This window comes from Ambystoma mexicanum, chromosome 1q, assembly GCF_040938575.1.
Source record: "Ambystoma mexicanum isolate Mex_15411 chromosome 1q, UKY_AmexF1_1, whole genome shotgun sequence".
NCBI lineage: Eukaryota > Metazoa > Chordata > Amphibia > Caudata > Ambystomatidae > Ambystoma > Ambystoma mexicanum.
Window position 1 is genome coordinate 1271255385 of NC_090922.1, and position 72089 is coordinate 1271327473.

Here is a 72089-nt window from a genome sequence, read left to right on the forward strand (position 1 = left end):
CCTCCCATCCCCCCCCCCAGCTCCCATTGGTCAACTTGCCCTGTTGTTCCTGGGACTAGCGACCCAGCCAGTGCTCCCTGCTTCCACTTTCCCAGCAGAAGCAGGTAAGAGCAGGCACCCCAGCGACACCATTTCGGCCATAATTGTTTAAAAACGCCTCAATCCGAGCCCTGTCTGCCTCGCGCACCGAGAGACCCCTTCCTGGTGTTCCCTCTCCCTCCCGCCTCCCATCCCACCCCCCAGCTCCCATTGGTCAACTTGCCCTGTTGTTCCGGGGCCTAGCGACCCAGCCAGTGCTCCCTGCTTCCACTTTCCCAGCAGAAGCAGGAAAGAGCAGGCACCCCAGCGACCCCATTTCGGCCATAATTGTTTAAAAACGGCTCAATCCGAGCCCTGTGTGTCTCGCGCACCGAGAGACCCCTTCCTGATGTCCCCTCTCCCTCCCGCCTCCCATCCCCCCCCCAGCTCCCATTGGTCAACTTGCCCTGTTGTTCCTGGGACTAGCGACCCAGCCAGTGCTCCCTGCTTTCACTTTCCCAGCAGAAGCAGGTAAGAGCAGGCACCCCAGCGACACCATTTCGGCCATAATTGTTTAAAAACGCCTCAATCCGAGCCCTGTCTGCCTCGCGCACCGAGAGACCCCTTCCTGGTGTTCCCTCTCCCTCCCGCCTCCCATCCCACCCCCCAGCTCACATTGGTCAACTTGCCCTGTTGTTCCTGGGCCTAGTGACCCAGCCAGTGCTCCCTGCTTCCACTTTCCCAGCAGAAGCAGGTAAGAGCAGGCACCCCAGCAAACCCATTTCAACCATAATTGTTTAAAAACAGCTCAAACCGAGCCCTGTGTGCCTCGTGCACCGAGATACCCCTTCCTGGTGTCCCCTCACCCTCCTGCCTCCCATCCCGCCCACCAGCTCCCATTGGTCAACTTGCCCTGTTGTTCCTGGGCCTAGCGACCCAGCCAGTGCTCCCTGCTTCCACTTTCCCAGCAGAAGCTGGTAAGAGCAGGCACACCAGCGACCCCATTTCGGCCATAATTGTTAAAAAAAAGCTCAATCCGAGCCATGTGTGCCTCGCGCACCGAGACACCCCTTCCTGGTGTCCCCTCACCCTCCCGCCTCCCATCCCGCCCCCCAGCTCCCATTGGTCAACTTGCCCTGTTGTTCCTGGGCCTAGCGACCCAGCCCGTGCTCCCTGCTTCCACTTTCCCAGCAGAAGCAGGTAAGAGCAGGCACCCCAGCGACCCCATTTCGGCCATAATTGTTTAAAAACGGCTCAATCCGAGCCCTGTGTGCCTCGCGCACCGAAAGACCCCTTCCTGGTGTTCCCTCTCCCTCCCACCTCCCATCCCGCCCCCCAGCTCTCATTGGTCATTTTGCCCTGTTGTTCCTGGGCCTAGCGACCCAGCCAGTGCTCCCTGCTTCCACTTTCCCAGCAGAAGCTGGTAAGAGCAGGCACACCAGCGACCCCATTTCGGCCATAATTGTTAAAAAAAAGCTCAATCCGAGCCATGTGTGCCTCGCGCACTGAGACACCCCTTCCTGGTGTCCCCTCACCCTCCCGCCTCCCATCCCGCCCCCCAGCTCCCATTGGTCAACTTGCCCTGTTGTTCCTGGGCCTAGCGACCCAGCCAGTGCTCCCTGCTTCCACTTTCCCAGCAGAAGCAGGTAAGAGCAGGCACCCCAGCGACCCCATTTCGGCCATAATTGTTTAAAAACAGCTCAATCCGAGCATTGTGTGCCTTGCGCACCGAGAGACCACTTCCTGGTGTCCTCTCTCCCTCCCGCCTCCCATCCCGCACCTCAGCTCCCATTGGTCAACTTGCCCTGTTGTTCTTGGGCCTAGCGACCCAGCCAGTGCTCCCTGCTTCCACTTTCCCTGCAGAAGCAGGTAAGAGCAGGCTCCCCAGCGACCCCATTTCGGCCATAATTGTTTAAAAAGCGGCTCAATCCGAGCCCGGTGTGCCTCGCGCACCGAGAGACCCCTTCCTGGTGCTCCCTCTCCCTCCCGCCTCCCATCCCGCCTCCAGCTCCCATTGGTCAAGTTGCCCTGTTGTTCCTGGGCCTAGCGACCTAGCCAATTCTCCCTGCTTCCACTTTCCCAGCAGAAGAAGATAGGAGCAGGCACCCCAGCTACCCCATTTCGGCCATAATTGTTTAAAAGCGGCTCAATCCGAGCACTGTGTGCCTCACGCACCGAGAGACCCCTTCCTGGTGTCCCCTCTCCCTCCCGCCTCCCATCCCGCCCCTCAGCTCCCATTGGTCAACTTGCCCTGTTGTTCCTGGGCCTAGCGACCCAGCCAGTGCTCCCTGCTTCCACTTTCCCAGCAGAAGCCGGTAAGAGCAGGCTCCCCAGCGACCCCATTTCGGCCATAATTGTTTAAAAACGGCTCAATCCGAGCCATGTGTGCCTCGCGCATCGAGACACCCCTTACTGGGGTCCCCTCACCCTCCCGCCTCCCATCCCGCCCCCCAGCTCCCATTGGTCAACTTGCCCTGTTGTTCCTGGGCCTAGCGACCCAGCCAGTGCTCCCTGCTTCCACTTTCCCAGCAGAAGCAGGTAAGAGCAGGCACCCCAGCGACCCCATTCCGGCCATAATTGTTTAAAAACGGCTCAATCCGAGCCCTGTGTGCCTCGCGCACCGAGAGACCCCTTCCTGGTGTTCCCTCTCCCTTCCGCCTCCCATCCCGCCTCCAAGCTCCCATTGGTCAACTTGCCCTGTTGTTCCTGGGGCTAGCGACCCAGCCAGTGCTCCCTGCTTCCACTTTCCCAGCAGAAGAAGATAGGAGCAAGCACCCCAGCGACCCCATTTCGGCCATAATTGTTTAAAAGCGGCTCAATCCGAGCACTGTGTGCCTCGCGCACCGTGAGACCCCTTCCTGGTGTCCCCTCTCCCTCCCGCCTCCCATCCCGCCCCTCAGCTCCCATTGGTCAATTTGCCCTGTTGTTCCTGGGCCTAGCGACCCAGCCAGTGCTCCCTGCTTCCACTTTCCCAGCAGAAGCCGGTAAGAGCAGGCTCCCCAGCGACCCCATTTCGGCCATAATTGTTAAAAAAACGGCTCAATCCGAGCCCGGTGTGCCTCGCGCACCGAGAGACCCCTTCCTGGTGTTCCCTCTCCCTCCCGCCTCCCATCCCGCCTCAAGCTCCCATTGGTCAACTTGCCCTGTTGTTCCTGGGCCTAGCGACCTAGCCAATGCTCCCTGCTTCCACTTTCCCAGCAGAAGCAGGTAAGAGCAGGCACCCCAGCGACCCCATTTTGGCCATAATTGATTAAAAACGGCTCAATCCGAGCCCTGTGTGCCTCGCGCACCGAGAGACCCCTTCCTGGTGTCCCCTCTCCCTCCTGCCTCCCATCCCGCCCCCCAGCTCCCATTGGTCAACTTGCCCTGTTGTTCCTGGGCCTAGCGACCCAGCCAGTGCTCCCTGCTTCCCCTTTCCCAGCAGAAGCAGGTAAGAGCAGGCACCCCAGCGACCCCATTTCGGCCATAATTGTTTAAAAACGGCTCAATCCGAGCCCTGTGTGCCTCGAGCACCGAGAGACCCCTCCCTGGTGTTCCCTCTCCCTCCCGCCTCCCATCCCGCCCCCCAGCTCCCATTGGTCAACTTGCCCTGTTGTTACTGGGCCTAGCGACCCAGCCAGTGCTCCCTGCTTCCACTTTGCCAGCAGAAGCAGGTAAGAGCAGGCACCCTAGCGACCCCATTTCGGCCATAATTGTTTAAAAACGGCTCAGTCCGAGCCCTGTGTGCCTCGCGCACCGAGAGACCCGTTCCTGGTGTTCCCTCTCCCTCCCGCCTCCCATCCCGCCCCCCCAGCTCCCATTGGTCAACTTGCCCTGTTGTTCCCGGACCTAGCGACCCAGCCAGTGCTCCCTGCTTCCACATTCCCAGCAGAAGCAGGTAAGAGCAGGCACCACAACAACCCCATTTCGGCCATAATTGTTTAAAAACGGCTCAATCCGAGCCCTGTCTGCCTCGCGCACCGAGAGACCCCTTCCTGGTGTTCCCTCTGCCTCCCGCCTTCCATCCCACCCCCCAGATCCCATTGGTCAACTTGCCCAGCAGAAGCAGGTAAGAGCAGGCACCCCATCGACCCCATTTCGGCCATAATTGTTTAAAAACGTCTCAATCCAAGCCCTGTCTGCCCTTTACACTGAGAGACCCCTTCCTGGTGTCCCCTCTCCCTCCCGCCTCCCATTCCGCCCACCATCTCCCATTGGTCAACCTGCCCTGTTGTTCCTGGGCCTAGCGACCCAGCCAGTGCTCGCTGCTTCCACTTTCCCAGCAGAAGCAGGTAAGAGCAGGCACCCCAGCGACCCCATTTCGGCCATAATTGTTTAAAAACTGCTCAATCTGAGCCATGTGTGCCTCGCGCACCGAGAGACACCTTCCTGGTGTCCCCTCACGCTCCCACCTCCCATCCCGCCCCCCCAGCTCCCATTGGTCAACTTGGTCTGTTGTTCCTGGGCCTAGCGACCCAGCCAGTGCTCCCTGCTTCCACTTTCCCAGCAGAAGCAGGTAAGAGCAGGCACCCCAGTGACCCCATTTCGGCCATAATTGTTTAAAAATGGCTCAATCCGAGCCCTGTGTGCCTCGCGCACCGAGAGACCCCTTCCTGGTGTCCGCTCTCCCTCCCGCCTCCCATCCCACCCCCCCAGCTCTCATTGGTCAACTTGCCCTGTTGTCCCTGGGCCTAACGACCCAGCCAGTGCTCCCTGCTTCCACTTTCCCAGCAGAAGCAGGTAAGAGCAGGCACCCTAGCGACCCCATTTCGGCCATAATTTTTTAAAAACGGCTCAATCTGAGCCCTGTCTGCCTCGCGCACCGAGAGACCCCTTCCTAGTGTTCCCTCTCCCTCCCACCTCCCATCCCTCCCCCCAGCTCCCATTGGTCAACTTGCCCTGTTGTTCCGGGGCCTAGCGACCCAGCCAGTGCTCCCTGCTTCCACTTTCCCAGCAGAAGCAGGAAAGAGCAGGCACCCCAGCGACCCCATTTCGGCCATAATTGTTTAAAAACAGCTCAATCCGAGCCCTGTGTGTCTCGCGCACCGAGAGACCCCTTCCTGATGTCCCCTCTCCCTCCCGCCTCCCATCCCCCCCAGCTCCCATTGGTCAACTTGCCCTGTTGTTCCTGGGACTAGCGACCCAGCCAGTGCTCCCTGCTTCCACTTTCCCAGCAGAAGCAGGTAAGAGCAGGCACCCCAGCGACACCATTTCGGCCATAATTGTTTAAAAACGCCTCAATCCGAGCCCTGTCTGCCTTGCGCACCGAGAGACCCCTTCCTGGTGTTCCCTCTCCCTCCCGCCTCCCATCCCACCCCCCAGCTCACATTGGTCAACTTGCCCTGTTGTTCCTGGGCCTAGCGACCCAGCCAGTGCTCCCTGCTTCCACTTTCCCAGCAGAAGCAGGTAAGAGCAGGCACCCCAGCGAACCCATTTCAACCATAATTGTTTAAAAACAGCTCAAACCGAGCCCTGTGTGCCTCGCGCACCGAGATACCCCTTCCTGGTGTCCCCTCACCCTCCTGCCTCCCATCCCGCCCACAAGCTCCCATTGGTCAACTTGCCCTGTTGTTCCTGGGCCTAGCGACCCAGCCAGTGCTCCCTGCTTCCACTTTCCCAGCAGAAGCAGGTAAGAGCAGGCACACCAGCGACCCCATTTCGGCCATAATTGTTTAAAAACGGCTCAATCCGAGCCATGTGTGCCTTGCGCACCGAGACACCCCTTCCTGGTGTCCCCTCACCCTCCCGCCTCCCATCCCGCCCCCCAGCTCCCATTGGTCAACTTGCCCTGTTGTTCCTGGGCCTAGCAACCCAGCCAGTGCTCCCTGCTTCCCCTTTCCCAGCAGAAGCAGGTAAGAGCAGGCACCCCAGCGACTCCATTTCGGCCATAATTGTTTAAAAACGTCTCAATCCGAGCCCTGTGTGCCTCGAGCACCGAGAGACCCCTTCCTGGTGTTCCCTCTCCCTCCCGCCTCCCATCCCGCCCCCAGCTCCCATTGGTCAACTTGCCCTGTTGTTCCTGGGCCTAGCGACCCAGCCAGTGCTCCCTGCTTCCACTTTGCCAGCAGAAGCAGGTAAGAGCAGGCACCCTAGCGACCCCATTTCGGCCATAATTGTTTAAAAACGGCTCAGTCCGAGCCCTGTGTGCCTCGCACACCGAGAGACCCCTTCCTGGTGTCCCCTCTCCCTCCCGCCTCCCATCCCGCCCCCCCAGCTCCCATTGGTCAACTTGCCCTGTTGTTCCCGGGCCTAGCGACCCAGCCAGTGCTCCCTGCTTCCACTTTCCCAGCAGAAGCAGGTAAGAGCAGGCACCACAGCAACCCCATTTCGGCCATAATTGTTTAAAAATGGCTCAATCCGAGCCCTGTCTGCCTCGCGCACCGAGAGACCCCTTCCTGGTGTTCCCTCTCCCTCCCGCCTCCCATCCCGCCTCCAGCTCCCATTGGTCAACTTGCCCTGTTGTTCCTGGGCCTAGCGACCTAGCCAGTGCTCCCTGCTTCCACTTTCCCAGCAGAAGCAGGTAAGAGCAGGCACCCCATCGACCCCATTTCGGCCATAATTGTTTAAAAACGTCTCAATCCAAGCCCTGTCTGCCCTTTACACTGAGAGACCCCTTCCTGGTGTCCCCTCTCCCTCCCGCCTCCCATTCCGCCCACCATCTCCCATTGGTCAACCTGCCCTGTTGTTCCTGGGACTAGTGACCCAGCCAGTGCTCGCTGCTTCCACTTTCCCAGCAGAAGCAGGTAAGAGCAGGCACCCCAGCGACCCCATTTCGGCCATAATTGTTTAAAAACTGCTCAATATGAGCCATGTGTGCCTCGCGCACCGAGAGACACCTTCCTGGTGTCCCCTCACCCTCCCACCTCCCATCCCGCCCCCCCAGCTCCCATTGGTCAACTTGGTCTGTTGTCCCTGGGCCTAGCGACCCAGCCAGTGCTCCCTGCTTCCACTTTCCCAGCAGAAGCAGGTAAGAGCAGGCACCCCAGTGACCCCATTTCGGCCATAATTGTTTAAAAATGGCTCAATCCGAGCCCTGTGTGCCTCGCGCACTGAAAGACCCCTTCCTGGTGTCCGCTCTCCCTCCCGCCTCCCATCCCACCCCCCCCAGCTCTCATTGGTCAACTTGCCCTGTTGTCCCTGGGCCTAACGACCCAGCCAGTGCTCCCTGCTTCCACTTTCCCAGCAGAAGCAGGTAAGAGCAGGCACCCTAGCGACCCCATTTCGGCCATAATTTTTTAAAAACGGCTCAATCTGAGCCCTGTCTGCCTCGCGCACCGAGAGACCCCTTCCTAGTGTTCCCTCTCCCTCCCACCTCCCATCCCTCCCCCCAGCTCCCATTGGTCAACTTGCCCTGTTGTTCCGGGGCCTAGCGACCCAGCCAGTGCTCCCTGCTTCCACTTTCCCAGCAGAAGCAGGAAAGAGCAGGCACCCCAGCGACCCCATTTCGGCCATAATTGTTTAAAAACAGCTCAATCCGAGCCCTGTGTGTCTCGCGCACCGAGAGACCCCTTCCTGATGTCCCCTCTCCCTCCCGCCTCCCATCCCCCCCAGCTCCCATTGGTCAACTTGCCCTGTTGTTCCTGGGACTAGCGACCCAGCCAGTGCTCCCTGCTTCCACTTTCCCAGCAGAAGCAGGTAAGAGCAGGCACCCCAGCAACACCATTTCGGCCATAATTGGTTAAAAACGCCTCAATCCGAGCCCTGTCTGCCTTGCGCACCGAGAGACCCCTTCCTGGTGTTCCCTCTCCCTCCCGCCTCCCATCCCACCCCCCAGCTCACATTGGTCAACTTGCCCTGTTGTTCCTGGGCCTAGCGACCCAGCCAGTGCTCCCTGCTTCCACTTTCCCAGCAGAAGCAGGTAAGAGCAGGCACCCCAGCGAACCCATTTCAACCATAATTGTTTAAAAACAGCTCAAACCGAGCCCTGTGTGCCTCGCGCACCGAGATACCCCTTCCTGGTGTCCCCTCACCCTCCCGCCTCCCATCCCGCCCCCCAGCTCCCATTGGTCAACTTGCCCTGTTGTTCCTGGGCCTAGCGACCCAGCCAGTGCTCCCTGCTTCCACTTTCCCAGCAGAAGAAGATAGGAGCAGGCACCCCAGCGACCCCATTTCGGCCATAATTGTTTAAAAGCGGCTCAATCCGAGCACTGTGTGCCTCGCGCACCGAGAGACCCCTTCCTGGTGTCCCCTCTCCCTCCCGCCTCCCATCCCGCCCCTCAGCTCCCATTGGTCAACTTGCCCTGTTGTTCCTGGGCCTAGCGACCCAGCCAGTGCTCCCTGCTTCCACTTTCCTAGCAGAAGCCGGTAAGAGCAGGCTCCCCAGCGACCTCATTTCGGCCATAATTGTTTAAAAAACGGCTCAATCCGAGCCCGGTGTGCCTCGCGCACCGAGAGACCCCTTCCTGGTGTTCCCTCTCCCTCCCGCCTCCCATCCCGCCTCAAGCTCCCATTGGTCAACTTGCCCTGTTGTTCCTGGGCCTAGCGACTTAGCCAATGCTCCCTGCTTCCACTTTCCCAGCAGAAGCAGGTAAGAGCAGGCACCCCAGCGACCCCATTTCGGCCATAATTGTTTAAAAACGGCTCAATCCGAGCCCTGTGTGCCTCGCGCACCGAGAGACCCCTTCCTGGTGTCCCCTCTCCCTCCTGCCTCCCATCCCGCCCCCCAGCTCCCATTGGTCAACTTGACTTGTTGTTCCTGGGCCTAGCGACCCAGCCAGTGCTCCTTGCTTCCACTTTCCCAGCAGAAGCAGGTAAGAGCAGGCATCCCAGCGACCCCATTTCAACCATAATTGTTTAAAAACGGCTCAATCCGAGCCCTGTGTGCCTCGCGCACGAGAGACCCCTTCCTGGTGTCCCCTCACCCTCCTGCCTCCCATCCCGCCCACCAGCTCCCATTGGTCAACTTGCCCTGTTGTTCCTGGGCCTAGCAACCCAGCCAGTGCTCCCTGCTTCCCTTTTCCCAGCAGAAGCAGGTAAGAGCAGGCACCCCAGCGACCCCATTTCGGCCATAATTGTTTAAAAACGGCTCAATCCGAGCCCTGTGTGCCTCGAGCACCGAGAGACCCCTTCCTGGTGTTCCCTCTCCCTCCCGCCTCCCATCCCGCCCCCCAGCTCCCATTGGTCAACTTGCCCTGTTGTTCCTGGGCCTAGCGACCCAGCCAGTGCTCCCTGCTTCCACTTTGCCAGCAGAAGCAGGTAAGAGCAGGCACCCTAGCGACCCCATTTCGGCCATAATTGTTTAAAAACGGCTCAGTCCGAGCCCTGTGTGCCTCGCGCACCGAGAGACCCCTTCCTGGTGTCCCCTCTCCCTCCCGCCTCCCATCCCGCCCCCCCAGCTCCCATTGGTCAACTTGCCCTGTTGTTCCCGGGCCTAGCGACCCAGCCAGTGCTCCCTGCTTCCACTTTCCCAGCAGAAGCAGGTAAGAGCAGGCACCACAGCAACCCCATTTCGGCCATAATTGTTTAAAAACGGCTCAATCCGAGCCCTGTCTGCCTGGCGCACCGAGAGACCCCTTCCTGGTGTTCCCTCTGCCTCCCGCCTTCCATCCCACCCCCCAGATCCCATTGGTCAACTTGCCCTGTTGTTCCTGGGCCTAGCAACCCAGCCAGTGCTCCCTGCTTCCACTTTCCCAGCAGAAGCAGGTAAGAGCAGGCACCCCAGCGACCCCATTTCGGCCATAATTGTTTAAAAACATCTCAATCCGAGCCCTGTGTGCCTCGCGCACAGAGAGACCCCTTCCTGGTGTCCCCTCACCGTCCCGCCTCCCATCCCGCCCCCCAGCTCCCATTGGCCAACTTGCCCTGTTGTTCCTGGGCCTAGCGACCCAGCCAGTGCTCCCTGCTTCCACTTTCCCAGCAGAAGCAGGTAAGAGCAGGCACCCCAGTGACCCCATTTTGGCCATAATTGTTTAAAAACGGCTCAATCCGAGCCCTGTGTGCCTCGCGCACCGAGAGACCCCTTCCTGGTGTCCCCTCACCGTCCCGTCTCCCATCCCGCCCCCCAGCTCCCATTGGCCAACTTGCCCTGTTGTTCCTGGGCCTAGCGACCCAGCCAGTGCTCCCTGCTTCCACTTTCCTAGCAGAAGCAGGTAAGAGCAGGCACCCCAGTGACCCCATTTTAGCCATAATTGTTTAAAAACATCTCAATCCGAGCCCTGTGTGCCTCTCGCACAGAGAGAGCCCTTCCTGGTGTCCTCTCACCGTCCCGCCTCTCATCCCACCCCCCAGCTCCCATTGGTCAACTTGCCCTGTTGTTCCTGGGCCTAGCGACCCAGCCCGTGTCCCTGCTTCCAATTTCCCAGCAGAAGCAGGTAAGAGCAGGCACCCCAGCGACCCCATTTCAGCCATAATTGTTTAAAAACGGCACAGTCCGAGCCCTGTGTGCCTCGCGCACCGAGAGACCCCTTCCTGGTGTCCGCACTCCCTCCCGCCTCCCATCCCGCCGCCCCAGCTCCCATTGGTCAACTTGCCCTGTTGTTCCTGGGCCTAGCGACCCAGCCAGTGCTCCCTGCTTCCACTTTGCAAGCAGAAGCAGGTAAGAGCAGGCACCCTAGCGACCCCATTTCGGCCATAATTGTTTAAAAACGGCTCAGTCCGAGCCCTGTGTGCCTCGCGCACCGGGAGACCCCTTCCTGGTGTCCCCACTCCCTCCCGCCTCCCATCCTGCCCCCTCCAGCTCCCATTGGTCAACTTGCCCTGTTGTTCCTGGGCCTAGCGACCCAGCCAGTGCTCCCTGCTTCCACTTTCCCAGCAGAAGCAGGTAAGAGCAGGCACTCCAACGACCCCATTTCGGCCATAATTGTTTAAAAACGGCTCAATCCGAGCCCTGTGTGCCTCGCGCACCGAGAGACCCCTTCCTGGTGTTCCCTCTCCCTCCCACCTCCCATCCCGCCTCCCAGCTCCCATTGGTCAACTTGCCCTGTTGTTCCTGGGCCTAGCGACCCAGCCAGTGCTCCCTGCTTCCACTTTCCCAGCAGAAGAAGATAGGAGCAGGCACCCCAGCGACCCCATTTCGGCCATAATTGTTTAAAAGCGGCTCAATCCGAGCACTGTGTGCCTCGCGCACCGAGAGACCCCTTCCTGGTGTCCCCTCTCCCTCCCGCCTCCCATCCCGCCCCTCAGCTCCCATTGGTCAACTTGCCCTGTTGTTCCTGGGCCTAGCGACCCAGCCAGTGCTCCCTGCTTCCACTTTCCTAGCAGAAGCCGGTAAGAGCAGGCTCCCCAGCGACCCCATTTCGGCCATAATTGTTTAAAAAACGGCTCAATCCGAGCCCGGTGTGCCTCGCGCACCGAGAGACCCCTTCCTGGTGTTCCCTCTCCCTCCCGCCTCCCATCCCGCCTCAAGCTCCCATTGGTCAACTTGCCCTGTTGTTCCTGGGCCTAGCGACTTAGCCAATGCTCCCTGCTTCCACTTTCCCAGCAGAAGCAGGTAAGAGCAGGCACCCCAGCGACCCCATTTCGGCCATAATTGTTTAAAAACGGCTCAATCCGAGCCCTGTGTGCCTCGCGCACCGAGAGACCCCTTCCTGGTGTCCCCTCTCCCTCCTGCCTCCCATCCCGCCCCCCAGCTCCCATTGGTCAACTTGCCCTGTTGTTCCTGGGCCTAGCGACCCAGCCATGCTCCTTGCTTCCACTTTCCCAGCAGAAGCAGGTAAGAGCAGGCATCCCAGCGACCCCATTTCAACCATAATTGTTTAAAAACGGCTCAATCCGAGCCCTGTGTGCCTCGCGCACGAGAGACCCCTTCCTGGTGTCCCCTCACCCTCCTGCCTCCCATCCCGCCCACCAGCTCCCATTGGTCAACATGCCCTGTTGTTCCTGGGCCTAGCAACCCAGCCAGTGCTCCCTGCTTCCCTTTTCCCAGCAGAAGCAGGTAAGAGCAGGCACACCAGCGACCCCATTTCGGCCATAATTGTTTAAAAACGGCTCAATCCGAGCCATGTGTGCCTTGCGCACCGAGACACCCCTTCCTGGTGTCCCCTCACCCTCCCGCCTCCCATCCCGCCCCCCAGCTCCCATTGGTCAACTTGCCCTGTTGTTCCTGGGCCTAGCAACCCAGCCAGTGCTCCCTGCTTCCCCTTTCCCAGCAGAAGCAGGTAAGAGCAGGCACCCCAGCGACTCCATTTCGGCCATAATTGTTTAAAAACGTCTCAATCCGAGCCCTGTGTGCCTCGAGCACCGAGAGACCCCTTCCTGGTGTTCCCTCTCCCTCCCGCCTCCCATCCCGCCCCCAGCTCCCATTGGTCAACTTGCCCTGTTGTTCCTGGGCCTAGCGACCCAGCCAGTGCTCCCTGCTTCCACTTTGCCAGCAGAAGCAGGTAAGAGCAGGCACCCTAGCGACCCCATTTCGGCCATAATTGTTTAAAAACGGCTCAGTCCGAGCCCTGTGTGCCTCGCACACCGAGAGACCCCTTCCTGGTGTCCCCTCTCCCTCCCGCCTCCCATCCCGCCCCCCCAGCTCCCATTGGTCAACTTGCCCTGTTGTTCCCGGGCCTAGCGACCCAGCCAGTGCTCCCTGCTTCCACTTTCCCAGCAGAAGCAGGTAAGAGCAGGCACCACAGCAACCCCATTTCGGCCATAATTGTTTAAAAATGGCTCAATCCGAGCCCTGTCTGCCTCGCGCACCGAGAGACCCCTTCCTGGTGTTCCCTCTCCCTCCCGCCTCCCATCCCGCCTCCAGCTCCCATTGGTCAACTTGCCCTGTTGTTCCTGGGCCTAGCGACCTAGCCAGTGCTCCCTGCTTCCACTTTCCCAGCAGAAGCAGGTAAGAGCAGGCACCCCATCGACCCCATTTCGGCCATAATTGTTTAAAAACGTCTCAATCCAAGCCCTGTCTGCCCTTTACACTGAGAGACCCCTTCCTGGTGTCCCCTCTCCCTCCCGCCTCCCATTCCTCCCACCATCTCCCATTGGTCAACCTGCCCTGTTGTTCCTGGGACTAGTGACCCAGCCAGTGCTCGCTGCTTCCACTTTCCCAGCAGAAGCAGGTAAGAGCAGGCACCCCAGCGACCCCATTTCGGCCATAATTGTTTAAAAACTGCTCAATATGAGCCATGTGTGCCTCGCGCACCGAGAGACACCTTCCTGGTGTCCCCTCACCCTCCCACCTCCCATCCCGCCCCCCCAGCTCCCATTGGTCAACTTGGTCTGTTGTCCCTGGGCCTAGCGACCCAGCCAGTGCTCCCTGCTTCCACTTTCCCAGCAGAAGCAGGTAAGAGCAGGCACCCCAGTGACCCCATTTCGGCCATAATTGTTTAAAAATGGCTCAATCCGAGCCCTGTGTGCCTCGCGCACCGAAAGACCCCTTCCTGGTGTCCGCTCTCCCTCCCGCCTCCCATCCCACCCCCCCAGCTCTCATTGGTCAACTTGCCCTGTTGTCCCTGGGCCTAACGACCCAGCCAGTGCTCCCTGCTTCCACTTTCCCAGCAGAAGCAGGTAAGAGCAGGCACCCTAGCGACCCCATTTCGGCCATAATTTTTTAAAAACGGCTCAATCTGAGCCCTGTCTGCCTCGCGCACCGAGAGACCCCTTCCTAGTGTTCCCTCTCCCTCCCACCTCCCATCCCTCCCCCCAGCTCCCATTGGTCAACTTGCCCTGTTGTTCCGGGGCCTAGCGACCCAGCCAGTGCTCCCTGCTTCCACTTTCCCAGCAGAAGCAGGAAAGAGCAGGCACCCCAGCGACCCCATTTCGGCCATAATTGTTTAAAAACAGCTCAATCCGAGCCCTGTGTGTCTCGCGCACCGAGAGACCCCTTCCTGATGTCCCCTCTCCCTCCCGCCTCCCATCCCCCCCAGCTCCCATTGGTCAACTTGCCCTGTTGTTCCTGGGACTAGCGACCCAGCCAGTGCTCCCTGCTTCCACTTTCCCAGCAGAAGCAGGTAAGAGCAGGCACCCCAGCAACACCATTTCGGCCATAATTGGTTAAAAACGCCTCAATCCGAGCCCTGTCTGCCTTGCGCACCGAGAGACCCCTTCCTGGTGTTCCCTCTCCCTCCCGCCTCCCATCCCACCCCCCAGCTCACATTGGTCAACTTGCCCTGTTGTTCCTGGGCCTAGCGACCCAGCCAGTGCTCCCTGCTTCCACTTTCCCAGCAGAAGCAGGTAAGAGCAGGCACCCCAGCGAACCCATTTCAACCATAATTGTTTAAAAACAGCTCAAACCGAGCCCTGTGTGCCTCGCGCACCGAGATACCCCTTCCTGGTGTCCCCTCACCCTCCCGCCTCCCATCCCGCCCCCCAGCTCCCATTGGTCAACTTGCCCTGTTGTTCCTGGGCCTAGCGACCCAGCCAGTGCTCCCTGCTTCCACTTTCCCAGCAGAAGAAGATAGGAGCAGGCACCCCAGCGACCCCATTTCGGCCATAATTGTTTAAAAGCGGCTCAATCCGAGCACTGTGTGCCTCGCGCACCGAGAGACCCCTTCCTGGTGTCCCCTCTCCCTCCCGCCTCCCATCCCGCCCCTCAGCTCCCATTGGTCAACTTGCCCTGTTGTTCCTGGGCCTAGCGACCCAGCCAGTGCTCCCTGCTTCCACTTTCCTAGCAGAAGCCGGTAAGAGCAGGCTCCCCAGCGACCTCATTTCGGCCATAATTGTTTAAAAAACGGCTCAATCCGAGCCCGGTGTGCCTCGCGCACCGAGAGACCCCTTCCTGGTGTTCCCTCTCCCTCCCGCCTCCCATCCCGCCTCAAGCTCCCATTGGTCAACTTGCCCTGTTGTTCCTGGGCCTAGCGACTTAGCCAATGCTCCCTGCTTCCACTTTCCCAGCAGAAGCAGGTAAGAGCAGGCACCCCAGCGACCCCATTTCGGCCATAATTGTTTAAAAACGGCTCAATCCGAGCCCTGTGTGCCTCGCGCACCGAGAGACCCCTTCCTGGTGTCCCCTCTCCCTCCTGCCTCCCATCCCGCCCCCCAGCTCCCATTGGTCAACTTGACTTGTTGTTCCTGGGCCTAGCGACCCAGCCAGTGCTCCTTGCTTCCACTTTCCCAGCAGAAGCAGGTAAGAGCAGGCATCCCAGCGACCCCATTTCAACCATAATTGTTTAAAAACGGCTCAATCCGAGCCCTGTGTGCCTCGCGCACGAGAGACCCCTTCCTGGTGTCCCCTCACCCTCCTGCCTCCCATCCCGCCCACCAGCTCCCATTGGTCAACTTGCCCTGTTGTTCCTGGGCCTAGCAACCCAGCCAGTGCTCCCTGCTTCCCTTTTCCCAGCAGAAGCAGGTAAGAGCAGGCACCCCAGCGACCCCATTTCGGCCATAATTGTTTAAAAACGGCTCAATCCGAGCCCTGTGTGCCTCGAGCACCGAGAGACCCCTTCCTGGTGTTCCCTCTCCCTCCCGCCTCCCATCCCGCCCCCCAGCTCCCATTGGTCAACTTGCCCTGTTGTTCCTGGGCCTAGCGACCCAGCCAGTGCTCCCTGCTTCCACTTTGCCAGCAGAAGCAGGTAAGAGCAGGCACCCTAGCGACCCCATTTCGGCCATAATTGTTTAAAAACGGCTCAGTCCGAGCCCTGTGTGCCTCGCGCACCGAGAGACCCCTTCCTGGTGTCCCCTCTCCCTCCCGCCTCCCATCCCGCCCCCCCAGCTCCCATTGGTCAACTTGCCCTGTTGTTCCCGGGCCTAGCGACCCAGCCAGTGCTCCCTGCTTCCACTTTCCCAGCAGAAGCAGGTAAGAGCAGGCACCACAGCAACCCCATTTCGGCCATAATTGTTTAAAAACGGCTCAATCCGAGCCCTGTCTGCCTGGCGCACCGAGAGACCCCTTCCTGGTGTTCCCTCTGCCTCCCGCCTTCCATCCCACCCCCCAGATCCCATTGGTCAACTTGCCCTGTTGTTCCTGGGCCTAGCAACCCAGCCAGTGCTCCCTGCTTCCACTTTCCCAGCAGAAGCAGGTAAGAGCAGGCACCCCAGCGACCCCATTTCGGCCATAATTGTTTAAAAACATCTCAATCCGAGCCCTGTGTGCCTCGCGCACAGAGAGACCCCTTCCTGGTGTCCCCTCACCGTCCCGCCTCCCATCCCGCCCCCCAGCTCCCATTGGCCAACTTGCCCTGTTGTTCCTGGGCCTAGCGACCCAGCCAGTGCTCCCTGCTTCCACTTTCCCAGCAGAAGCAGGTAAGAGCAGGCACCCCAGTGACCCCATTTTGGCCATAATTGTTTAAAAACGGCTCAATCCGAGCCCTGTGTGCCTCGCGCACCGAGAGACCCCTTCCTGGTGTCCCCTCACCGTCCCGTCTCCCATCCCGCCCCCCAGCTCCCATTGGCCAACTTGCCCTGTTGTTCCTGGGCCTAGCGACCCAGCCAGTGCTCCCTGCTTCCACTTTCCTAGCAGAAGCAGGTAAGAGCAGGCACCCCAGTGACCCCATTTTAGCCATAATTGTTTAAAAACATCTCAATCCGAGCCCTGTGTGCCTCTCGCACAGAGAGAGCCCTTCCTGGTGTCCTCTCACCGTCCCGCCTCTCATCCCACCCCCCAGCTCCCATTGGTCAACTTGCCCTGTTGTTCCTGGGCCTAGCGACCCAGCCCGTGTCCCTGCTTCCAATTTCCCAGCAGAAGCAGGTAAGAGCAGGCACCCCAGCGACCCCATTTCAGCCATAATTGTTTAAAAACGGCACAGTCCGAGCCCTGTGTGCCTCGCGCACCGAGAGACCCCTTCCTGGTGTCCGCACTCCCTCCCGCCTCCCATCCCGCCGCCCCAGCTCCCATTGGTCAACTTGCCCTGTTGTTCCTGGGCCTAGCGACCCAGCCAGTGCTCCCTGCTTCCACTTTGCAAGCAGAAGCAGGTAAGAGCAGGCACCCTAGCGACCCCATTTCGGCCATAATTGTTTAAAAACGGCTCAGTCCGAGCCCTGTGTGCCTCGCGCACCGGGAGACCCCTTCCTGGTGTCCCCACTCCCTCCCGCCTCCCATCCTGCCCCCTCCAGCTCCCATTGGTCAACTTGCCCTGTTGTTCCTGGGCCTAGCGACCCAGCCAGTGCTCCCTGCTTCCACTTTCCCAGCAGAAGCAGGTAAGAGCAGGCACTCCAACGACCCCATTTCGGCCATAATTGTTTAAAAACGGCTCAATCCGAGCCCTGTGTGCCTCGCGCACCGAGAGACCCCTTCCTGGTGTTCCCTCTCCCTCCCACCTCCCATCCCGCCTCCCAGCTCCCATTGGTCAACTTGCCCTGTTGTTCCTGGGCCTAGCGACCCAGCCAGTGCTCCCTGCTTCCACTTTCCCAGCAGAAGAAGATAGGAGCAGGCACCCCAGCGACCCCATTTCGGCCATAATTGTTTAAAAGCGGCTCAATCCGAGCACTGTGTGCCTCGCGCACCGAGAGACCCCTTCCTGGTGTCCCCTCTCCCTCCCGCCTCCCATCCCGCCCCTCAGCTCCCATTGGTCAACTTGCCCTGTTGTTCCTGGGCCTAGCGACCCAGCCAGTGCTCCCTGCTTCCACTTTCCTAGCAGAAGCCGGTAAGAGCAGGCTCCCCAGCGACCCCATTTCGGCCATAATTGTTTAAAAAACGGCTCAATCCGAGCCCGGTGTGCCTCGCGCACCGAGAGACCCCTTCCTGGTGTTCCCTCTCCCTCCCGCCTCCCATCCCGCCTCAAGCTCCCATTGGTCAACTTGCCCTGTTGTTCCTGGGCCTAGCGACTTAGCCAATGCTCCCTGCTTCCACTTTCCCAGCAGAAGCAGGTAAGAGCAGGCACCCCAGCGACCCCATTTCGGCCATAATTGTTTAAAAACGGCTCAATCCGAGCCCTGTGTGCCTCGCGCACCGAGAGACCCCTTCCTGGTGTCCCCTCTCCCTCCTGCCTCCCATCCCGCCCCCCAGCTCCCATTGGTCAACTTGCCCTGTTGTTCCTGGGCCTAGCGACCCAGCCATGCTCCTTGCTTCCACTTTCCCAGCAGAAGCAGGTAAGAGCAGGCATCCCAGCGACCCCATTTCAACCATAATTGTTTAAAAACGGCTCAATCCGAGCCCTGTGTGCCTCGCGCACGAGAGACCCCTTCCTGGTGTCCCCTCACCCTCCTGCCTCCCATCCCGCCCACCAGCTCCCATTGGTCAACATGCCCTGTTGTTCCTGGGCCTAGCAACCCAGCCAGTGCTCCCTGCTTCCCTTTTCCCAGCAGAAGCAGGTAAGAGCAGGCACCCCAGCGACCCCATTTCGGCCATAATTGTTTAAAAACGGCTCAATCCGAGCCCTGTGTGCCTCGAGCACCGAGAGACCCCTTCCTGGTGTTCCCTCTCCCTCCCGCCTCCCATCCCGCCCCCCAGCTCCCATTGGTCAACTTGCCCTGTTGTTCCTGGGCCTAGCGACCCAGCCAGTGCTCCCTGCTTCCACTTTGCCAGCAGAAGCAGGTAAGAGCAGGCACCACAGCAACCCCATTTCGGCCATAATTGTTTAAAAACGGCTCAATCCGAGCCCTGTCTGCCTCGCGCACCGAGAGACCCCTTCCTGGTGTTCCCTCTGCCTCCCGCCTTCCATCCCACCCCCCAGATCCCATTGGTCAACTTGCCCTGTTGTTCCTGGGCCTAGCAACCCAGCCAGTGCTCCCTGCTTCCACTTTCCCAGCAGAAGCAGGTAAGAGCAGGCACCCCAGCGACCCCATTTCGGCCATAATTGTTTAAAAACGTCTCAATCCGAGCCCTGTGTGCCTCGCGCACCGAGAGACCCCTTCCTGGTGTCCCCTCACCGTCCCGCCTCCCATCCCGCCCCCCAGCTCCCATTGGCCAACTTGCCCTGTTGTTCCTGGGCCTAGCGACCCAGCCAGTGCTCCCTGCTTCCACTCTCCCAGCAGAAGCAGGTAAGAGCAGGCACCCCAGTGACCGCATTTTGGCCATAATTGTTTAAAAACGGCTCAATCCGAGCCCTGTGTGCCTCGCGCACCGAGAGACCCCTTCCTGGTGTCCCCTCACCGTCCCATCTCCTATCCCGCCCCCCAGCTCCCATTGGCCAACTTGCCATGTTGTTCCTGGGCCTAGCGACCCAGCCAGTGCTCCCTGATTCCACTTTCCCAGCAGAAGCAGGTAAGAGCAGGCACCCCAGTGACCCCATTTTAGCCATAATTGTTTAAAAACGGCTCAATCCGAGCCCTGTGTGCCTCTCGCACCGAGAGAGCCCTTCCTGGTGTCCTCTCACCGTCCCGCCTCCCATCCCACCCCCAGCTCCCATTGGTCAACTTGCCCTGTTGTTTCTGGGCCTAGCGACCCAGCCCGTGTCCCTGCTTCCACTTTCCCAGCAGAAGCAGGTAAGAGCAGGCACCCCAGCGACCCCATTTCAGCCATAATTGTTTAAAAACGGCACAGTCCGAGCCCTGTGTGCCTTGCGCACCGAGAGACACCTTCCTGGTGTCCGCACTCCCTCCCGCCTCCCATCCTGCCCCCCCAGCTCCCATTGGTCAACTTGCCCTGTTGTTCCTGGGCCTAGCGACCCAGCCAGTGCTCCCTGCTTCCACTTTGCAAGCAGAAGCAGGTAAGAGCAGGCACCCTAGCGACCCCATTTCGGCCATAATTGTTTAAAAACGGCTCAGTCCGAGCCCTGTGTGCCTCGCGCACCGGGAGACCCCTTCCTGGTGTCCCCACTCCCTCCCGCCTCCCATCCTGCCCCCCCAGCTCCCATTGGTCAACTTGCCCTGTTGTTCCTGGGCCTAGCAACCCAGCCAGTGCTCCCTGCTTCCCCTTTCCCAGCAGAAGCAGGTAAGAGCAGGCACCCCAGCGACCCCATTTCGGCCATAATTGTTTAAAAACGGCTCAATCCGAGCCCTGTGTGCCTCGAGCACCGAGAGACCCCTTCCTGGTGTTCCCTCTCCCTCCCGCCTCCCATCCCGCCCCCCAGCTCCCATTGGTCAACTTGCCCTGTTGTTCCTGGGCCTAGCGACCCAGCCAGTGCTCCCTGCTTCCACTTTGCCAGCAGAAGCAGGTAAGAGCAGGCACCCTAGCGACCCCATTTCGGCCATAATTGTTTAAAAACGGCTCAGTCCGAGCCCTGTGTGCCTCGCGCACCGAGAGACCCCTTCCTGGTGTCCCCTCTCCCTCCCGCCTCCCATCCCGCCCCCCCAGCTCCCATTGGTCAACTTGCCCTGTTGTTCCCGGGCCTAGCGACCCAGCCAGTGCTCCCTGCTTCCACTTTCCCAGCAGAAGCAGGTAAGAGCAGGCACCACAGCAACCCCATTTCGGCCATAATTGTTTAAAAACGGCTCAATCAGAGCCCTGTCTGCCTCGCGCACCGAGAGACCCCTTCCTGGTGTTCCCTCTGCCTCCTGCCTTCCATCCCACCCCCCAGATCCCATTGGTCAACTTTCCCTGTTGTTCCTGGGCCTAGCAACCCAGCCAGTGCTCCCTGCTTCCACTTTCCCAGCAGAAGCAAGTAAGAGCAGGCACCCCAGCGACCCCATTTCGGCCATAATTGTTCTAAAACGTCTCAATCCGAGCCCTGTGTGCCTCGCGCACCGAGAGACCCCTTCCTGGTGTCCCCTCACCGTCCCGCCTCCCATCCCGCCCCCCAGCTCCCATTGGCCAACTTGCCCTGTTGTTCCTGGGCCTAGCGACCCAGCCAGTGCTCCCTGCTTCCACTTTCCCAGCAGAAGCAGGTAAGAGCAGGCACCCCAGTGACCCCATTTTGGCCATAATTGTTTAAAAACGGCTCAATCCGAGCCCTGTGTGCCTCTCGCACCGAGAGACCCCTTCCTGGTGTCCTCTCACCCTCCCGCCTCCCATCCCGCCCCCCAGCTCCCATTGGTCAACTTGCCCTGTTGTTCCTGGGCCTAGCGACCCAGCCCGTGTCCCTGCTTCCACTTTCCCAGCAGAAGCAGGTAAGAGCAGGCACCCCAGCGACCCCATTTCGGCAATAATTGTTTAAAAACGTCACAGTCCGAGCCCTGTGTGCCTCGCGCACCGAGAGACCCCTTCCTGGTGTCCCCACTCCCTCCCGCCTCCCATCCCGCCCCCCCAGCTCCCATTGGTCAACTTGCCCTGTTGTTCCTGGGCCTAGCAACCCAGCCAGTGCTCCCTGCTTCCACTTTGCCAGCAGAAGCAGGTATGAGCAGGCACCCTAGCGACCCCATTTCGGCCATAATTGTTTAAAAACGGCTCAGTCCGAGCCCTGTGTGCCTCGCGCACCGAGAGACCCCTTCCTGGTGTCCCCTCTCCCTCCCGCCTCCGATCCCGCCCCTCAGCTCCCATTGGTCAACTTGCCCTGTTGTTCCTGGGCCTAGCGACCCAGCCAGTGCTCCCTGCTTCCACTTTCCTAGCAGAAGCCGGTAAGAGCAGGCTCCCCAGCGACCCCATTTCAGCCATAATTGTTTAAAAAACGGCTCAATCCGAGCCCGGTGTGCCTCGCGCACCGAGAGACCCCTTCCTGGTGTTCCCTCTCCCTCCCGCCTCCCATCCCGCCTCAAGCTCCCATTGGTCAACTTGCCCTGTTGTTCCTGGGCCTAGCGACTTAGCCAATGCTCCCTGCTTCCACTTTCCCAGCAGAAGCAGGTAAGAGCAGGCACCCCAGCGACCCCATTTCGGCCATAATTGTTTAAAAACGGCTCAATCCGAGCCCTGTGTGCCTCGCGCACCGAGAGACCCCTTCCTGGTGTCCCCTCTCCCTCCTGCCTCCCATCCCGCCCCCCAGCTCCCATTGGTCAACTTGCCCTGTTGTTCCTGGGCCTAGCGACCCAGCCATGCTCCTTGCTTCCACTTTCCCAGCAGAAGCAGGTAAGAGCAGGCATCCCAGCGACCCCATTTCAACCATAATTGTTTAAAAACGGCTCAATCCGAGCCCTGTGTGCCTCGCGCACGAGAGACCCCTTCCTGGTGTCCCCTCACCCTCCTGCCTCCCATCCCGCCCACCAGCTCCCATTGGTCAACATGCCCTGTTGTTCCTGGGCCTAGCAACCCAGCCAGTGCTCCCTGCTTCCCTTTTCCCAGCAGAAGCAGGTAAGAGCAGGCACCCCAGCGACCCCATTTCGGCCATAATTGTTTAAAAACGGCTCAATCCGAGCCCTGTGTGCCTCGAGCACCGAGAGACCCCTTCCTGGTGTTCCCTCTCCCTCCCGCCTCCCATCCCGCCCCCCAGCTCCCATTGGTCAACTTGCCCTGTTGTTCCTGGGCCTAGCGACCCAGCCAGTGCTCCCTGCTTCCACTTTGCCAGCAGAAGCAGGTAAGAGCAGGCACCACAGCAACCCCATTTCGGCCATAATTGTTTAAAAACGGCTCAATCCGAGCCCTGTCTGCCTCGCGCACCGAGAGACCCTTTCCTGGTGTTCCCTCTGCCTCCCGCCTTCCATCCCACCCCCCAGATCCCATTGGTCAACTTGCCCTGTTGTTCCTGGGCCTAGCAACCCAGCCAGTGCTCCCTGCTTCCACTTTCCCCGCAGAAGCAGGTAAGAGCAGGCACCCCAGCGACCCCATTTCGGCCATAATTGTTTAAAAACGTCTCAATCCGAGCCCTGTGTGCCTCGCGCACCGAGAGACCCCTTCCTGGTGTCCCCTCACCGTCCCGCCTCCCATCCCGCCCCCCAGCTCCCATTGGCCAACTTGCCCTGTTGTTCCTGGGCCTAGCGACCCAGCCAGTGCTCCCTGCTTCCACTCTCCCAGCAGAAGCAGGTAAGAGCAGGCACCCCAGTGACCGCATTTTGGCCATAATTGTTTAAAAACGGCTCAATCCGAGCCCTGTGTGCCTCGCGCACCGAGAGACCCCTTCCTGGTGTCCCCTCACCGTCCCGTCTCCTATCCCGCCCCCCAGCTCCCATTGGCCAACTTGCCATGTTGTTCCTGGGCCTAGCGACCCAGCCAGTGCTCCCTGATTCCACTTTCCCAGCAGAAGCAGGTAAGAGCAGGCACCCCAGTGACCCCATTTTAGCCATAATTGTTTAAAAACGGCTCAATCCGAGCCCTGTGTGCCTCTCGCACCGAGAGAGCCCTTCCTGGTGTCCTCTCACCGTCCCGCCTCCCATCCCACCCCCAGCTCCCATTGGTCAACTTGCCCTGTTGTTCCTGGGCCTAGCGACCCAGCCCGTGTCCCTGCTTCCACTTTCCCAGCAGAAGCAGGTAAGAGCAGGCACCCCAGCGACCCCATTTCAGCCATAATTGTTTAAAAACGGCACAGTCCGAGCCCTGTGTGCCTTGCGCACCGAGAGACACCTTCCTGGTGTCCGCACTCCCTCCCGCCTCCCATCCTGCCCCCCCAGCTCCCATTGGTCAACTTGCCCTGTTGTTCCTGGGCCTAGCGACCCAGCCAGTGCTCCCTGCTTCCACTTTGCAAGCAGAAGCAGGTAAGAGCAGGCACCCTAGCGACCCCATTTCGGCCATAATTGTTTACAAACGGCTCAGTCCGAGCCCTGTGTGCCTCGCGCACCGGGAGACCCCTTCCTGGTGTCCCCACTCCCTCCCGCCTCCCATCCTGCCCCCCCCAGCTCCCATTGGTCAACTTGCCCTGTTGTTCCTGGGCCTAGCAACCCAGCCAGTGCTCCCTGCTTCCCCTTTCCCAGCAGAAGCAGGTAAGAGCAGGCACCCCAGCGACCCCATTTCGGCCATAATTGTTTAAAAATGGCTCAATCCGAGCCCTGTGTGCCTCGAGCACCGAGAGACCCCTTCCTGGTGTTCCCTCTCCCTCCCGCCTCCCATCCCGCCCCCCAGGTCCCATTGGTCAACTTGCCCTGTTGTTCCTGGGCCTAGCGACCCAGCCAGTGCTCCCTGCTTCCACTTTGCCAGCAGAAGCAGGTAAGAGCAGGCACCCTAGCGACCCCATTTCGGCCATAATTGTTTAAAAACGGCTCAGTCCGAGCCCTGTGTGCCTCGCGCACCGAGAGACCCCTTCCTGGTGTCCCCTCTCCCTCCCGCCTCCCATCCCGCCCCCCCAGCTCCCATTGGTCAACTTGCCCTGTTGTTCCCGGGCCTAGCGACCCAGCCAGTGCTCCCTGCTTCCACTTTCCCAGCAGAAGCAGGTAAGAGCAGGCACCACAGCAACCCCATTTCGGCCATAATTGTTTAAAAACGGCTCAATCAGAGCCCTGTCTGCCTCGCGCACCGAGAGACCCCTTCCTGGTGTTCCCTCTGCCTCCTGCCTTCCATCCCACCCCCCAGATCCCATTGGTCAACTTTCCCTGTTGTTCTTGGGCCTAGCAACCCAGCCAGTGCTCCCTGCTTCCACTTTCCCAGCAGAAGCAGGTAAGAGCAGGCACCCCAGCGACCCCATTTCGGCCATAATTGTTTAAAAACGTCTCAATCCGAGCCCTGTGTGCCTCGCGCACCGAGAGACCCCTTCCTGGTGTCCCCTCACCGTCCCGCCTCCCATCCCGCCCCCCAGCTCCCATTGGCCAACTTGCCCTGTTGTTCCTGGGCCTAGCGACCCAGCCAGTGCTCCCTGCTTCCACTTTCCCAGCAGAAGCAGGTAAGAGCAGGCACCCCAGTGACCCCATTTTGGCCATAATTGTTTAAAAACGGCTCAATCCGAGCCCTGTGTGCCTCTCGCACCGAGAGACCCCTTCCTGGTGTCCTCTCACCCTCCCGCCTCCCATCCCGCCCCCCAGCTCCCATTGGTCAACTTGCCCTGTTGTTCCTGGGCCTAGCGACCCAGCCCGTGTCCCTGCTTCCACTTTCCCAGCAGAAGCAGGTAAGAGCAGGCACCCCAGCGACCCCATTTCGGCAATAATTGTTTAAAAACATCACAGTCCGAGCCCTGTGTGCCTCGCGCACCGAGAGACCCCTTCCTGGTGTCCCCACTCCCTCCCGCCTCCCATCCCGCCCCCCCAGCTCCCATTGGTCAACTTGCCTTGTTGTTCCTGGGCCTAGCAACCCAGCCAGTGCTCCCTGCTTCCACTTTGCCAGCAGAAGCAGGTAAGAGCAGGCACCCTAGCGACCCCATTTCGGCCATAATTGTTTAAAAACGGCTCAGTCCGAGCCCTGTGTGCCTCGCGCACCGAGAGACCCCTTCCTGGTGTCCCCACTCCCTCCCGGCTCCCATCCCGCCCCCCAGCTCCCATTGGTCAACTTGCCCTGTTGTTCCTGGGCCTAGCGACCCAGCCAGTGCTCCCTGCTTCCACTTTGCCAGCAGAAGCAGGTAAGAGCAGGCACCCTAGCGTCCCCATTTCAGCCATAATTGTTTAAAAACGGCTCAGTCCGAGCCCTGTGTGCCTCGCGCACCGAGAGACCCCTTCCTGGTGTCCCCTCTCCCTCCCGCCTCCCATCCCGCCCCCCCAGCTCCCATTGGTCAACTTGCCCTGTTGTTCCCAGGCCTAGCGACCCAGCCAGTGCTCCCTGCTTCCACTTTCCCAGCAGAAGCAGGTAAGAGCAGGCACCACAGCAACCCCATTTCGGCCATAATTGTTTAAAAACGGCTCAATCAGAGCCTTGTCTGCCTCGCGCACCGAGAGACCCCTTCCTGGTGTTCCCTCTGCCTCCCGCCTTCCATCCCACCCCCCAGATCCCATTGGTCAACTTGCCCTGTTGTTCCTGGGCCTAGCAACCCAGCCAGTGCTCCCTGCTTCCACTTTCCCAGCAGAAGCAGGTAAGAGCAGGCACCCCAGCGACCCCATTTCGGCCATAATTGTTTAAAAACGTCTCAATCCGAGCCCTGTGTGCCTCTCGCACCGAGAGACCCCTTCCTGGTGTCCTCTCACCCTCCCGCCTGCCATCCCGCCCCCCAGCTCCCATTGGTCAACTTGCCCTGTTGTTCCTGGGCCTAGCGACCCAGCCCGTGTCCCTGCTTCCACTTTCCCAGCAGAAGCAGGTAAGAGCAGGCACCCCAGCGACCCCATTTCGGCCATAATTGTTTAAAAACGGCACAGTCCGAGCCCCGTGTGCCTCGCGCACCGAGAGACCGCTTCCTGGTGTCCCCACTCCCTCCCGCCTCCCATCCCGCCCCCCCAGCTCCCATTGGTCAACTTGCCCTGTTGTTCCTGGGCCTAGCAACCGAGCCAGTGCTCCCTGCTTCCACTTTCCCAGCAGAAGCAGGTAAGAGCAGGCACCCCAGCGACCCCATTTCGGCCATAATTGTTTAAAAATGGCTCAATCTGAGCCCTGTGTGCCTCGCGCACCGAGAGACCCCTTCCTGGTGTTCCCTCTCCTTCCCGCCTCCCATCCCGACCCCCAGCTCCCATTGGTCAACTTGCTCTGTTGTTCCTGGGCCTAGCGACCCAGCCAGTGGAATCCCTCCCATCTCCCCTGATTGGTTGTTTTCCCTTCCTGGTTTAGGCCTAGTCCCACACCGCTGCCTGCGCCCCCTCCTTTCACCCAGTCACCCAGGTGAGTGAATCTGCCAGTTGGAGCACTGCTGCCCACTCGCTTTGGGCACACAGCATCGGAAGACCCGGGTGAGTGTGTTGAGCTCCGGACCCCTTTGGGCCTCCATTCTTGCCCATTCCACCTGAATTAGAGGTCCCCCAGGCCCGTGTGTGCCCCCCTCTCCAGCCACTTCCATTTCCTCATCCCCACTGCACCCGCCCCCAGGCCCGCCTTGTTCCCGTCTTAATTCCTCTTGTGCTCCTCCTCACCCCCTCCCGTTATCTCCTCCACCTCCTTGCCCGCCCACCATCCAGGATTGTCTGCCCACTAAAGCCACAAGGAACTTCTCCGGGGGAGCCCTCTGCCCGGGCAGCTCCCGCGGCTAAGGACACAAGGCAAAGGGCGGCTCCTACAGTAGCGGCTCCACAAATTGTCTACAGGTGTCAGCAGGGGAAGCCAGGGAAGCTAGCAGCGATCAGACACCACCAAAACTGTAAGTGTGGCATGGGTGGGGTGTAGAGCAATTACTCTACTCCAGAAAGCCCCGGCCACTCTACCTTACCTTTCCATAATGCAGACTGCCAAAGACTTACACCATGCACCCCTAGAGAGAGCCGAGCACCAACCTAATTCAAGGCTTGACTGTAAATGCTGTTCTGCATAACATTCTAACATACTTGCATTACTAACTAATGCAACTCTCACAGACAATGGTGATAACTAGCCAGCCTCACATTGAGACGGGTGTAACAATGCTAGCACGCCCCACTCTTAGTTGAATTGTGAATGCTAGCATGCCCCACTCTTAGTTGGAATTGTGAATGTTAGCACGTCCCACTCTTAGTTGAATTGTGAATGATAGCATGTCCCACTCTTAGTTGGAATTGTGAATGATAGCACGTCCCACTCTTAGTTGAATTGTGAATGTTAGCACGTCCCACTCTTTGTTGAATTGTGAATGATGCCATGTCCCACTCTTAGTTTAATTGAGAATGATAGCATGTACCACACTTAGACACAATTGTGATAAATAGCATGAGCCCTAATAGCTGAATCTAAAAAGAGAGTGTGCCCTAATAGCGTCAATGTGCTAAATGTAATATTAGAAATTGTGCCCTAATTGCGTCACTGTGTTAAAGCTAATCTTAGAAAGTGTGCCCTCTTTGCGCCCTGGTTGAATTTAGAAGTGCGCCCAATATCCTCTCTGTGCAAAGTGGAATTTAGAAGTATGCCTATTAACATGCCCAGTTTGACTTTAGAAGTGTGCCTAATAGCTTGCCTTGGTTAAATTTAGAAGTGCGCCCAATATCCTCTCTGTGCAAAGTGGAATTTAGAAGTATGCCTATTAACATGCCCCGGTTTACTTTAGAAGTGTGCCTACTAACGTGCCCTAGTTGACTTTAGAAGTGTGCCTATTAACGTGCCCTGATTGACTTTAGAAGTGTACCTAATAGTGTGCCCTGGTTGATTTTTAAAAGTGCGCCTGATATCCTCTCTGTCCAAAGTTGAATCTAGAAGTGTGCCTAATATCCTCTTTCTGCAAAGCTGAATATAGAAGTGTGCCTATTATCCTCTTTGTGCAAAGTTGAAGTTAGAAGTGTACCTAATAGTGTGCCCTGGTTGATTTTTAAAAGTGCGCCTGATATCCTCTCTGTCCAAAGTTGAATCTAGAAGTGTGCCTAATATCCTCTTTCTGCAAAGCTGAATATAGAAGTGTGCCTATTATCCTCTTTGTGCAAAGTTGAAGTTAGAAGTGTGCCTAATAGCGTGCCTTAGTTGAATTTAGAAGTGTGCCGATAGCGTGCCCTGGTTAAACTTAGAAGTGTGCCTTTTAGCGTGCCTTGGCTGATTTTAGAAGTGTGCCTAATATCCTCTCGGTACAAAGTTGATTCTAGAAGTGTATATAACACCACCACTCTGGCATAGTGGGATTTGACAGTGTCCCCAATGACGTTCACTGTGCCAAAGTCTAGAAAGTCTGCCCAATATCGGGTGAACGGGTGAAGTGGATGCCCTATATCGGGTGCAGTATGTGGATGGAATGGGTGAAGTATGTGGATGGAACGGGTGAAGTATGTGGATGGAACGGGTGAAGTGTGTGGATGGAACGGGTGAAGTGTGTGGATGGATGGAAGGGGTGAAGTGTGTGGATGGAAGGGGTGAAGTGTGTGGATGAATGGAATGGGTGAAGAGTGTGGATGGATGGAACGGGTGAAGTGGGTGGATGGATGGAACGGGTGAAGTGTGTGGCTGGATGGAACGGGTGAAGTATGTGGATGGAACGGGTGAAGTCTGTCGATGGAACGGGTGAAGTATGAGGATGGAACGGATGAACAGATGTAGAATGGGTGAAGTGGGTGGAACGGGTAAAATGGTAGGTGAATGAATGGGTGATGTGCTTGGAACCGGCGAAGTGGGCGGAACTAATGAAGTGCATGGAACGAGTGAAATGGGTGCAACTAGTTAAGTGAATGGAACTTGTGAAGATGACGTATGTGGATGGATGATGCTTGGAGTAAGGATAACATGGGTAGAACGAACTAAACGAGAAGTGTGAAGATGACGTATGTGTATGGATGATGCATGGAGAAAGGATAACGTGGGTAGAACGAATGAAAGGAGTAGGGCATAAAATGATGGAGTGCATAAAATGGTTGTAGGACATGGAACGGATGGGAGTGCATGGAAGTGATGGGAGTGCATGGAACGGGTGAAAGTGCATGGAACGGGTGGGAGTGCATGGAACGGGTGGGAGTGCATGGAACGGGTGGAAGTGCATGGAACAGCGTGACATACATGGAACAGTTTCGAGCACATGGAACGTCTGAAAGAGCGTTCAAAGGAACAGTCTGAGTGACTGAAACGGTCGTAATGCACAGAACAGTCAGAGTACATGGAATAGATGAAGTTCATGGAACTATTGCAGTGGGCGCGATCTCAAGCACCTACAGTAAACCACCATACTCACATCTCCACGCTTACTCTCTTCTTTACACCACCACTCAAATAGAACACAGCGATACTATGACACCATTCGGTATAGCTGTTCTCATACCAACATCTGCCTCAAACCCCCCATCACTCTAACTAAACAATTCTGGTTACAGACCCCCCAACCAGGCGTTCTCCTCAGGCCCAACACAGCCACAATCGGTCTGGATGAATCCTGCCAGAACGAACACATACTATTGACCTCTCAACCACCACACCTACCGCTAAGAAGCAGCTATTTCACGAATGCCACACCAGCTGCACACATATCCGGTGCTCACACGCACCTTGACTCTCTCTACTCTCTCTACTGACTTGAACTTCGGTTCCCAAGGGCGTTCAACCTACCAGCGCCTTCAGACCATACCAATGGTACATAAGGTGCTATATAAATGCAAAGTAACATAACATAACATGTGATTTTAAGCTTCTTGCGAGAGAAGCCCAGTTTTAGAGTGTTTTTCTAAATAGATGGAAGGAGGGTTCAGTTCTTACGGTAGATGGTTGGGTGTTCCACAGTTTAGCGGCTAGCAAGTGGAAGCTGCTGCCTCCAGCTTTCTGGAGCTTAAACCTGGGGATCTTTAAGCAATGAGCTTGGGTAGATATCTAGGGTCGTGTTGTAGTGTTTCGGGTGAAGTTGTCAGCCAAGTGTCTTGGCACCAGGTTAGCAAGGCACTTATGCGTAAGTGATAACGTTTTGTACTCAATCCTTTGGTTGAAAAGAGCCACTGGGTGTTCTGTCTTATATCCAAGATATGTTGAGACCTTGGGAGGTTTAATGCTGATCTGAGGGCATTGTTTTGAATTACTTGCAACTTGTTAAGGTTATGTTGACTCGTGCCTAGATAGAGTGCATTACAATAGTCCATTTTGGAAAGGACTAAGGCTCTGGCTAAGGTGATGCAATTAGGTGTGGAGAGAAATGGTCTGCATGCGTTGATTAACTTACAGGGGTAGGCAGTGGGGGAGGCTATTGCATTGATTTGTCTGGTCATGGTAAGTGAAGAGTCTAGGAAAAAGAAAAGCATCCATGTTGCAAACATAACTTTTTGTACATTCATCCCTGGGGATAATTCACATCTGTGTACAAAATTTGAGAATTTTGGGCCAAATCGTTCATGTTTAAAATTGCCAAAATGTGGCAAAAAGGCGAAACCGGGTCCCACGGACTTGAGGTTTGAATTGAAATGTGACATACACAATATGTTACCTGTGTATCTGATTTACTAACAGGTTGCAACTGCATAAATATCTGTTTGTGGCAAAATTAGATTTTAGTTTCAGTAATTATGGGAGGTTTCTAGATACAGTGAAAATCACCTCATAAACCTGACATCTTTTTTCCTGAAATGCAATCAGCGAAGAGTTAGGCGGAGATTTCTACCCTTGCCCAATCCTATCTTTGGGGGCGTGGGTGGTGAATCCTGTCCCTGTCATATACTATAATGATGTCATCTGGCATTATAAATAAGGGCCCCTGACGAGTCTCAAGAGACTGATTGATTCCTGAATCTCTTCCTGAATTTCTGCATGGCGTCAGGTTCCTGTCTCCTTCATCCTGTTTTGATCCTGATTCCAGATTTTCATTGCAAAGCCAAGGCCTAGGCATTATTGACCCCATTCCCAGCAATACCTCAATCTGAAACCTCCATTTTAAAATCCCAATAACCAAAGGGAAGCTGTGGTGTTTTGGGATAGCACCCTGAATTTAACCTGGCTTGCTGCTCACTAAATGCAAACCTGCCATCCAGCTGATATGTAGTATCCAGTGACCAGAAGTGCTACCCAGTATCCAGTCCATACCCGCTGCTTTTGTCTAGCTGTCCTGTTTTAGACCAGATGCGTGTGGTGATCCAAAGCGCTGACTGTCCAAAATCCAAACGAAAAGCCTAACTTGCCTTGCCTTGTCCTATCCCAATCTTTAAACCATCCTATCCTTACCATAATAACTTGTAACATTGTCAGAATCCTTATTGCAACCCTGTCATTGATTTCTAGTGCAAGCGCTATCTATTTAGTGATTATTTAAATCCTAAGCTATCAATCCTATTTCGAGTGATCGGACTGGTTAAGCCAGGGTGGGTGTTGGGGAACTAGGGTTGAACTCATGAATCAACCTTGGAACTTACTGTGTCCCTCTTTGGTATTCTAGCCTGAATGCTCTAGTATGGAGTAAAACTATTCTTGTCCAAATTGATTTTCTTTTCTGTATTCACTACCCGATTTTTTAAAAAAATGCGCCTCAAACTACCTTGGATATCTCCCTCAGTTTAATAGCTAGAGACTTCATTTCACCTCCTGATTGTACCTAAGATCTATAGTTACACCCCAACCAAAATACTGCACTCCAAATCAAAAACCGTTTGGTTAATTTCAGGCCGGATTGATCATTTTTGTAAAGTTTTACATGTGTTATTTTTACTATCAATTGTTTTAAAACTTCTATTCATTTTTCGAATTGTATGCTTTTGCTCATTCCATTGCTTATGATTGCTTGTAACTTTCCAGTATTGCTCCCGTAGAGAATTGTACTTATTTAAGGATTTTTGCACACATTCATTGTTTTGTTCAGCCATTTCCGAGTATCATTTTAACATTCTTAAAGAAGACTGTCCTGAAGAAAGTGGGTAAATGTTTGTAAAATACCACTTAAACCGGTCGACACAGAACCTGTAACAGCTGTTGGTTTTCCCTTCCACACTATAGTGTGTGTCCTCTTTTGGCACCCCATCTGACTGAGGAAGGGACTGTTTTTTGTCTTCAGCTCAGTCTCAAGCCTTTCCTAGAATGAAGATACATTTTTAGGTTTCTGATATACAAGGGTTGAATAACATTTTCATATTTTATTTTTTGTAAACTTAATGACTTGGGTAATGTTTTATTAACATCTACACACTCCTAGTCAACCTCTACAGGCAAATAAAGATACATTGTTACCACAAGTATACTGGCATAAGGGATGTGATTGGGTTTTGGTTTATAACCCATTTTTTACTGCTCTGATTTGGGATACACTTCTAAGGTACTAAGTGTTCCCCACTTTGTTGTGAGACCCATTATGAATCATGTATGGGTGCATACTAGAAGTGATAAATATTTCCTTTACGTTTACTGTCTCTATTAGATAAGCAGCACACCAGCACTTTCTAGCCAGTTTGGGAATACAGGTAGGGATAACTTAGCTTTCAGATCTATCCTACTGTATTCCTTTGTATGCACCCTTAAACTCTGGGTCTCTCAATTTTTGTGAACAATCTGATGTGTTGTTCATTTACGTGAAGCTCCGTGTTGCCTATGAATAATTATTGGTGGGGTAGATATCCAACCTTTTGTGTTTCCCAACAGCAGCTCACCCAAAATGTTCTCCTGGGATGGTTAGGGAGCAGGGTTGCCTCTGAATTGGAACACCTTTTTCATCTCTGGTGTTGGGCTTTGGAAAGGACTGCTCTCCAAAAGTGATCCAAATTAATTCTTCTTCCGTTGTATGTCTAAAAGGAATTAAGGAAGGAGTGGGAGACCCATTCCTTATAAAGGCAAAATACTCCCAGGATTGGACAAAAGTAAGCCTGCTTTAAGGGGCTCAATCCCTGTTGGGTAACAAGTGACTTTTGCCTTTGTGCATCGTACCCAAAGTATTTTGATGTGGAACAAGAGGAGGAGACAGGAAGGAAAGAGAAGGCCACACCTGACCAAGATTTCGATCTGCTCTGTTTGTTGGACTAATCACACACCCTCCCTAAGCCTGCTACTTTAAAGGCCCTTTGATATGCAACACACTGGTTTGAGGTTGGCCCTCTTGTTTAAGGTGTGCCACATTTGAAGTGTGTTTCCCTGGAGGCTCCTCCTCAGAGCTGCCTGACTGGAGAGAGGTGTTACCCGACCTCACAAAGGATCAAAGAAAGGCACAGTCTTCCTGCTCATTGTCCAGCTGGCTGAGCAGAGACAAGCAGTCTGATTAGAATTAAAAAAACGTCTGTAGCAGGTATGGGTTCATAATGTTGACATGTGTATGCTACAAATCAGATGTGGCTTTAATCATGTGATCTACCAGCTACCATATCAAAACTTAGTTATGCTTACATTTCAGATTACCCTTCCATCAGGCAATAGCGTAACATAACAATTATGCTTTTGTGTCATAGCTGCAGATTTAAATGCAACTTCTTTCTGTGATCTGCAGCTGTCTGTGCCAGGAGACTGATGCTACAGGGCAGAGGTATACTTTTAGCATAGAGCTTTCCGAAAGGGAGGGCTCATTAGAAGACCACACTTTCTGTGATAGAATTACATACATCATTTTATTATTATTTTTAAATCAAGAAAGGCATGGCTTCTACACCTTTACCAAATGGCAATTTCTCACAGCTTGGGGCAATACGCATAAAGAGATGCACAATGTAGTTTCTTGAAGTGGGGAAAAAGCGGCATCTTCAAGTAGGGGTATGATTTCATTCTAATTAATTACAGATGACAGATTTGTAAAGAAATTGTCAAATGGTTGCGAAGTGTGGTGGCCGCAACCATTGACAAAATGCACAGGAATACATTGTTCACATGGAATCCTATAGGAAGTGGTAGCAATCTGCAAATTTAGCAAGCTTCTAGTTCTACTGCAAAAATATCTGCATCAGAAGAAGCGTTCACAGTGTGTGTGTGTGTGTTTTTGTGGTGTGAGATTAATAGCAATACAGAACAAAACACACAGCAGCTAATATGTCCACAAATCCCATACCCAAAAATTCTGCTGTGACCACAAACACATGTCCATCCCTCAGAGACAGAAAAGAGCACGCGCTACAAAATGTTGACAAACAAAAAGATGTCAAAACACATTATCTAACACCTAGAGAATCTACCATGTCAGGGGGCCACCTTGCCACAATCGATCCACAAACATCTGAAGAGATAGCCCACTATATTTACGTAATGCATATAGTAAACCCATCTAAATAGACGTAGATGCATTCAACCCAATTGCTCCATCTTCGAGCCAGAAGTCAGTTGCAGTGTCGGTCTTCACCTAAGTGGGTGCTACCATCACCCAGGACACCACCTGCATCATAATCTCTCTGCCACAAGACACCCCTCTCAAAGTGCCCCTGCAAGCACCCGGAAGAGAAAAGTCATGCAAACACCCTCGTAACTCACAATGTAGAAGGGCAGTGAGACAACACCATTGCATCATATCCCTATGTACATGCATGACTTGCACAATAGGAATGTAAGGCACACTGAACGTATCCTGCATCCGTGCGTGTAAAATGAAATGCAACTGAAATACCACATGGAACCTTCCACCACAGAAAGAGGCAGCGAGTGTGACAGAGCATGAGGCATTACACCACCCACAGAGACTAGACTATGAGCACGTACAGCACAGGTGTGTCCAGAACAAATTACACGGGACACATCAACCACGACCTCTGACAAGTTGCTCCAAACATATGGACAGAATATCTCCAGCCACAAAGGAACCCTGCAACTGAGCAAAACCCCATCATGTATAGCATGGGCTTATTTGAATGGACATATTTTAACATACTCACTTGTACGGGGATCTTGCAGCATAGATGGTGGCACCTACACATCACGCACTTAGTGAATGTGTAAAATGAAGGCTGTGATCAACTAGCCAAAATCTGCTTAGGTAATCGATAACATTAACCCATTGGTTCGCCTTACTACTCATGGCCTTCAACACATGGCCTTCAACACATGGCCTGTAACTCCACAAGCATTGTGAGAACTCAATCAAAAGACTGATAAAATGTAACAGTGGTGACAAGGTTTATTGACAAGATAATTGAATGGACATTGATGGTGAGAGGGGTCTACAGCATAACGAAGGCGGGTAGAGGTAGAGTGGGGTTCAATGTGTACAGCTGCGACTGGGAGTGAACTAAGTTGAATAAAATATACAAACAACTGAAAACATCCACCTCGTGCTTCCAAATACATATCCATAAAGCTGGCATCTACTGCCAGGGGTATCAGCTAGTTTGCATGAAGTGTGTCAGACATCCCGCAGGCCCAAGGTTACAACTTCATCCATGAACACTGTTAGTAGATCATGGCCCATTCTCGCTGCATGTTAATCACATTCTCCTCTTTCAATCATGCTGTTCCACACCTTTTGTAGCCTGGAGAACGACGTGTTCTCCCCATGATAACATCACATTCATTATTTACTCTACAACAGCCAAGTGGAATCCAAAGGGTTTCCATTCAGCCGGCAGGCACGAGTTGAACAGCATCATTTTAGATTGGTTTAGAAATGGGATGTGCTTTAGGTACGTAAATCTGCAACCACATAGAATCCTAAAGTGCAGATGGGATCCTTTTCTCAACTATTTGCACCTGCATGAGGCAGTGCTTTCTCTTGCCCCATTAAGATTGACAACTGTATCATGGATGCTTGAAATAGGCAGTTTGTGGATGACATGGTCCTGCTGGTGGGGACTGCAAGGGGCTTTGGTAACGCTTCTGGATAGGCTTGACGTTGTAGCCTAGTACGCTTGTTGCGCACGCTGTTCAGTGATCTAGTATAGAATGTGCGTTGCTTAAACGTGTTTGCCAGTTTACTAATAAACCGTGGGATTCCACGGATGTAACTTACTTCTCTACCTCTGACCCTTCTTCCATGGCAGGGGTACTACATTGTGATGACGAGCAGCAACACGGTGCATGTGTGAACGGAAAGCACCCCACGGCAGAGGAGACCCACTACAGGTGCGCACAGGGATCAATCTGTGCGAGTAAGGCTGGCCTTGCAGAAACAGGTTAGTTGCCGGGGACGCCAATCCCGTTGCCTCGCTTTTGGGCATGAGCTGCAGCAAGGACCGATGGGGCACTCGCAACCAGCTAACAAACACTAGAGGAAGGGCCATAGAATGGGGTGACGGCCATTTTTGGCTGCCGTTGCTTCCCATCAACAATCTTCACTACTCAGAGAGTTTGTCTCCTGCAATCTTCTTTGCCATAGTACAGAAAAAAAATCTCTTTTCATAATGGATCCTTAGATTGGGCACAGCAACACTGCTGAAGTTTGCAAACTCTAGTTTGGATTGGATCTTGGCATTGCTGCAGCCATGACCACAAGTGTTCAACATGCAGAGCACACATGCAAAGCCTGCCCCTTTATTCTTGCCCAGCCCTGGGGAGCCAACAATACTTTGGGAATTGTGGTTAGACTCCTTTAAGGTCTACCTCAGGGTCACGGGGGAACAAGCTATACCGACTATCAGAAGGAGGCAGTGTTATTGAACTGTTTGGGGAACTGTTTAGGGACAGATGGACGGTGCATTTTCAGACATTTGCCAGGCAAAGAGGTCACCTTAAAGGATGACGGTGGAGACAAGAGAGTGAGTACCTACGAAACCGCTCTACAGAAGCTAACAAAACTCTTTGGAAAGACAATAAATATTGTTTTGGAGAGGTTCCACTTCTTTTCAAGGGGTCTTCAAGCTTATGCTTCCGGACATTAACCCCGGTGCTTATAGACCGGTCCCCATTACTGTTTTGGTGAATGAGTAGGCTGACATCCAATTTAAAGGACGACAGACCAAGGGGAAGTTGTACATTGCCCACAAGGGAGGCAGTGTCCTTGTTTGGGATGAACAGGCAGCATTGAACATCTAAATACGCCCAGGCAGGACTGTACCAGTTTTGTGTGTGGAGACGGAAGTCGAACGACAGATGTCTATAAGGAGGGCCTCAAAGTGATGTATCCCACCATTTTCAGCGACAAGCTAGGGAAAGTTAGAGGATTTGCACACACAGTTATTCTGAAGAAGGGTGCAATGCCAGTTACCCACAAAGTCAGGAATGTGCCTGTTCTGACCCGTGAGCAGCTCAAGGTCGGAGCTGGACAAGCTAATACAGGAGAGGCTCATCGAAGCTATCAAATCATTGGAGTGGTTGTTGCCAGTCATGTTGGCAAAGAAACAAAAGGGGGGTATAAGGATGAGTGTAGACTTACGGGACCTGATCAATAACATTTGGGTGTACAAACACCTTCTCCAAAACATCAACGAGTTGCTGACCACAATGGGCAGAGCGTCATGGTTTTCCACATTGGATTTGTCCTCGGCTTACCATCAGATCGAGTTGCATGAGTCCTCACGCCATTTGACCTATTTTGTGACACCGTTTGGGGCTTTCATGTTCCGCAGATTGCCATTTGGGCTGGCATCTGCATCAGCAGTGTTTCAATGCTTGATGCAAGAGTTGTTTGGTGGCCTGGCTGATGTAAAATATTTTCAAGATGAAATCCTTGTGTCTGGGTGTACAAAGGACAAAGGATGAGCATGACCGGAGGGTGCATCAAGTTTTGGAAGTGCTGCAGGTAAAGGGGTTCAAAGGACTGTGTCACTGTGAACATGTCAAAGTGCCAGTTGAAAGTGTGTTGCATCACATTGCGTTACACCATAGATGGGAATGCTATAAGGTCAAAATGAGTTTGGTTGAGGTACTTAAGGGTGAGGCTGTTCGAGTGCCAAAGGAACAGCTAAGGTACTTTCTGGATATGGCTGAATTCTACGGGAAATTCATCCCAGGATATGCAGAGAAGACCATTCACATGAGGGAGTTTCTCAAAAAGAATGTGCAGTTTTTGTGGACGGTGGAGTGTAAAAGAGAGTTTGAGAATGTGAGAAAATGTGTGGACAAAGCTCCAACGTTATCGACATTCGATGCCGAAGGGAGGCCTGTTTTGACACAGTGACACAGTGGAGGGAAGGGGAGTACATTCCCATGACATTTGCATCCAGGGTTTTGTGAAACCCAGACACCACATACTCTGTCATTGAAAAGGAGGTGCTGGCTGTGTAACGGGCATCCAAACATTTTCGGACACTCCTCAGGGGTTTTCCCTATATGGTGCGTACTGATCATAAGCCGTTGTTGCATTTACTCACCACCAAGGTTTTGGGAACGGTTTCCCCTAGGATTGCGCGTTGGATGGTTGGGTTGCAGGATTAAAATTTTGAAGTAGAGTATGTTCCGGGGCAGAGGGACGCGGTGGCAGATTGTCAATCTCGGTTACAAGGGCCTGATGTTGAGGCAGAGAGTTTGAAGAGTGAGGTATGCGTCCAAGTTGTGTGTGTCATACCAAGGATAGATGAGGAGGAATGGAGAAGGGAGAGTGTTGGTGATCTGGAGTTGGTAGAGATTAGAAGGGGTTTGAGAGAGGGGTGGGTTGCCATTAAGGACTCAGAAGAAGGCAAAAAGTATGCACCGGTTGCCAATGAACTTGCGGAGAGCACCTTCGGTGTGACCATAGTGGACAGGTTGGTACCCCCAGTCAGTGTGCTTAAGTACTCAGAGGTGGCCAAGAAGTGTGCACCAGTTGCCAATGAACTTGCAGAGAGCACCTGGTGTGTGACGAGAGGGGACAGGTTGGTGCAGCCTGTCAGTGTGCGCAGTAGGTTAGAGGCTTTAGCCCGTGAGGAACACTTGGGGTGTCCTTTGACGAAAAAGTGGTTGAGGGAGTGTTACTGGTGGCCTGTGATGTGGAGAGGGCAATCAGGGTTTTTGCGCCCCATGTGCTGTAAGTGACAAGAGTAAAGTGATAGGGACACAACCGGTGTATCCGCTAGTGATTCGGGACAAGGTGTGGAGCGCGTGGTGTTGGCATAATGGGACCTTTTGATGTGTTGGGTGAAGGGGACAGATTCATTTTTGTTTCGATTGATTACACATCCAGGTGCATTGAGTTTGCCTCTGTGCATTCTTTTTTTTTTTTTTTTTAAACTTTTATTTTTGGCGGCAGAGGTAGCATGGTGCCCACATCAAGGCAACAATCACAATTTAGACAGTATAAGGTGAAGCAATACATGAAGCATAGTACATTAATGGTAATAACGTCAGACAACAGACATAAGGGAATCCTGTAGGTATGGGTTCATGTAGAAAGAATGGTCACTGAAGGAGTGGGGGACGAGACAGAGCTGGAGGTGCCCTCCCCTTGACAGTTCAGGTATGAGTTGAACTCCGTCCAGATGTTTCTGGGACGAGAGGTGGCAGGGAGCATAGATATAAATTCCTCCTCACAGTTGCGCGACCAAGTTAGCATGTGAAGCCATTTCTGGTGGGTCGGGGGGAAGGGACTTTTCCAGCTCTGAAGAATGCATTTCTTGGCTATCATACAACCAATATTGAGGAATCTAGCCGAGCCCCTAGTGTCATCTGTTTTCCAGGCACCAAATAGGACAGCCAGCGGGTCGGGGTCAATTACAGTGTCAGTGATGGCCGTGAGTGTTTCTAGAATACTTTCCCAAAATCTAAGCAATTTGTCACAGGACCAGAACATGTGTAAGTGATCAGCCTCTATAGCCCCGCATCGGGGGCAGGGGTGCACCGCAGCCCGGGCGAATCTCGAGGTCCTGTGCGGAGTGTAGTACAGTCTATTTAGGAGTTTGTACTGCATGGCGCGGAAACGGAAATTGAGGGAGACTTTTTGGGTGTGTAAGCACATCGCCCACCAGGTCCCGTCTGATATCTCCAGGCCTAGTTCGCCGGCCCATTCAACGCGTGCCTTGAGGGTGGGTGTAGGGTTAGTGGCCTGAAGAATCTTGTAAAGTGCTGAGACTATTCCACGGGCACCACCAGAGTTAGCGATGTATGCAATGGCCGAGTTGTCAGGGGGCTCTTCAGGAAATGAGGGCCATTTGGTACGGAACGCAGCCCTTAATCTAAAGTACTGAAGGGTCTCTAAGGCGGACCCTGTGTGGCCCGATTTCCAGGTTTGGGGGTCAATGAACCTGCCATTAGGGTAGAAGTCCGTCAGTGCCCGGTATCCCAACTCCCCCCAGTGTCGGGCCAATGACGCATCATGAGTGGGTTCTAGGCCGGGAAAGTCCCAAACAGGAAGCCATTTGTAGTACGGGGAGGCCTCCGGTGTCTGACACAGAAGGCGAGCCCAGGCTAATAGGGTCGTGTTGAGTGGGTCAATAGGAGAGTCGGGTGTGTATTGCCGATTTAGTATGATGGACATTAGGTCAGTGCCAGTCGCCGCCAGCCGTTCCAGTTTGACATGGGGACGCACTGGGGTACCGGGGTACCAGTGTGTGGCAAACTGTGCCTGGGCCGCGTACCAGTAGAGTGATAGCTCCGGAGCCGTGAGTCCCCCTAGTCTATATGGGAGTGTCATGTCCGTCCACTTTTTGCGCACTGCGCCAGAGTGCCAAAGGAACTGTGCACAAATTGCGTGTAGTCTAGCAAAGTAGCCCTTCCCGGGCCACACAGGTATATTGCCAAAAGTGTAGAGAAGTTTAGGGAGAAGGATCATTTTAATAAGGGAAAGCCGACCCGCGATGGATAACGGGAGGGCGCGCCACCGTTGGACTTTAGTCTCGACTATCTGTGCTACCGCAGAGTAATTATCAGCAAGGAGGGTGGATTTAGTTAAGGATATTTGCACACCCAGATATCTAACGCCCTTCGGTGACCAACGGAGGGGGTATTCAGTAGTGGGTTGTTGGGTGGATTGAGTGAGCGGAAAGATCTCAGATTTTGAATAGTTGATGGTGAAGCCGGAGTGGGTGCCAATACGGGTGATATCTCTCAATATTGGGTCGAGATGTGACGTGGGGTCTCGGATGTATAGCAAAACATCATCCGCATATAGAGATATAATCTCGGGGCTGTCTTTCAGTCTTATCCCCTTGCGGGCATGGTGAGCACGGACATAGTCCTCCATCGGTTCAATTACTAGAGCGAACAGTATTGGGGAAAAGGGGCAACCCTGTCGGGTACCCCTAAAGAGTGTGAAAAGGTCGGACGTCAACGCATTGGTCCTCACCCTCGCCACGGGAGAGGTGTATAGTAATTTAATGAACCTGATCATGTTTGGGCCGATGCCCATAGTCTCCAGAACAAGCCATGTGTATTTCCAGGAGACCATGTCGAAGGCCTTCTGGGCGTCCAGTGTGACCGCCACCGCTTGCGTATTCTGATCGATGCGGGACATCACATTAAAGAGTCTCCTAATATTATGGGAGGTAGACCTACCAGGCACAAAGCCGGCCTGATCTTCATGGACCAAGTACGTCATAATGGGCAAAAAGCGATTCGCAATGATTTTCGCAAAAATCTTCGTGTCTATATTCATAAGGGAGAGGGGTCGGTAGGACCCACACTCATCCTCCGGTTTACCGGGCTTGAGCAGCACAGTGATAGCTGCCTCGCGCATGGAGGGAGGGAGGATAGATAATCGGAGCGATTCATTCCAGACCTCAAGGAGCCTGGGGGCTACTATGGCGACGTGTTCTTGGTAGAAGGCGGCAGTTAGGCCGTCAGGTCCCGGAGCTTTGCCTTTGGGCAAGTCGGAAATGGCTGTCACTATCTCATCAAGTGTAATAGGGGAGTCTAACCCGTCCCGAGTAGTGGAGGAAATCTCTGTGGTGGGGATCTGGTTGAGAAGTTCTCGCATATATTGTTCAGTGTGTTCAGCGGGTTGGGAGTAGAGGGACCTATAGAAATCAGCGAATGTGTCCAGGATTTGTTGGTCAGCCCATTGAGCATTGCCCAGACTGTCTTTAATGGAGGTGATTTGCTTTCGGCCAGATTCCCATTTAATCAGTGACGCCAACGTTCTCCCGGGCCTGTCCCCCTCCCCATATTTCCTGGCTGCTTGAGGGCGGCCAAGGTATTGTATCTCGCTGACGGCAAGCGTGTTGAACACCCGGAGTTCATCGGAGACTTGGGTAAGTGTGACAGGGTCAGCCCTGGTGGCACACTGCAGTTCCAGCTGTTTCAGTTTGGCTTCAGATCGACCCAGTGCGGTTCTGATCGTTTTCAGCACTCCAGCCTCACGGGAGATGGACATACCCCTAATATACACTTTGAAGGCTTCCCATCTGACTGCAGCCGAGGTATCAGGGAGGGTGTTGTGTTCAAAGAAGGACTGGATATCAGCAAGTATTTCAGCCTTAAACACCACGTCCCTAAGGGCATCCGATTTGAATCGCCAGGTGCTAAATGTCGGGGCAGGCACGCCCAGCCTCACCGAGAGTGTAATAGGGGAATGATCAGACAGTGTGCGGGGTAGGATCTGGGAGTCCACCACTCCACCCATGATTCCCCCTGATACCAGAAATAGGTCTATCCTGGAGGAGCTATCATGCACTGATGAGTAGTAAGTGTAGTCCCTAGATTGGGGGTGTAGCGATCTCCAGGCGTCCCAGATGTCTAGGTTCTTGGTGTGGGAGTTCAGTCTGCGTGCGGCACTAGACAGGGAACGGGGGGCAGCACCAGTTCTGTCCAGGACCGTATCCAGAATAAGATTAAAATCCCCACCCCAGAGGATCGGTACACCCACATAACCCAGCAGGATGGAGGCAATAGTATCGAAAAATCCAGGAGAATCCACATTGGGGCAATAGGTGTTGACAAGTAAATATTCTCTGTTAACTAAAGTGCAGTGCAGTATGACATAGCGTCCCTCAGGGTCAATGTAGCTTTTGTGCAGTGTAAACTTAATGGACTTATGAATCATAGTTAGAGCCCCCCTGGATTGAGTGGAATAGGAGGTGAAGAATCTTGCCGGCCCCCAGGTCGGAGCCATGAATCTAGGGATGTGGCCATCGGAGTGGGTCTCCTGTAGGAACACCACTCTACATCCATGCCTGTTGGCATAGGCCATTATTTTACGGGCCTTAGTATGGTTACTTAACCCCCGGACATTCCATGACATTATGACGGTAGACATTGCGGTGACGGATATTCCATTATATGACATATATTCTTAATGAACATCACGGACCCACCAATAGTGCGTCCTCCGAAATTCGGAGTCACTCTTGCAGTCGTGGCCCTCCTGTGCGCGCCTCATGCAACCTCGTGTGCCTTTTGTAAATAACACCCCGTTCCCTCCCCCCACCCTCACCACCAACCCAAGTTTAGCAGTGTAAACCCAACCCATCCCAACCAGTGCACAGTCGGGTCGACCCCAACATGATCCAATCTGTGCAAGAGCCCAACAGGGGCTAACCCAAAACAAGATTATGTAGAACAGTGCAATCGCAGTGGGGTACGCCATTGCCGTGCGCCAGCGTGCTTGGAACCAAAGAAATTCGAGAGAAAACAAGCAGTGTGTGCGGTTTGGTAATGTAGGATGCTGCGACTATAGGTGGCCATGTCAAGCCTACATGTGAATCCGAGAAGCATGCCATTCAGCAATAATTGGAAGTCAACATAGGCAGATTGAGCAGTTCAGCATATTAACTTACAGGAGCTTATTTGAGAAAGTAGGTGCAGCGAGTGTAGCCCAGAACATGTGAAAAACATAAACGTAACAGCAGATTAGTTGTGAAAAAGGCTAATGTGCAGTGGAACCATCTAAAGCGCCCGACCAGAGGCCGATCAACAAGGGCAGGCCACAAGTAGAATCTAGACATTCCCCATCATGTCAGCGGGCGGAAGAGGGGGAATATGTGCTTCTATGAATTTCACTGCTTCCGAGGGCACGGTGAAGAAGTAAAGTTTATTGTTAAATGTGAACTTTAGACGCGCAGGAAATAGGATGGCATAGGGAATACTTCTTTCCCTTAGCAGCTTTTTAACGCCAATGAATTGGCGACGCTCCTGCTGAACTCCGATCGAGAAGTCAGGGAAAATTCGAATCACTTGTGAGTCCAATCTGAGCTCGCCTTTTTCACGTGCAAGGCGGAGGATCTGGTCACGGTCTCTGAAGCTCAGAATTTTCGCAATAATGGGCCTCGGGAAGTCCCCGGGCTTGGGGTGCGGAGCCAGTGCTCTATGAGCCCTTTCAACAGTGAAGAAGGGGGACAAATCAGGATTGTCTAAAAGTTCCTTCAAGAGGATCTCAACAGCCAGTTCAAGTCGACCCTTCAGTGCATTTTCCGGGACACCAATAATGCGTATATTGTTCCTACGAGATCTGGATTCGAGGTCATCACATTTGGCCTTTACCGACTTCATGTCTGCGACAAGGGTAGACACCGTACTCTGCAGTGTGACTATATTGTCCTCATTAGAGCTGATCCTGTGTTCAGTTTCGGTGATTCGCACCCCCTGTTGATCTAGTTTAGCCTTCAGGGACGCCACATTTGCATTAATGTCGTCCAGTTTTTCATGAAAGGCTGCAAAATTTCTAGCCATTGACTCCATCATGATCGTCAGGTCTGCAGGGGGCCCTTCCACAGGGGGTGGTGATTCGTCCTGGACGCATGATGCATGGGGCGATTCAGACCTCGGGGTGGCTTTTGCGAATTTGTCCATGGCCCCGGTCTTGCTGGTGTTTCTGGATCTGCTGGACATCGTGTGGCGTGAAGCCTGAGAGCTCAAGTGCCGTGGTAGGACTAGTGTGGGTGCAGTAGCTCCGCGCGGTCACAGAGACGTGGTGGAGGCCGCTATCTTGACGGCGGGCAGAGCTATCGGGGGAAGGTCACCCCGGCCGGGACCGACCAGGCAGCCGGCCCCTGTGGGTCTCAGGAGGTGTAGTGGGCAGACGCCGGGCCGCGGGGTCCAGTCCTAGCGAGGAAGCGGGGGCCAGCAGCCGGGTCGGGCCAGGGAATCGCAACTCCTCACCTCATGAGCGGCCGCCCGGCCGCGCACAGGAACAGGATGGCGGAGTCCCAGCGAGACCGCGCAGGGCCCCGGCGGCCGTCACACGCGGCCGACGACCCCGCTCCAGCGACGTCCAGCGAGGCCTCCGGGCTGCCGGGCGATATCCTCCAGGTGGGCCGCGGCGCCCCAGCGGCCGCGGCGTAGAGTGAGGCGAGGCAGAGGCACCGCAGGAGCGTGAGGCAGCGGGCAGGGAGATCCAGGCAGATCCAGGCAGCAGGCGCCGGCACCCCACGTCAGATCAGCGTGGCCCCCTCGCATCGGCCCAGGACAGCCGGCCGCGGCGGTCCCGATAGAGGGCCAGTCAGGCAAACGAGCCGCGGGGCCGCCAGCAACAGTAGGGGTATCTCGGCGCCGCCAAACAGCCAGCCGGAAGCGCGAGGGCCCAGCGCAGCCCAGCGCGGAGGGCAGAGCCCACGGCTGAATCCAGAGTCAGAAGGTCCGAATCGGGGCCAAATTTCACAGGCAGGTGGCTCAGGGTAACAGCAAGGTGGGAGCCAGGTCTCAGCTCGGGGGAGAACAGCAAACCGCAGATGTAGCCAGATTCGTAGCAGCGGCGCACGGAGCTGAAAGGCTAGGCAGCCATTTTGTTGGCTGCTCAACAGCGCCCCCCCCTCTGTGCATTCTTTTATGACCAATTTGATGCTGAAGTTTCTTAAAGAAGTGTTTGGCCAAGAGGGTTCACCAGACAGCATTGTCTCTGACAACGGCATGCAGTTCATCTCACAAGAGATGACAGAATCTTTGAAGGAGAGGGGTATACAACACCACAGAACGACCTTTTACAACACAAGGGATAATGGTTTGGTAGAGCGTGCCAGCAGATTTGTGAAGGGAGTGATTCAGTTGGCATTGGCCAATGGTTTGGATTGGCAGGGTGTTTTGACCGATGCTGTGGTTGTGCATAGGGACACTTCAAATAGGTTGACTGAATATGCACCTTTTGAACTCATGAGGGGATGGAGGGTAAATGGAAGGTTGAGACCTGGATGGGTGGGTGGTGGTGCATAGTCCATGATTAACTTGGAGGATGTTGTTGCTACAGCGAGGGAGAGGCAGAGGATCACTGCAGCAAGAGAAAATGCACGACACAAGGAATGCAAGGTGCAGGTGGGAGATTTCATAAGGGTCAAAAATCCATGTTTTGTGCAAAAAGCATTGCCTGTTTTTCTTCCTCCCAGAGAGATGATCTGTGTGGGTGATGGCTGCGTGAAATTGAGGGAAAGTTCGGTGTGGAGAAAGGTGAGGATCTCAGTGCAAGACGTATCTTGAGCATGGTGAATGCATGATTTGTCGGGGGAAGCCATATCGACCACAGAGGTAAAGGAGCACCACCTTGGCCCACTAGAGTAGAGGTGCCGCCTTCTGTTATGGGGGACAGGTCAGAGGTTGTTGTGGAGGACGTAGATGTTGCCTGCATTACTGGAGAGTTTGGTTTGCGGCACGTGGGAGTTACTTTCATTCCTGGAGGGCTAGGTTTGCATGTTTCTTCCATGGCCCACAGACTGCCCAAGAGACTGGAGGATTATGTTTGCTAATAATGGTGATTTCTAGCGTGTTGGTTTGGGGTTTGTTTCTGTTTCCTTTCCATTTCCTTTCTCTGGTTGCCTTTTTGTTCTTTCTTCACATTTCGTCTCCTTGCTCTGTCCGTTGTGAGTGTTGGGTAAGGGGGGAAAGTGTGTTGTAGCCTAGTGCGCGTGTTGTGCACACTGTTCGGTGTTCTAGTATAGAATGTGTGTTGCTTAAAAAATGTTTGCCAGTTTTGTAATAAACCATGGGGTGCCACAGATCTAACTTACTTCTCTGCCTCTGACTCTTCTTCCATAGCAGGGCTACAACACATGAACACTTAAAGCAAACAAACAACAATATCGAAATAAATATGAAAACCTGAAAATGTATGGGTATATGTAAGGTCCTAGGTTTAAAGAAGATATGTGTGATTGGTTGGACTGACACTAAAATGTGTGTATCTGTGTGACTATTTGGGTTTTGGCTCTGCACCTCCTGCTAGCTTCCAACCAAGTTCTTTGATTAAACAGGTACTATGGGGGATGGTTATAGAAACACTGAAGGTGTGATGCAGCAAGGCAGTGTCCATCTCCATCTATGCTACCAGAGTGTCATGCTTAAATCAGCCCAAGGCTAGTTTAGTAGAGGTGGGAAGAACACGTTTTTCTTCGGATGCTCCTGAGGCCATCTACTGCCACCCCGTTAGTCTGGCTGGAAACAGAAACTGGGAATGTTCTAAAAACAGCAGACCTTTTGCCTAACCAGCCCAGTATCTCTCCTGGCAACCAGGTTTAACAGCCCACACCCCTGTTGCAACTCTGCACTCCTTTTCAGCAATGTTACATATTCCCCACTCACTTGCATGGCTTGTGTTGCCTGCTATGCTAATGGTATGGCAGTGATGCATGCTATATTGTAAGGACTCTATTATCACCTGTAGACATCTACTGTTTTCCCATAGCCCCAACTAATATACAGCACCACATGAATTTCCATAGATATTTTAATAAATATCCCCCACAAATTCTCAATAAATATGGGAAATCAAATACAACAAAATAATACTGCAGCCCGGCTTTGGGACTCTATCTGTTTCATCCCCACTTATTTGTCTATACAGAGTGGCTGTGAGGGATGTTTTAAAGATCAAGATTACCCTTATATCAATCTAGTTGAAGCCTATAAAAAGTATCCTTTACTTATGTGTTCTCTGTGAGGGGTGATCAAACCTTCCTTCCAATACAACCCAGAGGCGAGTGAGTGTTCGGGAGTGCGCAGGAGCCTCACTTGGGTAGCAATAGCTGCCACCAGCAGGGTTGCAATGCTGTACTTTGAGGCAAAGTGCAAGCATATCTATAAGGCGTCTATGGTAACCCCCGTTTGACGTAATGTTTGGGTACACTAAGGTTCGCTTCGATCAGATGGCTCTAGCATCAAATCCAGGTCCGTGGAAACACTTGCATGAGTGTCTCTCTACTTGTAGTGCTGCCGTTGAAATACCTGCACATTACTGTCTGCTTTGTATTGTTTTGTACTACAGAGAAGTGAGGAAGAAGTGGTCAATTGAGTAATTGTAATTGGTAATTGGTTATTTATAACACCGTAATAACCAGAGATTTATTAGCAAGGACCCAGGGATCGAACCTGTGTTGCTTAGCGTCGTCTTGCTACCAGAGCGTGTTGCCCCAGAGCTATACTCCCAAATAAAATGGGGTACAATCAAATGGCCGGATGAAGTCTACAGATTTCCCAGAAGATTTGCTTATAACCCCGTACTGTGTAGGGCATGGAAGTAGAGGCAGCATGTTAGAGGTGGCAAGTGCTGATTTTAATGTGGTGCATTTAAAACCGTTAGTGTTAGAACTTTTTTTTCTCTGTTTTATATTAATAATACTGTTGTCATCGTTTACTTTTCTAATAAGATCAATAAGAAAAAACATTGAATATTAAAAATAAGTTCCTACAAATGTATTAATCATTCATTATCTGTACAAAAAACACCAGGGGCCAGATTAAAGAAACTTTGCAACGGTGCAAGTGCAAAGTTGCACGGTATTAGCAATAAGGCAAATGTTGCCCTATTTCTAAAAACACTGGGACATATTAGGAAACCATTGCATGACGGACACTGCTGAGCAGCAACTAAGATGGCTGAATAATCTTGGTGCTCTGGAGCCGGCAAGATCCTTAGTTTAATCAATCCTTCACTGAGCCCTGTTCATTGCCCACTAAGTGTGTACTGTGGAGGATGTTGTTGGGTACAACTGCCCGAAGTTTCGGGCAGTCCGGTCCGGGTGAAGAGCATTAAGGAGCGGTAGGGGGAGAGACGGTCAAGGCACGCCATGGGCCCTTTCTAGTAACGGCTCTCTAGGGGACACAAAGCTGATGCACTGCTTGGCCTATTGCAGGCTGCTCTTAGTGCCCTACCAATGAAGTCCAGTGAAGCATTTGGGGACCCTGCCTGCTGGTGCTGGGATCAAAGACTAGCGAATGCTGCGGACCGACCCTGATGGTGGATAAATCCACTTGCAGCAGGGCCACAGTGTGGAGGACTTTGTGACTGCACGCTGGGCCTTTTGGTACTTTGACAGACTGGTGGAGGCGAGACCGGGGCTCTGCTCTGCCCGATGCAGGAAGTGCTGGAAACACCCTTAATGGGCCAAAGGTCACTCCTCTACAATCATTGTTCTGAGCACTGAGGCCAATGAGCGGTGTTGGAGAAGGGCAGGGTGCCCGTGAATACCTGGACTGCCACTGTGAATATGAACATCCTTAACATATGAGAGGTGAGGGGATGTAGTGATCTGTGCATGATATCCTCAGTGCTGGTCTGAGGAACTATACTTTGACTTTGTGTCTGAAATTTGGAGATGAGCCAGTACAAGTGTGTAGGACCACGATGCAAAGTGCTGTGTGCTGTGAGGGGGGACCCTGCTACCAGAGAGGGACTGTTGTCATGAATCACCCCTGACATGACGAGAGGAGCTGACAAAAAACGTGTGCCAATGGATTCTTACACTAGCACACCTGCTAAGGACATGATAGCATCGGCCATGTCTAATAATTCCCCATAGAGGAGCATGGCGCCTCCTATGTAAATGATTCAGATCATGGCACCCATGCAAAGCAGATTTGTTCAGTACATATCAAGTTGGATGACATTGTGGCCAACATAAACTCCCTGTGGACCATGTTGAACTGAGAGATTGGGTGCATAACTGTGGCTGAGATGCAGATCAGCCACCTGGAAGATAAAGTGGGGTGTCATGACACTGAGATGGTGGTAGTCAGGACAGAGTTGGTGACGGTTCACTCGAAATGTGAAGACCTGGAGTCAGGATCATGATCTAATAACATACGTGTTGTTGGGGTGCCCAAGAAGGCTGTGAAGGGTCCTATGGAACAGTTTGGATTACAGTTTTCATCACAGTTCCTGGTAGAGATGGCACATTATGCACTTGTCCCAGCACTGAAACCTGGTGCATTGCCTCGTACATTTATAGCAAGGTTAATGAATTACACAGACTGAGATCCAGTGTTGAAACTGGCAAGAGAAAGGGGATCACTATACTTTGAATCTAACACAATGTTCATATACCCTGACTTCTTGGCTAGTGCTCAAGCAGCACCGAAATCATATGACCCTGTCAAGTGTCTACTCAGAGAACATCAAATCCAATACACAATCTTATTCCCATCAATGCTTCATATACAGCATGGGGGGTCACACACACTTCATCGGAACTCCTGGAGAAGCCAGGGACTATATTGAGGCATCGATTCTGCTTCCGGCAAGAGGTTCTCCAGGCAATTAACAGTTGGGCCAGGGCTTGTAAACAGGCCCTGCAGACTCGGGTGAATGACCTGATGGAATACCTGATAAGAGAGGCATTTGCTTTGTCATTAATATGAGCTCAGTGTACAGTTGAAAATGTAACTACTGTGTAGCCAGAGGAATTGTATGTAAACTTGCTGTTTACACCACCTTCCTTGACCTTTCACATGGAGGTGTATGGGGCGTACAATGTCAATTTGGAGAGGATGGTGAGGGTGGAGGTGGAGGTGGGAGTGGGTACTTGTTGGGGAAGTTTAAAGGTATTGGCAGACATCTTGTTGCTAGGCTTGTAATGAATGATCATGCTACAATGGAAAATTGGCATATGGAACAGATGGAATGGCTGCTAAAAGATCTAAAGGGGCAAGCAGGTTACTTACACTTCTCACATGCAACGTCTGAGGACGGATCAACTCTACTAGAGCAAGAACATTACTAGCATGTATAGAATGACATTCCCCTAAGATCATTATGTTGCAGCAGACACATGCGGTGGGCAAGGTACATGAAGTATTTGCCAAAAAGTGGGGAAGCCATAGGTATTATAGGGATTACTCTTCACAGTCAAGGGGAGTAATTACCATTATCCACTCCTACATTCCATAGGACCGGTATTGACCCTTTGGGGCACTATGTTATTGTATGGGGGAACCTAGCTGGTAAAGAAGTTAGGCTGGTAAACACATATGGGCCAAACATTGACAACCCAGAATTTTATAGACTAATAACTCGATCGACAGACACTCTCATTTTTTGTGGAGGAGATGTTTAAGCTTTTCTGGATACTGATCTGTACAATCATCTGACACTGTCTGGTCCTTCTCAGCTGCTGTATTGGCAATACTGCAGATAATTTACAGTTGCTATATATCTGGAGAGGTTCTCACCTGATGGGTATGGAATATACTTACTATTCAACAGTCTGCAATTCAATGGTCAGAAAAAATTATTAGCTACTTTCGTCTGGCTTCTCGCCTGCTGTGGATGGATGTGAGACACTGCCACAAACTCTCTCAGTTCTTTCCCCAGTGTGGTTGAGACTTGCATTAGATCTTGGACCCAAACTCCACCCTCTTTGGAGGAGGTCTCCGACCATGCTACATGACCCCAATCTGGTAATCTCTCTCAGAAAAGATTGATGAGTTTTGTGCTAACAATGTTCTGTGACATTGCAATCCACTATATAGGAAGCATTTAAGTATATATGTGGGGGAACTTTTGTCTTGGATGGGTGGGACACTTTAAACACTTAGATCAGTCTTACATGATCTTGAATGTCAGCTCAGGAAGGTGGAGAATGAATATGGGGTCACCAACAACAGGGCATTTCTGGTAGTGATTAAGGATAACTAATTAAAATTCAGTAATCTGGCTAAGAAGGAGTTATATTATATATATAAGCCGGTGCTTGCTCTCAGATGCAGGGAGGCTTATAGGCCTGGGAGATCCAAAGCCTGGGCGATCAAGGAGAAAAGAAATACACAAGTAATATCCGGGATTAAGGGATCTGCTGACAATGTTATGACTGGCGAGGAGCGTATTAATGAAGAATTCATAAACTACTACTGGACATTATAGGCTAAGGCTGCTACATGTTTAGATGAAAGTGTTATCAAATATTTGGGGACATTGACCTGCTGCAGCTTACTGAGGAGGCAAAACTTGCTATTGACTCACTTGTATCCGTTGAAGAGGTTATTGCTGCAATAACAGAGCAGGTGTCTGGAAAAGTGCTTGGGTCGGATGGACTAGGGGAATTTTATAAAGAAGTCAGGCTAAGCCTAGCGCCTAATTTACTCAAACTATGTGAAGAATCGTTGGAAAATGGGAAGCTTCCACCATCATTGAGAGAAGCAATTATCACTGTCCTGTTAAAGCCCAATAAACCACCAGATGTGGTAGTCTCATAACGACCGTTCTCATTAATAAATTTAGATGCAAACATCTTTGCCAAGATTTTAGCTATCAGGATTATCCCATATATGTCATTATTAGTGCATCCCGATCAGTAAGGTTTTTTCCAACCTGGTCTACTGCATTAAATCTTAGGTAGCTTTTCTGTATTGCATGATAAATAAATCCAGGGCAGTGGTGGATTCACTGGATGCCGAAAAAGCTTTTGATTCAGTGTCTTGGAAGCATTTGTTCCTGGTCCTTTGGCAATTCCAGTTTGACCACTACTTTCTCAGCTGTGTTCAGTTTTTATATTCATACCCCATGGCAAGACTTTTCACTAATAACACCTTATCTTTGGGCATTCAGGTGTGTAGGGGGATTGCCAAGGGTGCCTTTGGTCTCCTTAGCTTTTTGCAATCTCCATTGAGCCCTTAGCAGCACTTATACGATCATGACATGGGCATAGGAGCGTCTTCATAGCTGGACTGCCTCAGGTGATCTTGGTGTATTTCAATGACACCTATCTATATTGCTGAGACCCAGAGATAAACATGTTCCCCAAGATGGATGAAGTGCAGGTACAGGATCAATAGGGCTAATTCAGAACTGTTCCTTTTAACTAACACAACCCTACCATTCTACCATTCCCTGACTTGATGGGGTTTAGATGGGTGACCTCATAATTCTAATACCTAGGTATCAATGTTTCAGGATCATTGAAATCTCTTTATGTAGACAAATATGTGGAGTACCTACATCATGTTGCTACAAAGCTGACGGTATGGGCTGGACTCCAAATCTCCATGTATGTCCGCCTCTCTCTGCGGAAAATGGTGGTACTCCCCCAAAGATTTATATTTTTTCACCACTTAACCCATCTGACCTGGCAGAGCATTTTCTCAACACTGCAATTTCTGGTAATAGAATTTCTGTGGGGAGCGGGAATATCCAGGATGGGGGGGGGGGGGGGAACTGATGGAGCCTTATGAGCATGGAGGGCTGGTAGTGCCAGATTGTGAGCTGTACTTTCTGGTAGCTCAGGCACAATTTACGAGATATTAGTATTCTCCTTCTACAAATGTGGTACAATTTACACTGGAGAGATACGCAGTGGCAGCCACCAACCTGAAATCTGTTATCTTTAGTAGACTCCTGCACCTATGATCCTGTGCAAACAACAGTAAATGTGTGGTGAAGGCTGTTTCTCTGATTGTATATAGCAGTCTTATACAACAGAGGAATTCCATTGTGGAATTTCCCAGGTAGTGCTTGGGGAATTCTTCCCGGCAGGGCGGTTGGTCAATTGGCTGACTTTACACACAAACTGGCAATAATCCCACAATGCTACTGCAGTACTATCGCATCAGTGCTGTGTTTAGACGCCAGTGGCCATCCTTCCCACAGGACTCAGAGTCACATCCATGTGTAGATATTATTGTTATTGGAGAGGAATCTAGATTTATGTTCTCGAAGTTCTACAATCTCATTCAAACCAATCAGGCTTCCAAGATACATGTGCGCCTGAATTCTGAGAGAGATTTGGGATCCAGACGGATTGATGTACAGTGGATAAAATGCTACCTCCTTACTAACGAAGTCTCCATGAATGCTAGGTATAGATTAATCCAATTCAAGATTCTGAATAGATTACACTATACATCAGCAAGGATTGCAAAATGTACGCCTGGGGCCAGTGAAGCATGTTTGAAGTGTAGAGCATCACCAGTAAACTTTATACACATGTTTTGGGGATGCCCACACATTATACCATTCTGGCAAATGGTAGCTAGATCTCTGTCCGAAATTACTGAGACTCTCTCCACATTGTGTCCAATCAAATATTTACTTGGGGGCATAGTTAAGATCTTAAAAGTCACCCAGAGGCTCCTTAAGGTGGCATGTATTGTTGATAAGATGTGTACATTAAGATACTGGAAGTCAAACTCATTCCAAAGTGTTCAGAGAAGCTGAAAGACTTGGTCTACACTAATTAGAGGGAGGAATCCTGTATTACCACAGTTACATCCGCTTGTAGACCCAAAGACACCTGGAACCAATTACGGGTATACCTGTCATTGACAAAGAGATCCGATGAGGGGGAAGTGTTGGAATCTAATGTTGGGGGTGGAGGGGTAGAGGGATATGCAAGGTATTGAGATGTGTTTTTATGGTGAGCCATTGCACAGGTGGACATTCCAGTTATGTTGCTGAACCTGTATGTCATGGTAAATATGTTATGGTGATGTCTGCCAAGTTTCAAAATAAAGTTTTAGAAAACCATTGTACGATGACAAGTGCAGTTTGTCCTAGCCCAAAAAAGAAACATTTTCACTGAATGTTTGCACCAGGGCAAGGTTTGTCCTATTGCTAATATGGAATGATTTTAGCACTAGGGCACACTTTGCCCTGGAGCAAAAATGCATCTAAAATGTATAGTTTTGGCTCTCTGGGTATTTTTGTTCCTGGTGCTCATACGCTGCCAATCTGCACATGTCATGGTGCAATGGTTTTCTAATATGTCCCAGTGTATTGACAATTAGGGCAAACCTTGCCCAAGTGCTAATACCGTGCAACTTTGCACTTGCACTGGTGCAACGTTTCTGTCATCTGGCCCCTGTTCTGAATAATTATACTAAAGCACCAAAACATTCAGATTAAAATTGGACAAACATGTTCTAATCGGGTAGCCGAGTGCTAACAAAGTTAACGAATGTTCTTTGTTTAAAAGAGTGCTCCTTCCAGTTGGATATTCACCTGCTTCCTGTGAATGGCCTGTGGAAGTCATCTGTACTCCTCCAACCCCCTTTCAGCTGTTCAGTTTTAATCCTCACCCACGCGCATAAGCAGCACGCCGCATGGATGTATTACATATCATTAATAGCCTTTTCATAGCATAATTCCTAGTTTGCCTTGAGCGCCGTCTCCCTGACGTTCCATTCTGCCCACATACAATTAGGGACCACATTAATTCCCACAGCCTCTATTTACGTTATTACCGGGGGTGGGAGAGCCTTAAAGTGCTTGAATTTAATCTAGGATAGAATCGTTAAAATAAAGCTACGGATCATTTCGAGTCTGGCCAAACCGTAAAGAGCTGAGTCGTGAGGGCATTCAAATCGAGCTTAAAAATGCCTGCTATGTCTCTCTTACCAGAATACAACCAAGAACAATTAATGAAGCCAACCCATTTTTGGTGGAAACAGAAGAAGCTTCCAAAAGCTCCAGCTGTGTGGGGTTAAGATGTATTGTCATCTATGCAAGACACTTGAATGTGGGTTCATATATTGAAAACATGTAAAGACGACACTAGCCAGCAGGACATTATAACAAGATCCAAGCACACAAGTGGGTGCTGCAGGCACATTTCCCCAATGATGGCTCCTAAAATGAAATAACATTCTGAAATAAAAAATAAAACCCATACATTTCTATGACGGGATCAGAATGCATTTGGGACTGCAGTGATGTTATACTGCCTTTGTGGCGAGTGGACAACACATCATAGAAAGTCTATGCTGGGTATTGTGCTTCCTCTTGTGCCCTTTCCAATCTGGGTGTGCAGTAGAAATGCGCTTCCACACATTCTAATGAACAACTCATGTGTACATATGAAAGGTAAAAAGAAATGATGTGGGGTTGAATGCCCGATGTTCGAGGGAGAAAAGACCGAAATTTATTTTTTTCAAAATAATTTTCTGTCTTTCCTCCCCTGAACATTACCGACTTACCCAAACCCCTACCCACAACCCCCCACACACCCCCACCACCTCGCCCCTACTTACCGTGCATTCCGTCTCGCTCTGTCGCTAAAACACCTGTCCCCTTTCACTTCCGTGATCGGGAACCGGCGCTGCAGGGTACTTTCGGTTTTTCTTTTTTTTCGGGTCAGCTGCAGGGGTTTCCCCTGCAACCGCCACTCACTATACTGTTTAGTATAGTGAGCAGGGGATTGCAGGGGACACCCCTGCAGCCCCTGCAGCCTGTTTTCTTTTGGGAGGGCTGCGGGACAGCTTCGGGGGACACCCCCACAGCCCCCACTCACAGTATAGTCAGCAGGGGTCGCACGGGTCATCCCTGCAGCCCCTGCATTCCTAGACCGAATTGAAAAGACCTACCCAACCAAAGGTCAACCTTTTAGAAGGTCGAACATTTGCGAGTACCTTCATTGGGAGTTTTTGTTGGGTAGGTCTTTTCAACTCTGTCTTTTTGGCGGAAACCAATAGAAATACCTGAACATTCCTGTTTACACTCTTTGGTGTGCAAACAGGGGAATGGACTGCATCCCTTAGCTTAAATACGATTTTATTATTTATTAATAATGTGTTACAGTTTATATTTAAACTTTACACATACTGATAAATTATATAAGATCAAAGATAAATACAATATAAAATATAAAACTAAAAAAGAAAAACTGCAAAAAGAGAAAAAAGAGAAGAGAAGAGTAGAGAAGAGAAAAGAAGAAAATAAAAAAAAAAACAATTTCTTATTACATATTGCATATTACATATTAATTCTGGCTAACTAAAAAGATTTAAGTTACCATTAAGCTCATCTTAGTTTAAAACTTATTGCACTTGCTATTCTTCTGTTCATTAGACATTAATAACGATTACACATACTGCGGTACATAGGACAAAAGATCATAGACCTCTACAGAAGTCAATGTCATAGTGTTTAACAGGTTCATACAAAGATATTCAGAGTTCTTTCAATTTCCAGCCATACTCTAAAGGTGGCAATCTGCAGCTGCATACTTTGAGTGTTTGTGAGGCGTTGCCAAAAAGCAACTTCCCCTATAAACTCCGTATCATGGACAAAGTTGCCAAAGTTTACTAAGTAAATGTCCATCATATTTACACAACTAGTTAGTACATGATTAGCTGTTTCTTTGCATCCTTTATCCTAACAGAGTCTACAATATCTCTCTGTGGAAGATAAACCATTATATTTGCTTTTGTTAGTCAACAGCGGCAGATTATCAACCCTCAGTAAGAGTAAAAATCACCTGAGTCTACTAGAGGGACTGAGGGTTAAATACGGCTGCATTTGTTTGAATGAGTAGAGCATGTAATGAATAAATTTGTATTTTGGAAGCTTGTCGAGATGTGTGTAGTTTTCTAGCCAATCCCAAAGGTCGATTTTTTTGGATAGAGCTTTTTTTTGAGGATCAGTAAGCTTCTCTCCACTCATGGTCCAGCATATTGTCCTCAGGAGGGCTTCAGTCTCCTTTTTCAGGTGGCATTTGGTGGTTTCCTTTGTACTTTCCATGCCAAATTCTTTTAATAGCCGAGACTCTGGTTGATTAGACATCTTTAAATACAGTTCTGCCCTCCTTTTCAGGACAATGGACCTTAGCGAGGAAACCCCAACTTCCAATCTTAGCAGTGCCATTGGGATAGATTGAGGGAGACCTAGGATTCTTCTCCAGAACTTCCCCTCTATCACTTGCAGCCAGTTTAAGTCCATTTGCAGCAGTGCTTCCAGCCCGTAAACGACCATAGGAGTTAATACCTGGGTATAGATTTGACGGATTCCACATAGTGACATTCCACAGTTCTGTCTTGCAAATTGGCTGATCAACGACGTTACTTGAGCTGCCCGATGTTTTCTCATTTCTATGCAAGTGTTATAACCCAGCCTGGCATCTATTTGGACCCCAAGATATTTGTATTGCTGGGTATATTTAATTTCTGTTTCATGCAGTGTTAGTCTGGGTCGTGCAATCTTCTTATTTGAAAAGACCATCACCTGAGTTTTCTCCTGATTGATAATTAGGTCATTGTTTGCAGCATATTCCCATAGCTTCAGAGCGGACCTCCGTAAACCGCTAAATGTATGATCCATAATTATCAGATCATCTGCATACGCTAATACTGCGCAGTGGATAGTGCCGACTACAGGAGAACAGTTATGTTCACTTAAGATGACACCTGGTAGATCATATGTAAACAGATTGTACAGAAATGGGGCCGTCACGCATCCCTGCTTGACGCCACGGTTCTGTGGAATCCTAGCTGTCAAATCCCCCTGAGTACTAAGTCTGCAGGCCACTGTATTGTCCTCATACAATAATTTTAAGTAATACAGAAGGATCTCGGGCCAGCCTAATAGTTCGAGTTTTGCCCACAGTTTTTCTCGGCGGACCGAGTCAAAGGCTGCTTTAAAGTCTACAAACAAAGCATATAATGGTGGATTTCCTTTCTTCATGGCTTTTGAGCGCAAAGTGTCCAAGATGATGATATTGTGGATTGTTGAATAGCCTCTCCGGAAGCCACTCTGAAATGTATTGAATATTTCAGTTTTGGTCGCCCATTCTTCTAATTTCTCCAGTAAAAGTGATGCAAAGAGTTTCCCTGTGCAGTCTAGCATTGAAAGTAGTCTAAAATTACAGGGATCTTTCTTGTCACCTTTCTTGAAGATTGGTATTAATTAGGCATGTTGCCATGATTTAGGAATTCTCCCAACCGCTAATACTTTGCCAAATAATATGCTTGCAAATTTAGCCCAGAATTCCGGCTGGCTCCTCAGCACAGCATTTGAGAGGCCATTAGGCCCAGGAGCCCTAGATGACTTAAGCTTTTTAATTTTACAGATTAGGTGTTCACTTGTTATGCTGAAAGGGATGGATCTTGGTGTCACTTTTTCTACCTGCTTACCCACCTCATCGTTGGGGATATTGCGGCACATAAGAAAATCTGTCCATTTATTTGCACTTATCGGGTTAATCAGATCCCTACTACCGCTACCCCTTGCTTGGCCAAGTAAAGACCATATGCTTCTCGAATTTTTGGAGCATATGGTTTGAACCATAGACTGCCATCGCTTAAGTTTTTGCTCGAGTCTTTTGGCTTTGATCCACGCTCTATATTTATTTTTTAGAGTTCTGCATACATCATGCTAGTCTCCAAAGGATTTGTTGGTACATTTAGCTTGTCAGATTTCTGCTCTTAACCTGCGTTTAGCATCTCTTATGCTTTTGTCGTATATTACTGACGTTTTATCATCTGTTGCTATTTGGTTTACAGCAGATGTCGCATGTATAGAGGAAAATGTGGTGGCCCAATGTTCCATCTCATTTATGGACATGTTTTGGAGCTGGGACAGTATGTTATCAGCCACAGTTTGCACCGAGCTTCCAGCCGCGTTTATGTTTTTATCAGACCAGCATATTCGGGTGCCCGAGTGGTTAGTTGACATATCACCCAGGGGTTTAGTATGTATGGATGGCGTGCCAATATTGCACTTTAACACCAGGGTAGAATGATCACTCCAATCTTTTGAGGTGATCTTCAAATCTCTTACTTTCAGGGCCATCTGAGGGCTCACAAATATATAGTCCAGGGTACTTTTTGCTTTCCCACTATGCCAGGTGTAATTTCCTGGGTTGTCGCTTGGAGTTCTGCCATTAATCATCTCCATTTCCGATTCATTGAAAAAGGTCTGCCAAGAGGCACCAATTGGATCTTTGATTTTGTGTTTCATATTATTTATTGGATTCAAAAAGGGATTAGTCGTAGTACCAGCTGCGCCTGACATATGACAGTTAAACTCCCCAGCAATAATTACCGATTTATTAGTCGGAACAATCACCCAAGCCGCTAGTAATTCATGAATTGCTTCTTGAAGGGGTTCAACTCCATTTCCATGAGGTGGAATATATAGATTAATGATGAGCATATTTTCTTTGCATCCATCACTTATGCTCTCCATTTCCACTGCAATCACTTTGTCGCTGGATAGTGTCTCCAGCTGTCTAGATTTAACCGTGTTTCTAATACCTATAATCAGTCCTCCATAAGGTCTCCCTCTCCTTCCTTTCATCGCCAGCGACTGGTAAATTGAATAGCCATTAAGTATTATAGATGCCCTCAACCAGGTCTCTTGCAGGCATATACAAATATTTTCGGTTAGGAGCTGAAGAGAACCTGCCGAGGCAAATAAATGCTTGAATCCTCTGCAGTTCCATGATACTAGTGAGGGGGTTCAATTTGAGTTCACCACCTTCGGTAATGCTGCTGCTAGCCAGGTTAGCACATTCTGGACATCAGCTATCGCTACCTGATCCCTTTTCAGTTTAGGCAGTCCTTCGGTAGTTTCTTTTAACACTGAGGGGGTTTTACGTGGCCACTTAGGATCCTCCTGGTCTGGATCGGCATCCACTTCAATGTCGACATCTCGAAGGCTTTCTTTGTAGTTGCGTATCAATTGAGCGGAGGAGATAAACTTACAATGAATGGCGGAGACATTGGCATTGACAACTTGCAGAGGCTCAACAAATTTCGAAGTCATCTGATCTTAGTACCCGTAGTTGTGGGACTGCATGAAATCTAGTCATTAACTCAGATCTGGTAAGCCAGCTGTTCTCGCTTTGCTGGTACAGATTTTGAATGAGGCATATCCTGTTCTCTTTAGGAGGAACCTCCTTGTTCTTAGGGTTGACCACAGGTTCCATTCTGCTTTGATCTCTGTCGGCTGGTATGTTGCCTTCACCACCAGTTACATAAGACTCCTCAGGCTGCTCTGTATCAGCTATATTAACAGATACAGGTGTGGTTCCACCTTCTATTTCATAGTCCCCATCATCATCTGACAGTACCCAGCTTGTTAAATAGCCTGCTTGCTTCTTCTTACGTCTACCCCCGCCTGTGATTGGTTTCCTCAGTTTTTTATTGTTCTTCCCTGATGTCTCAATCTCCAATACAGGAGGTATCACCTCACAAACCTTCTTTCTCGTTGCTGCTCTTTTGGCTAGTCTCCGCTGTTTACGGGAATGAAATACTTAAAATGTGTTAACTGCATTAGGGGACTTTTCCAGGTTTTCCACTGTCTCGGTTGCTGCTGGATTTGGAACCGAACTCTCCCTTGAGGGTCTGACAGTAGTTGTTTCTGCAGCAGGGTTTTGTGTATGCAAACTTAATGTGGTTTCCAATATGCGTCCACACATTTTTAGCAGGATCTTGAGTGCAAATTGTACAGAAGCAACCGACGATTGTAATTCAGCCAAGTCTGTGGGGCTGGAAGATGTGATACTTCTTGCGTCCACCTCTCTAAGTTCCAGCTCGGAGTCGTTGTGGATTTTTAGATTTGGTGTTGTTGACAACCTCACAGAGCCAGCTCTCGGGGGTTGAGTAGCTTCCTCTATTTGATCTCTCAGAGCCGGTAGTAATACTTTGATCACCGCAGGTGTCATCGATCTTTGCATGGAGAGGCATAGCTCCAGTAGAGAGTTGTTATCAATATCTCCATAGTTCTCTTGATCCTGCAGGTCAATATTGTTCGCCTCCCCCTCATCCATGGTGGTAGAATTGTTTTCGGGGTGCGGATTCACTGTAAAAAAATCTGTTATTGCACCTTTAATAACTGGTGCTGGCTTTGTTTGCTTCTCGTTGTCCATTGCTCTCTCGCCGTTCGTTGGACTACTCCTTATTTTCCGCTGATGCAGATTATAGCGTGCTTGGAGCTTCTTACGTGAGGGCATAGGGTTATTCTACTCTAAATCGTTATCAATATGTAAGACTGAGCTGTCTGGTATTATTCCTCTATAGACTCTATAGACTCAGCTGTATAACGATAGCTTCAGGGTCGCAGTAGATGCACTTGCCTTTCAGTGCTCACTGTCTCAAAAGTTCAGACCCGGTTCTCTGAGGTGTCCCTGGGACTCTCAGCTTAAAGGGAAAGAGACTAGTGCTTGTTGTGTACCGCTGTGAATCCGACAATTAAAAGGGCCCTCATCAGTGACTTTACAGCCCTACTTAGTCACATAGGTGTCCCCAGCCTGGCTCGCCAAGATCTCAATAGGTGTCACAGCTATACTGGCATATAACACAGTGCCAGCGAACACCTTAATCTGAGTGTTGCAGTGCCGTTGTAAAGAGGATCCACCACGGGGCCGGCCACAAAGCGAGCAACTTAGCACAGAGATGCCACGATACCTGCGTGATTGTACTTGCGTGATTGTCGACCGTGTCCAGATCACATGCCCACCCTGGAGTCTGGTGCCTGGGGCGCTACCTCATTCGCTCGCCTCCAGAAAGCTCAAACACTCCGGGCAGCACGCTCGCTCGATCCGCAGCTACAGCCGTCAGGCGATGCAAGGGCTGAGCCGCGTCACACCAGCCCGCCGTGGCACAGCAGCTCACTCGCGGCTCACGGCTCCCTCTCACTCTCAGCTCCGACTCCGGCTCTCGAGCATCAGGATGTCAAGCCGCACCTCTCCAGCGTACCAACGCTAACGTAAGGGTCACGCTAAGGCCGCTTCCGACTTAATGGAAGCACTCCCAGGCTTCAAACGGCACAATACAATGTTTCACCTTTGAAAGTGGGCCCTTTTTTGTGAATCAGTTCCTTGGAATTGGAATTAGGATCCTGTCCTATCTCTGGGCGTGTAGTGGTTTGAGTGGATGTAAGAGTCAGGGCTATGCAAGGTCCTGTTGGTTCGATGTGGGGCTTGATGATGCAGTGAGTTTAAAGTTTTCCACAGTGGTGAGACATCGGTTGAGCCATAGTGGCAAGAAACACTACTGGTGCAAGGTGGTGTCAAGCCCGTTCAAAGATAGATACAAGCGAGCAGAGCAAAGATGCAAGAGTACTAAAAGTAGCCCTGTGTTTTCTGTTGGCATGAAGGGCATCGAATGCAGCTCGGAGGTGGTTCAAAGATCTGTATTCCAACTGTTCTTAGTCTTCTAGTTGAAATCCCGGGGATCCAAGACAAGTGTGTACTTTGGTTCTGCACTCCATCTCCAGGGAGCATGGCTGCCACCTAAAGCAGACCAATCGCCTGCAGTGAGGAGCATAGTTCCAGTGCAATTGACAAGAGGGGCATGACTTGGTCTCACACCAGTCACCCACACTGCTACATGGGGATCGTTTGTGAACATATCTCCCCTCAGACTTCAATAATTTCTACCTTCACCTGACTTTTGGAGGACTTTTGATTGGACTGCACTCCAAACAGAGGTCCAAAGAATTATTCTTCTCTTCTTGAAAGTCCAAAATGAATCAAGGTAGGAGTGGGAGAGCCTTTCCTTATAAAGGCAAATCGTCACTAGGGATTGGACAGAAGCAAGGCTGCTATAAGCGGTCCACTTCTTATTGTTGTAGCAAGTGACTCTTGCCTGCTTTCATCATACTGAGAGTGCCTTCTCCAGAAATAAATGGAGGAGACAGGAAGGGATAGAGCAACAACAGAAAAAAAAGATGGCAGATCCCTTCTCATGTCCACCTTTCCCACTCTGGTTATTCTACCTTTGCCCACTTCCCAATCCTGTTGAATTAAGAGGTCCTCTGAACAGGAGAACCATGGTCTGAGGCTAGCCTTTGTGATGTGAATGCCCATTTGAAGCAGGGTTCCCAGGCCATCTCCTAGTGTCAGATCTTTGCCTGAGGGGAGATGTTACCCTTCCTCCCTAGGATTCAAAGGAAGAAAGCATACAGCCTAATATTTCGATTGCTGAAATGGTGACAGCCAGGCTGCTTTGAATATAGTTTGCTTTTGCATAGCTGGTCAGAACTCACAGTGCTGATAATTACATGATATTACATTGGTATGGATTTAATAACTGTGTGCTCTTACGAGTCATATACCGTAACCAAGTATGGCTTAGAAATTACACTGTCACCAGACTGACAAGTCAACAATGATTACATTTTGGAGCAGAAGTTAAAGTGCCACCTCAGTGAATTTGGGTCACAGCAGCTGTCATGAATGCACGTGACTCTTGAACTTACCCAGTGCCACTGAAGATTTCAGGAGACTGGTGCAGATAAGGCATCTGGATGCATTATTCTTTTTACAAGGATCTTTATGGCAGGGGTGTGCTTTGTTTAGCAGAGTCCTCTTTCAGAAATATAATTAACCACATCATTGTATACCAATAAAAAACGAAAGATCCAGATCTTTCATACCCTTATCAAATGACATTCTGTCATAGGCAGTATTGCATAGTAGGGACTGAGACGAGGAAGGGTATGTGACTGCACAAGCAGAGCTGAGGCTGAGTCCTGGTGGATACTGCCATCATAGAGGTACCACTAAAAATGATTGTAAAGATACAGTGATGCATAACAGAGTCTACTTGTTTTCATTGTGTTGAGACATTTAAAAGAAGCAAATCGGAACAGCAAACATTCAGAGGCATGAAATGCTTATGCCACATGCTCCATAGTAGGATAGTAAATATAGCAGTATTCCTTTGGGATCCTATCCACGTTTGTGTTCATCTTCTGATACAATTGCTGGAATTACCAAATGAAGATGGGCTTTTGTAGTGACGTGTTAGTTTTACTTAGGGTATGGTTGTGATGGACTGCAGGCTGCCAAGTCACTGCTTCCCTGAAACAACTTGCCCTCTCTCATGTCTTTATTGTATTATATTGATTTGGATCCAGTTGCTTTTTTCTGTTTTGGCCTTTACGAGAATCTGGGCGCAACACCCAGATGCAGTGCCCACCAACTAGTATTATACTTCCTGCTTCCTGACTGACTCTCCAGCTGCTGTGTGTTGCTTAGCTTTGTACATGAATGGGACTGTGCAGCTTACAACGTTGTCCGTGTTTGTGTATGTGTTGTTGTAATTGTAATGAATTCTCTGCATGTAGTGCATTGTTGCTCTGGGGTATCCTACTGCAAAATGTACTTTGGTTGCTTTTCCATTCTAATCATGCTTTCATTTGTTCATTATAAAAGTCAGTGACCGAGGCGAATTGGCAGAGAGATACAACTTCATAGGGTATCCAGTCATTGCATTGACAACCAAAGCATCGACAGCCAAACCATCTAAAAAAAAAGCATCTAAAAAATGCATGCAATGCATTTTTTTAGACAGTAAAGGCTTTAGTTTAATAAAAATGGGTTTTAAAGGTTAAAAAAAGGGCGTTTGGGGGATCCCCCCATTAAAATGAAAAATGAAAAAAGTGCATTTGATGCTTTTTTTTAAGGTGCTTTTTTTAGATGGTATGGCATTAGATGCTTTGGCTGTCGATGGAATGACTATAAACCCTTCATAGGGCCTCATTACGACCCTGGCGCTAAGGGATTACCGGTACCGGTAAGGGTACCCGTATCGGTAATCCCTTAGCGCCTGATTACGAGGTCCCTTTGCGGGTTCCCACCTTAACGGCTGGTTTTACCAGCCGTTAAGGAATGGACCCGCAAAGGGACCTTGGTGCTAATTACGGTACCGCAATTTGTAGTACTGTAATTACCGCCTTCCCTATTCCCATTAAGCCCCATGGGGCAAAAATGGGAATGGGGAAGGGCCATGGAGGAAGGGGGAATTACCGCCCCGCCAACCTTGGAATGGAGTGGTAATTCCCCCTTTCTCCATGGCGGAGTCGGTAAGTTACCGGCATGGACCATGGTTCTATTAGCACCATGGTTTTCCGCCAGGGTCGTAATGAGGCCCATAGGCTTGTAGGTGAATTGAAGTTACAGAAAGTTAGACTACCTGGTTTTCTAGAAACTACTAAAACATAGTTGTTCACTATGCGGCACGAGGTTAAACAGCCCCAATGTGTTAGCGCCTGCGCTTCAAACTAACTTACATAGAATTGTACCTTCCTACACTCCCATAACAACAGGTTTCGGGCACCAAGACGTCCCATGAACTCAAGACATCATTTGACTTTCTGTAATTGTTACGCAAATGGAGCCAGGACCATCAGGGCTGGCAATTAGCATCACTCCAGGACCTTTTCAGCAACAGGAATGAATTGTATATGTTCATATGCACTTAACAACGTTATTAGGTCAAAAGACCTTTTAAAAAAATGCAAAAAAGATTGATTTAGAAAGACCACTCTGTGACTGAACAAACCGGTCTTTCTAAAACTAACAGTGACGCCCCTGCTATACACGACTGCGTGCAGGGGCTGACAGGCGTGAGAGTGTCGGGTAAGTGAAGGTGGGGCTGTCTGTGTGTGTGTGCGTATGGGTGCATGCGTTTGTGTGCGTGTATGTAGTCAGTGTGTGTTGTGCTGGAGAGGGGGTGGTGGGTGGGGAGAAATGGGTATTTGGAGGCTTATACACCCCCAATTTAGAAAAATACTAGTGGGAGTTCGTGGGGGTGAGGAACAGGGAGGGGGAATATGTCATATTTTGGCATTTTAAAGTCTAGAACAGGTTCTCATCTCTTGCCATATTCTCATGTACATACATTCTGGAGAAACTGAATCTAGGAGCAAGCAATTCGGGACCCAAATGAACCTTTTCACCATTCTTCTTTCCACCTTTGGCTACCCTTCACACACAGCAGTGGAACACCTGCTAGTATACCCCACCTCTGATAACATCAACACCAACCAAACTCTACACTTCTCATTCAAGTCTCCAGAAACCTCCATACCAATCCTCACACTCAGGAAGGCTGTGCTAGTATCAAACGACACAAGACTGTTAGCCTGTGTTTTCCTCCTCGGGGAAAATACCCCAGGAACCCTCCCTGTATTCATAAGAACTTCAGGTTTTGCATTTTGCCTCTCTTCCCCCTCACAAATATGTGTTTTATCCACATCTATTACATAATGTCATATAAAGTCACAAAAACATCATATAAAGCAACAGTAAAGATAACGCCAATTTCCATAACTGAGTTGAAGATATGAATTTCAGCTTTCTGGCCCTCGCCCATACCCTTAAAATTATACTGTGCTAGTAACTATCTTACCCACCCCCAACTGGAAGATTATGCCCACAAACAGGTAGAACACCTATTGTGGTGGCATATCATTGATTTACCCCTCCATTAATTGTATCACAATGTCATGATCCTGCCTGCCAGCCATTAGGAGGACTGCATGCAGACAATCAGACACTGTTTATACTTTTCATAAGAGTGGTGATACTTTATCTCAAACCTACAAATAGCTTCCATTTGAATCACCATCCTCAGGGATTACAATATTTGTCTTGACTGTCCTACAAACCAGTTGCCCATATTATGCTGCAACAACTGTGCTTCTTTGGATCAAAATATTTTGCCTTCAACTTTCAACTCTTTGTCACTCTGGAAGGCCTCCCTTGGTTGCCATTGGTTCCTCTTCAGAGCTTCTTATTGCAGATACCTAAGTCACATGAGCTGATCACGGTGTACTGCTCTCCAAGCCTGTTAAGCCAAAGAAGCTGTGTATTCTGGTACACCTCACTTACAAGGGTACCAGTGATTTAATTGTTGACAAAAACTTTGAGCGGCACTCAATATTTATTTTTTACCCACTATCCAACACGTTCCCCAAATATTCTAGAACTGGAGTTTGTTTATATCATTGCACCAGTCCTAAAATATGTTGGCAAGGATGTTTAGTGGATTGAAAACAAATATCTAGCACCCTTTGATGTTTCTTCCCAGCGATGAAATGAAATATAACCTCTTACAAGGGTTTTGTTCCAGTGAGGGTCTTAAAGTGGTTCTCATATTATCTCTTCATGGCTACCATTAAACTCTATGCCCCAATATCAAGAGCCCAAGAAATCTTTCTGACCAGCTTTTTTAAAGAGCACTTCATAACCATACTCCTGGTATAAACATGAACATCCAAAATTAATCATTAGTTCATACAAAACATGCTCTCCCCAAGAGACCCAACATAACTTAGATAGACAATGGGGAAAAACCTAACACTGAGGACAAGAGAACATGTGCACAATATTTGAAAGGTTTCTATGCCACTATTGCTAGGAACAAGAGAACCTTCTTGCATGTCTGCATTGCCCAAGCCAACAACTTTGCATCATAACTCTTCTGAATCTACCTTGAATTCAGGTGCCACTGTGAGTAGGCATCTGCTTCCGTAAACCTCATAATCACTAGCAGACACCCTTCCACCTTCTTGTACAAAAAGATCAAGCCTCTATTACCACCAACAACAGACCATCCTTTGGCCCACCTTTGCCACTGAAAATGCCTTAGGCTGCCTTCCCTGCTTTTCACCCCATCTCTTCTTTTGACACTATTGTGTTGGTAAAAAAATAATAAACATGCCTCTTCTGAGCATGTCTTCCCTTGACCATAATAATAATAATGTATTTTTTTGTATAGCGCTACACACCAATAGGTCTATGAGGGCTCAAATAACAAATACATTATTATCCCACAGAGTGGTACTCATTTTATAGACCTCGGAAGGATGAAAGGCAGAGTTGACCCAGCTGGGATTCGAACTGGACCCAGCAGGCTGCACACAGTTTTCAGGGGCGAGCACTTAGCTTTCTGTGCTATCTGACCTATCTGACCTATCTGACCTTGAAAGAACATCAAAGACAACACTGACACCTTGGCGCCTCTCACCAACTTGATCAACTGCTCACAGGAATCTTCCTGGTCATCCTTCAAAAAACTCACATTTGACCTCGAAATGATGACTGATTACTGATAACTAATTACTGATTACTGATTACTAATAACCCATTCACTGAAAGGAACTTCGAAAAAGAGGAAACAACATCTTTAATCCTACAGTAAAGCCCACATCTCCAAGGTGACCACCACATAGGCTTTAGACTTCTCAGGCAAATGGAATTGCCCTTCTCTAAATGATTGATGAGACCCTGAAGTTCTTAGACTACAACTTCAAAATCTTTCTCATCCTTCTGAATTTTGAGCAACCTTGGTGCTGTCAAACATTCCATTCTTTTGGACCGCAACCTCACCTTCTTTGCCATTCAAGGCAAGCCTCTCTTGCGGCTTGTGTATTTTATCTTTCCTCACTGACAAGCAACTTCAAGTGAGATCTACACTACTGATCATGCCTCCGACTCTCCTCACTTGTGGGGACCCACAAGCACCTATGTTTTGATTTAGGTTATTCAAAACATACCCCAAACCCCTTGTAGCACTCATTGCTTCCTTCCCTGCCATATTCCTGACAAATGACACACAGATGCCTACACTCACAAAGAATTCCCCATTAACCTGCATCACATCTTCTCATGCTTCCTGCAGCTACACAAATGGATGATCAACAACTGACCCTGTCCGAAGGCAATCCGTAACTGAAATCAAATAAATTGATTCTTTGTCCCTCCACATCTAGCATCCCCTTGACCTTTCTCTCTTGGAGAACCACCTGCTGTGACTAGAGATTTCTTCATGGTGGGCAAAAGGGGCACATGCCCCAGTTACTCATCTTTGTGGGGTCAACCATATGACTGCCTGATGCAAAGAAAGCTTTGAACACTTTTTTTTAAAAACATCACTAAAATGTCAGGATATTTGCTGGTTAAGCTATGCACCTGCTGCCCACCTGTTGTTCATATGCCAGATCACAGTACCAAATTCTGGCAAGGATGGTTCTGCCTATCCTTGAGGTTGGCAAACTTGCCTGTTTACATACATTGGGATGTTAACACCTACTGTGATACAAAACAATATAGCTGCGCTAGCTTGCACTAGCTATGAAAATGAACATCCGTTTGGTGCGCCTCTAGAGCACTGTTGCCCCTGGAGTGGGTTTTATAATGTGATGGCAAGTCAGGAGAAGTGATTAGGTAGCCGAATTGAAGATTGTGGAACCAAATTGTTGATGCTCATATTCCAGCTATACCACTAGACAATACAGTGATCCTGGACAGATCGTTTTATGCCATCTTCTGTGAAAATGTTTGCACTCACACATCCTGCTGAAATTGGTTAGGCCATTCTCTGTATTTTCCATTTGTGTAGGCCATTTGATTGGAAGGCGCCCTAGAAAAAAAGAGCTGAGACAACAATCACAGGCCTGTCACAAGTTCACTTTCAGGTCTGTTTATTTGTCACAAAAAAAGGTTTGCTTTTTTCACAATTGCAAATATTCTTCTGCACATTCACAATTCAATGTAACAGGACTGTCCACCCTGGAAGCCATAAATCCATCAACCATGGGCGGCCAAGAAGTAATTTAGTTTTGAGAAAGACCTGTAAGGGTCGAAACACGTGTTGGCTCACCTACCTAAATCAATGAGTAAATCCTTTACATGAAAACTTGAAAAACATTGTGTACCTTATTACCAGCGCAAGAATGACAGGGTCCAACCCTTTCATATAATTTCAAATCATACAATATAATAAAATGCCAGATTTATGTCTGTTTGATGCAGTCATGTGCAGTAGAGATTGCTTGCTTCACCTGTTGTCACCACTAGAGAGAGCTGTTGTCTTAGGAAATGTATTAGGCCAGCTATTTACATGAATTACAGTCAATTACAACCACATATACCACATGAGGTATTAACACTCTGAAAATGTCTCTCCTCACGTACTTTGGCCCATGTACACAGGCTTTCACACCAGTTAGAAATAATACAACATAATAACTCATACAAGATTCTCCCTGACTACAAAGTGTTGTAATATCTTTAATTATAGATTTAAAAGTACTGCATTTATCGATCTCCAATGATTGAAGGGCTGAGGTGCCTCTGCCAGGATTTAAATCCGTGTCTTGAAGCCTGAAAAGTGTTTTATTCTCTAAACTACCTTACTGGCTAGTGTTATTTTCTCATACAAAAATGTGTCGATATAATTGCATGTTCTTTCTGTAATGTGGATTTTGCTCTGCCTCTAAAATTATTAATCACGAGCCCTCTAGCTGAGGGGTTTCAATTAATGAATCCACTGCTTTAATACATATTCATTAGCTGCAAAATCTCCTACAGCATGTGTTCAGGTGAATTTTCTAGGGCTGTGTGCTGTAATTATAGTTCAAAATGCTCTAGTGGTATGGGGCTAATGATATTATTTTCTGTTTCCACAACATTTGTATTAATACTATGCTTTTACCGATTGCGGACCCATTGCAAAGTTATGACCCATACAGCTTAATACAATATTGCTTTCTTGTTATGTAAGGCTATGTATTTACACTTTTAGTCATTCATCTGTAATTTGCAATTTACATGTGTGATTTGGCCACTGATTAAATCAGCTTGTAGTGCATGTGTGCATACTTTCATGCTTTTCTACAAACACAGAATGATTTGTGCACAATGGGTTTGCTCTCCAATTTTTATCTCTAAATTAATTTAAGTCTATTATTAGTCACAAATCATTTACAATGTGTTAGAAACTGGCCAGAAATAGGGACATGAGAGTTAATGCACTTAATGCTCTTGAGATATGTCTAGTGGCCCCAGGTGAAAGCCGTCAAATGCCTTTAGCTCACCTGTAGTAGGACGAGAAAAGTTAAAAACTCTGCATTACAGACCATCATTTTGAAATCCAATGTCAGAAAATGAAACACACAAACAAACATAAGAATGAATAGATTGGAAGTCAATAGAATAAAGAAAGTCCATGTGGACTAAGGTACGCCTTTCGGAAAAGAGAAATATCTCCAAAAATAATGTAAGTGTTGATCTGTACTGGCACTCATGAATAGCTTTAATGGCATCTTGTCTACACCAGTTTAAGTACATTTTAGAAACTGACTGTGGCAAATTGGATTCTGCACTGCAAGAGTAAAAGAATGAGTAGAGGCTAAAATGCCCACTCTGCCCTTACATTGCTACAAAGCAAAAGCCAACTTAATCATAAAGGGAAAGCAGGCACAGTTAAGAGATATACCTCCTATGCAGTTTGTGTTGACGTGGGCTGAGGGAAGGCTATGCTCTTAAGCGGGTGTGAATGCGAATCAGTAGTGACCCAAACAACAAAGCATAACAGTCCAAAATAAAGTGAATCTCTTATCAAGGGTCTATAAAAAGAGATACACTTTAATAAAACACCTCATCTGCAAAAATAAATAAATAGAAAAGCACACAAAAACCACCCCTGAGGAAAGAACGTAGTATAAGCAAAGTTAGAGCAATGCAGCACTCTGAGTAATGAATCAGGGGTGTACGGCAAGTAATAACCACAATACTCTGTAAAAGGACATGTTTCTTGGATACAAAAAGGGAACGGATGACCTAAAAATACTCTACGGCCCAAAACTGGAGCTCAATTTAGGCAATGGGCAGCTATTGATATTGATTGGGTCTGACTCCAAACTCTGGGATAAGTTCAATGTGAGCCTTTGTTCACAGTAGTACAAAGAAGTCACATCCAAAGTGTGATCCTGACGTGTGGATGCTGGATGCCTGCACTATATTTTCTAAGATACATGTTT